This window comes from Ammospiza caudacuta, chromosome 6 (assembly GCF_027887145.1).
Source record: "Ammospiza caudacuta isolate bAmmCau1 chromosome 6, bAmmCau1.pri, whole genome shotgun sequence".
Classification (NCBI taxonomy): domain Eukaryota; kingdom Metazoa; phylum Chordata; class Aves; order Passeriformes; family Passerellidae; genus Ammospiza; species Ammospiza caudacuta.
In genome coordinates, this window is record NC_080598.1 from 16,767,844 (window position 1) to 16,839,932 (window position 72,089).

Consider the following 72,089-nt stretch of genomic DNA (forward strand, 5'->3'; position numbering starts at 1 on the left):
AAATTATGAGATTATATTCAACTAACCTAATTGTTTCATTTGCATTTCTCTGTATAAACACAATGGAATGTTTACCAAACATCTATTTTCTTCTAACCCCAGATCATAGATTTTTGAAACCCCACCAAAAAAAAAAAACCACAAAACCAAAAACTTTTAACAAACAGAAATGTGTTCACAATATCAAAACAAACATAAATAAATAATTCCTACAGTGTGAAAACTGAAATCTAATAACTCTGAATGAAAGAGCTCTGCAACACAAAAGTTGCTGTAAACCCCCACAATATGTCCAAGCATGACTAAAGACAGACTTACATAATATATTAGCTTGCAATTGCAAAGGACTCCTCAGGTTTTGTAATCAGTTCTCACCCTTAACCGCAAACCAGGAAAGAATTGTAATGATATTTCACAGCTACATACACTGCGTAGCTCAGAAATATGGCTTAGAAATGTATCTTCTTACCAAAGTTAAACACAAGTTTAATTTCTTTCATTCATTTTAGGAAACTGAGGATCAACATATGCTGTTTCACATGCTGATACTTTAAGTAAAATAACAAAGATTCTTTTAAAAACTAAACTCTCTTATAATGAAAAGCAGAAAGAAAAGATTTTGTTCCTTTGAGAAGATGATTAGCTTACCTGGTTTTGCCATTCCACACCGACAGCCCGAACAATATTATCAGCTCTTCAGGTACTAATTCTTGCTAACTGGAAGGATATTTTCTCTCTTGCTGGATTAATAATCAACTTTCCTGATAGTTCATTTGTAATTCTCTGCTGGTTAACCCTTTGCAGGGCTCCCATTCTGAATGAAGCAGCCTACAGTCCTCGGCTCATTGTAATACAAAAATAACAAAACACAGGCTAGATAATAAATGAGAACTAAATAGCAAGCTAAAGAGAAAAATTAAGAATATATTACCTTAAAAAACTAAAAGCTTACAAACACTGAAAACAAGACTTCCTTTCTCTGAAAGACTCTAATTACTTAACCTAGTTGCTGGTAAAACAATGCATCAACAACCTGGGATCTGTAAAGTCCAATGGCTCATACGACTGCAGGCTCCCAGGAAGCCACAGCTCAACCTCTCATCTTCAGCCAGCCAGCAAGTATGACACATGCCTGCCTAATTCTGAAAATAACATATTTTATTAGTGAATAGTGTGCTGAGAAATTGCCACAGTTATCAGTTTGCGCAAGGCCACCCATCTGTGTTGTCAGAAAGCAAGAGCAAGAGTGGCCAGGAGTAAAAATGAGATAAGAGAGGCCCAGAATAGCCAAAAAGGGGAGTTCAAATGAGGTCAGAACAGTTTAAGATGGGATACCTAAAAATTATATATTATTTTTATTTTCAAGTGTAATAGTAGTATATTACATACATATTATCCATTTCAAAAAATTCAATACAGCTCTGGCAGCTCTATTGTAAAATGAGTAAAAGTATTATAAAACAAACCCGGTAAAAGAGTTCAGAGATCTCATATAAGAAAGTGGAACATTCTGGAAATGCTTACCTAGAGAAATTAGTCTTTAGGAAATATGTGATGGACCTTGGGACATGCTTTAATTGTGAACAGAGGTAAGAGGAAAAGAAAAATAAACTTGTTGCATAGATGACTAAGGCATAATACTACAAAGATAGGGAGCTAATAAGAGAGGGGGAAAATGTCTTTCTGAAAAACAGTAAATTGGAGGTTTGGATGCTCTTGGAAAAATATAAGAGGTGACAGCTCTATTCACTAACAGAAATGCTTTCCTTATGAACTCTGCTATAGCTGTTGTATTAAATAATATGGCAGTAGTTCTGGTTTTCCCTTAAAACAAAGTTTCCTAAAGCTTCTGCATAGAGACTAAAGATGAGACTTTATCTATTTCCTTTTGCATAAGAGTAGTCCTAAAGCTAATCTATTTTTACACAACTATAGGTCTCTGCTCTCTGTTCAGCAGTGCTTAATACAGTTTGCAGTAAACTTTCAGCAATATGTGCTGTAGAATTTATGATAAAATGCTGTAAAGTTTTGAAGCAAATTTATTTCATATTTATAGCTAATTTTATTCTGTGTTTGAAGGAAAACCTTTTAGGGACGCCAATAATGTGAGAAAGCTACAACAACTGAATTTATTGTTAAGCATCACATCAGTGGTACTCCTGGGGACTCCTCTTCATGGGAAGAAAGCTTAAACAACATTTTCTAACACATTGGATTTCTTCCCAGAGATGTGATGGCCTACAGAGGCAGTGCTGAACAAAGCACGCTGAAATAGTAAGTCTGTAAACAACCCTCTTCAGAGGATGGCCACAAATAAGTGCAACTTTGTTTAATAAAGGCGAATTATAGTTATCTTTTGTTCTGTAGTAGGTGCATTATCTTTCTCTCCTGTTCCACCTGACTAAACTGGTAGTATCTTTTCTATCACCTGACTGAATATTGGCTGGAAATAATGGGACCAAACAATCCACTATTGTTACAAGAGACAATGACCTTTCATGTCCTTGGAGCTCGCCATGACCTTTCATCTTTCCTATCCTCCAATGGTCTCCTCTAACAACTAAAACTGCACCCTGTTAGGCTGAATTCCAGATTGTCATAAAAAGCCCCTTCCTTTCGAAACAAAACCAATTTTTACACCAAGGTGCTGGAGAAACACAGGTCCATTGTTCCCGCACAGATGGAAGTTAGAGTTACTAAGGCAACAGCTCTAATCCCTCTTTTTACCACCTTTTTCACATCATTGGCCTATCAAGTGTGCTACCTTTTAACTCATAAGCTCAAAAGCTGGTAGTCTAACTGACTGCCCTAATTAGCTACGATTTTCACAGTACAGACAACATGATGAGCTAATCGAAATTTGCAAAATAATGACGTACCTCCAGCAAATATTCCTCCTCCTGAGGCCCAGTCTTAGAATAACAATAATGAGACCATTATTAGAGGAGGGCATTAAAATGCTGCACTGCTGCTAAACAGAGAACTTAATTGTTCTGGTCTTGTCCATTGAATCAACAACCTATTGTTGTGGACTTGAAAAATAAAGGACTGGAGAATGGGTGCCATAATGATTGGTCTGTGCTGCCATACCAGCACTCTGTAGAATTGTTTTCCTTTTGAAACTCTTGATGGACTAGTAGTTTTGTTTAAAAGTAATATAAAAGCCAATTGTCTGGATAAAAAGTCCTATTTATTGAAATCTTTAGAAGCAGTTGCATGGATTTGTTCATGACCCCCAAGATAAAAACATAGGGACCATAATAATGCTATTTGTGGCGACCACTGCCTGGAGTGACGCTGCTTGTAGATAAGGCTGTGCTGTCTGGCTACTGCAAAAGGAAGGAAGGCATTTCCTTTGCAGACAGAAATCATGGCAGAAGGTCAAATAGTGGACATACCCAATTCATCTGTAAAAATGAGGATGTTTTATTTAAAAAAAAAAAAAAAGGCCTAATAAGTTTGGTCACTTACAATCCAGGGTATAGGACAAACAGATAAAGGTGTCTCTGATCAGTCACAATGCAGGACTTCTTTTTTGCTAATTAGTTTTTAGATATTAAAAATGACAGACCTTCTTTTTTTCTTCACCTCTATAGAATTATACCCTAAATTTTGTCCTTGGGAAACTGAATAATATACACCTTGAGATGCAGTGACTGAATTGATGCAAATTGTAGCTTACTATTAGCTTTGGATAGTCTTTATTTAAAACTGGGACTGGGAAGAAGAAACATCTAAAATCTCTGACATGCCTTTTAATCTTGGGGGATTTTTAATTTTTTAGAAACTAGAAACTGCAGTTTTCCACAAATATTTAAAACAAAATGGTCTAGAGAAAAAATACTCCCCAAATCAAAAAATCAGTTTTATTACATAAAAGCATTGTTAATTAACACTATCCCGGATTCCTCTCTTAGCTTTTACTGCAATAGGACAGTTGAAAACATAAGCAACAATAGATTTACACTTTGGAATGCAAACTAAAATCAAATCCAATTGGATTTTTATAGTTACGCCTCTTAATGCACCTTTCTACACACAAATTGCTCAAAATAAAGCTATGACTCTAGATGAATATAAACAATGAAAAACTGTAATATTTGGGCTTCCAAGAATTTCCATTGATAATTTGTTATTGATTTCAATGGGAAAAAGTTTAGGATTTAATTTTTCTCATTTCTATGAACATATTTTAAAATCAAATTGAGAAAAATGATTGTGAAAAGGGAAAAAAAATAGGAGAGGAAAACTTAGAGGCTAACCCAAAAGGTATTTTCAGCAGTTCTAGGAACTGTTCATAAAATAAAAAAAAATTCTTACATGCATTTGCAGAACACCTTTTCCTTAAACTCCTTTCTTTTGTAAATTGAAAAATGCCTAATATAAAGTAGTATTAAATTGTAAATAAAACCTCTTGCTTCATTCAATCCATGCTTTGCTTCATTTATCTTCATCTTGTTAGGCTAAATTAATTAACAATCTCTGTGTTGCACACTTTCTCTTTTCATTACATCAAATAATGGCCTGGATATGGGAGAAAACCCTCACCACAGGGATCTTGAAACACTACCTTGAGGAAGAGTCTCTTACATATGCATTGCTTTAGCAATATTAACTAGTTGGATGTTATGACATTTATTAAACAGATCCTCCAATCCTTCACTGTTGTAAAATAATTGTTCTGGTTTTGTGAGAAACAAATTTTTAAAAAAAAAAAAATCAGGGGCTTGCAGATTTTGTTTACTATTTGTGAGCCACGAGTACTAAAAAGAAAGAAAATAAAAACCTAAATAGCTTTAATCAATGTTTTATTTAATATAAAAAATCTGCAACTTGAATATAATTTCTGGCCAGCCATGTATACAGTCCCAAACATATTAATGTGTCAAATTACTCAAACCAAGTTGCCATATCATCTGTTTGTGAATGTTCTGTATGTAATTAATTGAGTGTCTGAGACAGTTTCATGGGTAAATCTGGTTATTTAGATATTGTAATCAGGAGCAATGTGCTAAACTATTAGGCAAGTTTTCTTCCTTTAACCTACATTATGGCATCTAGAGGAAAAGGACAAAACAGTAAAGCCTTTTTTAATCTCACCCTGATCAAACAACCCTCTTTCTCCAATCACAGCTTTGTGCGTGATATCTTTCTGCTAGTGTTTCTTATTTAATTAAAACAGACACTGACAGAAGGACATGGATTAGGACTGTAATGATGCATTTACTTAGATTAATCGGAGGCTCCTTTTGGAGTAATGGCTTAAACAAAGAACAAAAAGAAATTGTTATGAAACAGCCTTTTATCCCAGGCAAAGGTCAAATTATGAGGTTTTTAATTTTGTCAGCCTCTGTTATATTGGACCTTTCTACTGGAACATGAGAAGTGCTTCCCTCCCCTTCGCCCCCGAGCCAAGCCAGTTATTATAATATAGCCATTAAAGCTGCAAATTAAAATGTCTGATTTTAAACCAGGTTGCTTAGCTTTCAAAACCCTCTAATTAGCATGTAGTGCATTGTTGTGAGGGAAAGAAACCTAAAATGCTAATGACCTGCTGCCAGGTGACCACGCTGCTGTGCAAAATAACACAGGCTCATTCAAGGAGTAGTAATACCAATAACACCCAGCTCTTATGAATTACCCAGCTCCAGGTCTGCTCTGCACCACACGTGCTTAGAGAAACAAGAGTGCATCCAGCCAGAGATCAGAGTTCAGCAGTCAGCACAAGGGATTGTTGTATGTTAACTGGGAAGAAGACTGTGCCCATTCAGACACTGAGAGGCAGGAGAAAAACATTTGAAATCGCCATGGGCCAGGTGATAGCTGGGCCGGGCACAGAGAAAAGCACAGAATGGAATATTCTTCCCTTTTTGGGCAGAAGCTACAGATACACTTCTGTATACCTCAAAGCAGAGAGCCCCAACTTGCTGTGATAAATTCTGCTCTTGTTCTTTGTTCACAAAGGGGCAGCAATGCACAAAAACACTCCAAACACAGGTATATTTTTGCTCTTTCCCAGTTTACCGTTCATTGCAACAAGTTCATTGAACACACAAAATTAGGTTAGATGATATTTTCTTAAAATATGCTACAGGAGAAATTCTGGTAATGTGTCTTCAAAGACTCAAACCAAATAGAAAACATTTCCTTAAACCTCAAGGTACTTGAGGCTCTCGGTTTTTGAATATTGGATTTTTAGCAAACTTAATTCACACAAAATTTCAAACGAAAAGAAGCCTCACATTCCAGTGACAAAACAAAGCTTTAAGTAATTTCCTTTTTTCTAAACAACAGAAATATTCATTAGTCTTCTGTGCCACCGAAACTGTACACAGACCCAATCCTCCTCCTGCCATGCAGTCCACATCCCTGGCAAGCCGAAATGTCACCCAGCACCCAGAGGAGTACAACCTGACACCAACAAAGAAGCAAAGCTTCGCCTCCAGTGCCAGCCCTGGGCCCAAACAGCAGCAGCAGCAGAGGCAGCTGCTCAGCACCACAAATAATACCATCCTGAAAAGGCCAGAATCATTAGCAGCCGAGATTAACCCCACTTGACCTGCTTTTTACCAACAGTTGAGGGAAAAACTACTTTCTCTGTAACTTGACATCTTCGCCACAAAGATCGCGGCCCAGGCCCTTCCATACATACCAGCAGAGCGTTGACAGCGTTCCTCAGGGGTCACACTAGTAGGAAGTTGGATAAGATGTTGAACAGCTATGCTGGCCTTGATGTCTGCTCATTCCCAGAAATATCCTGCCTTTCTCAAGTGATCCCTTATTGACCGTTAAGGGACAAAAATTGACTGCAAAGTGTCTTTTCAGTAATTTTTAATCCTTTGTTGCGTTATATTTTACTTACAAGTTCGTCAGCCTGGAGGGAAGTTACTGTGTGAATTCAAATCCCAGTGTCCCCAAAACTGCTACACAATGAAAAACACAATCCAGTTCCTCTCCAGATAACTTACCAGGTGACCAGGTTAAACAAATCAAACCATCTCTGTGCTCCTTTATGTGTTATCATCTCAAACCTATGTGTCAACACTCTGTATTGCTTGTCTTCTTTTTACACAGATTCTGCCACATTTTTGCCACTATACTCCCTTTACTATGTAGTCCCAATCCTGAAAAACAAAAACAACTTGCCTTGGAAAATATTAACATGATCACATGAAGGCCACTTATATGGCCTACATAAAAAAGGAAACTACGCTTATTTGCAAAGATAGAAAATCGTATTTACTTAACACTCAAATACATGAGCTGCTTAAAAAGTGGCAAACAAGATGTTAATAAAATTATCTACATAGCTACCTTCAATCTTGTTAGAAATAGTCTGAACTCCACAGTAGTCGACTACAACTTTGAGATATCACTGTCATCAGCCAGTACTACCATTTATTTATTTGTTTAAACTTCTGTTCAGCCAAGATAATCACATCTTAAGATACATGAACCTGTTTTCACAGACACATGTATCATCCACTAGTGTTCTTTGGCTGCCTCTTAGCTGTTATTTTTTCCTGAATAAAACCATCTCTGTGAGACAGAAAACACACTGTTAAGTTTATTTATAAAGAAAAAAAAAGAGCTAACATGTAATGAAAAACAGACTTTGTGCATAGTTATAGGTGGCTCTATCCTCTACGACTCACAGTCAGGGAATTCTCATTATTTTCCTTTATAGAATTCAACCTAACAGTGTGTTTTAGAGGCATCTTGGAATGGCTACTGCATTGATATGCACAATGCAAGTACACTGTTTCCCAAAAGTTCCATTTGTTCCTTAAAATACATTAAGTATGCCAACACTCTTTTAGTGAGTAAGTAATAAAATCTGCATTAGTATCTTACACAGAATATGAATTCATGCTTTAAGATCAGAGCTGCTTAGATAGCAAATTATCTGCATCATTTCCCATTTAGCAGCTAGAGAGCTGTCCAGGTACAGTCTGTGCTTCCAATATGGTAGTGTCCTGTGTTTTTTGCTGAATGTCCATGTGTTATGGAGAAAAACATGTAAAAGAATAGCAGTAATCTAAGAATCCAGTGCAGGAGCCTGACAAGAGTCAGGTTGTCACCCAAGGCATAGCACAGTAGCAGCTAGAGGCATAGCACAGTAGAAATGATGCCTCAGGTTTTAGCTTTTCTATTTTTCAGATCCTGTACTGCTTTAGTGTGTAGTTCTGAGCTTCATATTAGGGGATAGGCAGACAAAACATTTCCTTCTCTAGCTGAGGACCAAGAACAAATGATCCAAATTCTAGGCCAAAGAGCATAAACAGTGTGAACCAAAGAGAGAAAACCAAGAAGGATGGGAATTCATGGGCTAAGCTGTAATTGGATAATTAACTCCAATATACTAAAGGATGAGAACTTATAAAAGTGAAAGACCCCGTGGCTGGTCATCCATTTTGTGACCATTTTTGGGTTCATCTTGGAGCCCTGGCTGGGCTCTTGTGCTGCCCAAGGCGTACCCATTGAGGCCTTACTTTATTCTTTAACTCCATCTAGCCTCTGTTCTAGGTGAGCCTTCACAAGCCATCAGATACATTGGCAAAGCAGTCAATACCACACAATCCTGCTGCTTTGGTGTAAAACAAGGCACTGATTAGCCTTGGACACATCACAAGTGGAAGTGGGCCCATTAAACTGTACCTCTGAGTAACTATAGTGCTGTGCCACATTGACCCTGGGAACTCTGGTGGCCAACACACAGGGCAACAACAACCTTCTTCCTCAGTTTTCCAGCATCACTTTCACACAGCCAAGCAAAAGTCACAATGTGCTCTGCACTGATGGACAGCAGAATAAAATGTACCTCCAGGAAAACAACATCATCAAGACATTGAAATTTCACGCATAATGCGTGAGAAGATTTGACCCAAAGACAGGAATAAAAGGGAAGTGAGTTCCTGCTATGTTTCTTTACTCAAGCAGCCACCTAGATTAGTGTGTGGTTACATATATGTATGTGTATCTATAGAATTTAATCTGTACAGTATGGAAATACATATATATCATGGAACCTATATAACAGTCATACAATGGAACCAAATTCTCTTGTCCAAATTAACAGCTTGCACAGAACAACAATTTTCTTTATCTTTACTTACCATGAAGGAAGGATGGCTCTTATCTCTGAGCACCAGCAGCTGCTCTCTGAGTTTGCCCCATTATGCACAACCACTCTCAGGTTTTTCCATGTGTCCTTCTCTACAGGTTGCCTGCATCCTGGTGAGTCCCTACTGCCATCAATGTATGCACAACTTTTTGTGTCTATCAGCTGAGACAAAGCAGAACTGTCCGCTCCTTGGGTTTCCAAAACATTTCATCTGGGCCATACAAACTAGGTCTGTTTCAGCCCTAAGTACAGGACCAAGCAACTTAGATATCTGAATTCAAGTCAGATTGCCACATTCACCACCAGAAATTCTTTTTAAGTCTTTTGCAGTCCTAGATATCACACCTCACTCCAGAACTCCATTCCCATTTGAGTTGAGATATAATGCACAAAACAGTGCTCAATTCCTTTACAAATTTCCCACTTCGTTTGGTACCCTATGAACTGGGGTTTTTTTACCCCTGAATTACTATTGAACTTCTCACCCAACTTGTTAAACACTCTTCACAATTGGAGCCTTCATATTTTTATATCTGATAATTTTTTAAGTCCTGAGGATAAATTAGGTAAATTACGGAAGAAAAAGAAAAATCATACAGTCAACTCCGTTCTTCTGATTTTTTTCCACTTGATTTCAATAAATGATAAAGCTATTATAATCCAAACTGTCTTCTGCAAAAGAATACTGTTCTATGCAATTCATCAGTGATTTCATAATGAGTGTCAGAAATCAATTTGATAAAATATTTCATATTGTGTGTATATGTATACATATATATATAAAAAGAATCTATTAAGGGATTTCAGTTTGCTTTGAAGCCAGCACAGCTTAGAGACAGAAACCACCATGCATATACAATTACTATGTCAGACTTACACCCACAAGATAACCATGTGGTGGACTTCCATATCTCCTCATAAAATGATTCACTAGGCAACTTTTACATTTGGCCTACAATTTTCCCACTAGTCAAAGTATCCCAATTAGTATTGCCTAGTGAAGGAAGCACACAAAAGTGCAAGGCCTAGTTTTGATCCAGTATCATTATTTCTTTATGCCTGGGTTTACCTTGGTTTAAAACAGGCAAAACAACATTTTTATAAATCACCTTTCTCTACTGCTTTGAGATCTCCTGTGAAAAAGGAGGAATGAGAGAATCTGAACCTCTAAGCAGTATGAAACAGGGATCACTTCAAAATGAAACCAAATAAATTAACATAAAACGTTGGGGGTTTGCTTGGTTTTAATTGCATGGGTTGGACTCTATGATCTTAAAGGCCTCTTCTAACCTAGAGATTCTGTGTGTAATTTACTTTCTTTAATGTTGGAGCTTCCAATACCTAATCAGCCAGTCATACCTCTACATTGTTTTATTACAAAGTGAATCAGAACAGACAAATTAATCAAGCCAGGACAGCAAGTGCACTATGTTTACATGATATATCCTGTCCATATCTGTCCTGGGTTCAGACTGAAATCCTGCTCCAGCTGCAGCAGCTTTCAGGCTGACAAATCTTTCTGAAGCTCTGCCACACAGTGTTTCAGGCCTGGAAGGTGCTGCAAACAGGCCCTTGCACTACACTTCTCAAAGTCCCAAATATCAGTTTCTCACATTAAACACCCCTCAAAAGGTACAGTTTAATGGCCTGTCACAGTTTAATGGCATGCACCATCCAGTCTTTGAGCACTCATTTTTTTTCTGCTCATATAATTATCAGTAGTTTTAATTTCATTTCTAAAGAGTGGAAGTTTAAATATAACATGCGCATATATATATAAAGAGAACACTGTAAAACACACCACAGAGACTCATTTATAACTCACTGTCAAAGAGCTTGGGGTAATAGATTTTGAAAAAATGTCCATTTTGGTATATCTAAATCTTTACAAAATGTCTATTGCAAGGCAGCTGGAAACTATCATACTCATGGAAACTAAAGCAGTTCAGTAAGCAAAGTGATGCAAATAAGTAAAACCACCTACATTTTCTAATTACTGTAATCAATTTCACATTCCACCAAGCTAACTTAACACTTATAAAAGTTTTGCTGGTAACCACAGAGAATGAACTGTACAACTACCTGGTTTCTTCAACATTTGTGACAAATATGATTATCCCAAATGGGTTTTGAAATTATTATTCCAAATGGGTTTCTGTAATTTTATACATACACACACACACATATATATATATATATGCACACCTATGCATGTGTGTGCATATATATATACCCACAGGTATAGCTATATTTAAGCAAAAATCATTAGGTTGTGTTTCAGCCTTTTTTCCCAAGCTCACCACTTGGAACAGATGGAATACAAAGGCATTTCTCTGCTCTCTCTGCTACCTAAAAGAGGACCACAAGGTGCAGAACAGAGCAAGAGCTGCATGTGAACAGCCTCAGGAAACAGATGCCTCAGCAAAGGAGGAGGGAGCAGAAATAAGGAGAGGAGAATGAGAATGGCAACAGCTTGGATGAGCCCAGGAACTCCCTACAAAACTGCAGAACTTCCGCCTAGCATCTGTATTGGATGGGAAATGTTGGCAAGCAGTTCCTTCCAACAGACTCCTTCAGATTAGGAAAGGGATGTGAGAATTTAAAGAGTTAAATGCATAAATGTATAGCAAGGTTTAAAATACTCCCATATACAGTTAATATCTTAAATCTTAGAAAGATGGCATTTTGCTTTACTTCTTTCCCTTTGGGCCTGCACCTTTTGTCATAATGAAATATGCAGTCAGCCTTCACTTGGTAAAATATTTGTGTTGCCATGCAGTTAAACAAATGTTTTTTCATTTTCTTTTAAAATAGCCTCCCACCCATGTTCCTCTGAACAGTGGCCCATCAGTCCAGCTGCATAACATGTACAAGCTGAGCAGTAAAGTTTCATCTTGCCCCCATTAAAAGGGTCCTTTCCTTATTTTGTTAGCCAGAGCACATGGGGAATTAATAGGACTTCAAAAATAATGGAGTACATCTGAAAGGAATCCTGATTTTATAATATCCCCACATTCCACTATAACCCACAGCATCTGATCAGCATTTGGCATCACAGTTTTAGCACAGGAGACCAAGGTAATCTTTCCTTGTTTCTTTTACACGTGGATATTTCATAACTCCATTCAGTGCTGGTTTTCTTCTGCTTTTTATTCTCCCTGAGTCTTTGTATGAAATATGAAGGACTCATGAGTATCAAATTTATGGTGGATGCCTGCTATATCACACATTATAGTCCCTCAGTTGTCTGCCCAGCAGTAGGGAAGATTTGCATGCTGTTTATATGGGCAAGATCTATACAAACTACAGTTAAAATATTATTATGTTTATGTGGTTTTCTATACCAGCTAGTAAAGAAAAATAATATTTTATTCCACTTTAGGGCAACACTTTAGTGCATTTAAATGAAATGGCTTAGCTCTGATACTTCTTTGAAAAGAATCATGACCAAAAAAGACAATTTTAGGACACATACCTGGAAGTAGATAAAGCAAATCTCACTACTTCCATATGAGGCAATATTGCAACCAAATATGTCCTGTTGATATTTAAAATCTGGGAATCATATTCCCTTCTGTAATTCTTTCATCTGTGTTCACAATTTATACAGGAGCTTTGAGAAGGGAAAGAATGAAGTGCTTGCCTTTAATCCCGAGGGGGTTTTATATGGGATTGTTTTTGCTGGGTTTTTTAATCATTGTACTCTCCCTTCCCATCACTGGTGACCATCACTGCAGCACCACACCTCCAGCTGTGAGCATGAACACACAGCTCCCTGAAGCCAAAACAAATGGTGCTTTTCTGATTTAGAACAAGGGACACTGGAAGTAGGGGGGAAAATCTTAAGCTTCCCTCCCTTTTGAATTTCAGTCCCACCACTCTTATGGAGCATATGACACAGCAACCTAGCCAATACAACAAATTACAAGAATACCTGCAGCAATTAAGACTACAGAAAATTATCAGATCTTTTAGTAGCAATTAAATATTCTGTCACCTTCAAGGGGAAATGCTTTAAATCCTATGTTACATGACATACTTGGTAAACCAGACAGCCTAACTTGTAAGGCTTTTCTGTTACAGAACCACAAGATTTTGCACCTGATGTTTCTCCTCTCAGGAAGAACTATCACCTAAGAGGAGAGGAATTCCCACTTGCAGGAAATCCAGCGCATGGTAGACAGACAGACAGAAGGATGGATGGCAAGAGGGTAAATATCAACAAGTAAAATGACAGAAGATTACTTTGACCATTGTGCAACAGTTACAGAAAAAGAATTTAAAAGAAAAGTGTTTTTTCTCCCCATGAAGTCCAGAGTACACATTTTATTATAGTGAGCACTGACTTCATTTTCCAAGACTCAGCCTGAGACAACAGCAGCTGACTACTAGCTCAGCAGCGAGAAGTCTAAAATTAGTATTTTTAAAAGTCTTTTTATTCTCATAAAATTTGTACATTAAAACTGACATTTTAAAAGGTTACTTCTGTGGAGAGGAACTAGCAGCTATCAAAATCTAAAAACACCAATCAAATGCAAACGTGTTTCAAACCAAACTCCAGATAGCGCAGACAAATCACCGTGCCAAGCAGCAGCGCAGAGCGGGCGAGAGCTTTGGGGAAAATTATAAATTAGGTAAATCTTCAAGTTATGGTATTATTGCATCAAAGCTGTGGTTTAGACATCCCAGTGCTAACTGCCAAACTGTCTGCATTATTCTATGTTGTTAGCCATACTAAGTGGATTTCCAACCACTTCAAACAAATTATCAATTCCAATTGAGCAGGTTTGTGATAGAGCCAGAGAAAAAGGCTTTCTTTTAAAGACTGCCTGCTCTATTTTTCTGCCCTACTATGAAATACAACTTATTTGTTTGGATTTTTTATATGCTTTCAGGTAAGAAAAACCAGCAACTCATTAATATGTCCACAAATGTATTAAAATTACATTCACCCCAGTCTTTTATGTATAAGGGTTTTTTTTATCTATCACATACAGCTGTAAGTAGAAGAGACAAGTTAGTCCAAGGACATAATGTCTTTCAGGCTCTATAGCACTTAGCAGGTTACTGGGCCTCCAAGGCCTCACAGATTTAACCAAGACTTTTCACACAATCAGGTAAAGAGAGCTAAGCCAGTCAGCAGATGTCCCATTCAGATAACAAAGAGAATATTTTAGTGACAATGTGAGAAAAGAACAGTAAAAATGGTAGAGAAACCCACTGAACCGTAGAGCTCTTTTTTTCCTTTACAAAGAACCATTGACTGGAGTTTGACTGTGACACTCACTGTAGTCCTCAGCAAAGTAAAAGTCAGCTGTACAAGCTTTGTCACAAGAGATACAAATAAAAATAAACCAAAGCAATGCTGGGCAATCCTCTGTATTTTTATTTCCTCTCTAGATTCAGCATGTATTCATAGAAGACCCATTAAAAAACCACGTTAATTAATATATGAAAGATTCCTGTCACGCATGTCAGCACAAAGCTGATCTACGACATCACCCTTAATGATTCCATGGGCCTATTGCTGCAGTTGTTCCTTCAGTTTCACCTCAACACTGCAAATTTTCAGCATCCTCAAGTCCAAGTTAGCAATTCTGCAACTTTCAAGCAAGAAATGGCTGTTGGTACCCAAAATGTCTACACCTACTTGCAAACCAGTGAAGAGGTAAAAGCACTGTGGTGTGAACGAAGCCAGTTTTAGCATTTGTTGAGGTCACTTCAGTTCCTCAAGTGGCTCTTCTCAGAGACCATTACCTCAGCGAAATACGCACACCAAACCATAATAATAATGGAGATAAACCCATCTGAAGAACCAAGTTTGGGGTGTGGTTTTGAATTTGAATCAGGGAAAAGATGACTACACGCTCCGTGTACTTGCTCCTGTCTAAGGCCAAGTTTAAATAAAGAAGAATACTTTTCAGCTATCTTGGACCACATTTCAATGGCAAGGGAACTGTGAATGAAAGAAGTTTACAAAGGGGACTGTTAAACATTAAAGTATAGTATAATCACTGTATGAATTAGTCATAGCCAGTTTAGGCACTGTCCAACCCACTTTCCAACCATCTGCAACAAATGTGCTCCATTAAAACAGAACCATATGGAAAACAAGCTAGCAATTAACACAGCTTCTATGCATACCTCTAATACAGCACAGATTTCAAACTTTGAGTGAAACTGACTGCTGAATTACTTCCATATTGCTGCTGTTTAGACCTTGGCAACACGAATTTATCCTCACTCACTACAGTATGTCATCCCAAGATACTGCTATATCATCAAAATAACATGAAAAAACCACCCACAAGTTAGCCACTCTTTGTGGTTTATAGTCTCTGTTAATAAAATATTTGCAGATCAAAGTATAACAGACTTTTTCAAATATGTGTAACACATTACTTACCAGTCAGTATCAAAACAAATAGCTAATGCAGGTCAAATCAATTGATTTAATTGCTAATTGGTGATATCTTATACTGTGGAACAAAACAGCTCCAGGTTTGAGTAGCTTTCTCCTCTCCCAGATTTTCTGAAGTGCTAGAGATGCTGCACTTAACACTGTGATATTTCCAATCCAAAGGGGACATGCAGAATTCCTAGTTCCAAAATGCAGAGCCCTCTAAGAATGCTCAAGAAGAGCAATGTTTTGGTTATTTTTCTTTAACAAAATAGCAAAACTAGAATACTTCATCATTTTATCTTAGTGTACAAGATGTTGAAAGGGAAATTTATGATAAAAAAGTTAAAAACTGATTATAAGCAAAACCAAGTCAAAGTGAAATGTCAGTGCTCAGAACATATTATATGCCCCTTTCTACCCAATCTATCAGAACTCTCCACTTGAAAAGTCAGGCTCTTTTATTCAGCCTGGAGACATTTGTACCCTTAAGTTCAATAGTTCAGCCCACAAGGTTTGGTCAGGGAGGTAAAGCCCCACAGAAACAGGTGGGTTGGCAGAGGCCTCTGGAGGCTCCAGCTCACAGCAGCTCACATTGCTCCAGCATAGAAAACTTTTAACACTGTACGAGGGAAAAAAAATATACCTAAATAATAAAAAAAAACACTCTGAATATTTAAAACATGACACTTACAATGCATATTAGGCTGCTTTGAAACATGGAATAATAAAATTGGGGGGGATTTTCTACTTGCTTGCATTTTCTTGGTAACTGGGACTTTAGTTCAAAGCACCAGTATTTCCTCAGTTATCCAAGATGAAGTTAAAAAAACTAATTACAGGCATCACTTTTCCATAGATTTCCCAATATTCCAAAGAATATATTCACTTCATGAAATATTACCCCAGTACCTACACAGTTTTAAAAGCATTAAAACTTTTGAAGCATCCTTTCCTGATTCTAGGTCATCATGGGCCACACTGTTTCCATAGACCCAAAAGAAAACATGATGAGCCTGCAAACAAAAGACTTGGAGGCAGAATTTCCCCCATTGATTTAATTCTGTTCACACAGAAGTTTCTCCCCCATTAAGCAGAAAACAAGAAGAAACTGTAAAAGAAGCTCCACATTTCTTCCTGTGTGCTTTTCATGCCTTGAAAGTTTGAATATTGAAGAGCAATAATACACTGTCCAAGCCTAACACATTGATGAAACAATATAACTTAGCTATTATCACATCGGTCTGCAGCTGCTTCTCAGTTTTGTCCTTAGAACTGTCAATTGTAATAGTTATATAGAAGAAGATATGATATCTGTTGATGGATTTTAATTACCAGCATTTCAAGTTGTGTAATTAGACTCCAATTTTCATTTTTTTCCAGAAAGGAAAGTTCTAGAAAGCTTTGTCCTGAAGATGTTCTTCCACCTATTACACACCCATAGGCTTAGGCACATTGACAGAAATAAAAAGATATAAGCACGAATCATTTTAAAATTCACAGTTTGGGGAGAGATTGTCAGCAATTCTTAAATACTTAATACAAAAATAATAACTCATTTAGCTTAAAAGTATACCCATAGCATCTGAAAGAGTTGAGCCATCACTGAATGGGATTCTGATTAACAACATTTTGGTTTAATAAAAAGAAGGTTTCAGTGACAGCCATATTAAACATCAGTTTGCAAATATGACTTTAAGTAAAGCATATGCATGTGTCAAAAACTGGCCTTCTGCCACTATATTTATTTTCTACGTTCATTAAGTAAATGATACCTAGCCAAAAAGTAAAAAAATATTCAAATGGTATTAGTATGGCAAAAAATGCAATGCTTTGGAATTAGCATCTAACCCTCCTGCATCCCCCATAAATTCTGACTAATTAAATTCCTACTATGCTATTCCTCCTGTTTTCCTCACAGCTGTTTTATATATTTTCACCTGTTTCACTTCTCTTTTTGTTCAAGTAACAAAAAAAGCTTAACCTTCCTTGATTGACAGAAAGGAATAACAATATTTAATTAACATCACTTCATATGTGACAAATCTTAAACTCCGCTCAGTCAATAAGGCTCTAGGAAAGTATTCCCCCAACATTTTTAAAAGCTTTTTAAGAAAGCTCAGAACACTGTGTTCTTAATTCAAAAGCACATGCCGAGTTAATTATGGTCTTATGCTTTGACCAAAAGTAGGATTTGTGGGATTTTCTTTTTCTTAAGTCAAAGGATTCAAAAGTAATTTATGAATGATACTGAAATAATGCACGAATTAGCTGCTAACATGCTGTTAGTTTCAAGTGTTAATATTTTTTTTTCATGTGCTGGGAGGGTCAGCATTAAAGTCATGCTGACTTGAAACTCTATTTATACTAAAAATTGCATTAACTAAACAATCATGTTATTCTACAGTCCTCCTACTTACTTTTAGGTTATTGCTCTTGACTAGGTTACTTGTTTGGGAGATTGCTGCACAATTTCTGCCAATTCAAATATAGACGTTTCCAGAGCTAAACAAATCTTGCAACAGTGTCACATATACTCTCCCTAGGGTTACTCCTTTATGTACATGATGTTTAATTCATGTTCCCACGTCTTTGCAAGCACTTTCACTTCAGGTGTATACTACTCACATCCTCACATCTCACTGCTGGGCTCTTTAAGCAACTTGCTTTACCATGACCTTGTTATTACTAACAAAGCAAATTGTTTTTCTGTGACCCTGTTATTACTAACACATTTCCAAAGGGGTCACAAATTGATTCATGGCACAGTCTCAGGTGTGTGTGTGTGTGTGCACACAAATGTAAAATGGCCACAATTCTGCAATGTTTATCAGAAGCATTGCTATCTATGTCTCAGTTGGATTTTAAAGAGCATCCAATTTCCTGTAGATTATTGATTCAAAATGTGATCTCGGGCTCTAACTCACACGGGACCAGCACCACTTCACTCCCACGCTGTAGCTGACAGGCAGAAAGGGCACTCAGGCTGAAGCAGCTTGTGGAAAAAAAGAGCCATGGACAGTTTTCTCTTTCCCTTTGTGACATTCCTCAAGAGCAGACTGAGCCAGGTCCATAAAGACATTCTGCAAGGCCTTACCTAGCTTTAGCCTTATTCAATCCTAGCTTAGGTCAGGACCAAGCTGAATTACCTGAATTTCTCATGTTATTTGACCAGTTTCTATATTAACTTCTTTTTTTATCAGTAACAATAAACACTAGTAGCCATAGGCATTCATCCAATGTATTCTGACAATCATTTCTGTTAGGATAATTTGCATAAACTATAAAATTATTTCAGCAAGAAGTTCTCTCAGAAATGGTGGAAGGAGTTACTCTCTAGCAAGAAGGTACATGGAAGATTAATATGCACAGGGTTTTGCCATAGTGTTATGAACCCTTACCTAACACTTCTACATCTATTCTGCCTACTTTATACCTCTTGCCACAGTAACTCAGTGAACCCCATGTGACTATTTAGCTCTCTGCAAGAGGACTGTGCTTTTAAATCAACAATGAGAAATTTGAACTCGCTTCTGCACTATCATTCAGCAAATAAATATGATCCAGAAGTAATGTAATCTGCAACTCATACTTCTACTGCATAATTTCAGAGAGGGTTTTTTTTTTCTGTTTGTCCTACTTCAGGGGTTTTGAAAACATCTTCAGCATATTCAATCATCAATAAGGTCTGGGTTGCAGAAAAATAACACAGGGTTATGATACAGAATTAAGGGAAAGGCCATGCCCACTCAGACTCAGGGAAGGGTATGGCTCAGTGACCAAAGTGAAATAATGCAAAAACAGTATAAATTTCGGGACAGATGAATTGGGAACATCAAGCCTACATGATGAGAAAGGGCACTTGGGAACCCAGAGAAGGGACTGGGCAATGCAAAGCTGCAGCAAGTGCAGCACAAGCCTGCTAAAAGTAATGCCAGACTGGGCATCATCACAGCAGCCACCAAAACAGGGGAACTGAAGCTCTCAGAACCAAGACAGAAGTTAGGAAGAGCAGTACATCAGAAATGCCAGTGCATCCACTTCTGTGTCTCGCTGCAAGAGAAAAAGCAGCTTGCCAAGTAGCAAGTAATGTTTCTACTTCCATCTGATTTTTTTAACTTTGTATATAAGACACTTTTGTACAGAAAATGTGCAAAACATGCATAGCTTTTCACAGAATAAAATGCCAGTATTACTTTAAATAATACTTTGGAAAAAAAGTTGCAATGACTGAAGTGATAGGAAAAATTATAGCTGTTTAAAAATCTCTCAATAGTCCCTCAAAAAAACAAAAAAAAAAATCCTGTTTTAGTTTCCTAGGTTTTAGTTTTGCTTTTTGCAATATCTGCCAATATAATGTAAGGACGGACTTAGGAATAAAAGCAGCTCTAGAATTTGTAACACTGCCACAGTTTGTAAATTTATTTTTTAAGGATTAAAAAACTCAAGAATTCAAACTGCTATTGGACTTCTTTTGTCCATTTTTTATATAAATCCCTTGTATCAATTTAAGAGATGAAACAAATCAAATACAAAGACAGGAGGAATCTAGGCCATGGTAGAATAAAGAAAGGATATAACTAAGGAACAGAGGAAAAAAGCAAGGGATTAGTGAATACTTAATGTCTTAGAATTATCAGTTTTAATTCTGATATTTCAGTACTAATGTTTTAGGTACCTTAATTCTATAAAGTATGCATTTTTACAAACCTACAGCAAAAGTAGTAATCATCAAGAGAATATCAGAAAACCCCCAAAAATTTTTTTTCCCTCAACTACCTAGTAGAGAAACACTGTAAATTGTTCTAAAATATTTGTGATGGTAACCCTCTCTTCTTTCACTCAATACTCCCAGTCTTATGCTTGAATAGATGAAGGAGAAAAAGGCTTATTGATTATTCAGTCAGTGATGTCTCTTGGATAAACAGAAAAAAGGTTTGCCACAGAAAATATCTACAATGAACTCAAGATAATTAGGGGGGAAAAAAGGCGACAAACAACTCTTCATTCATCTGCCAGAGAAGTTACTGCATTTCTAGCCCAGAAAAAGCAATTATTCAGACCTTGCCTCCTCTATTTCCTACATTGCTTCCTTCTTCTGATGAACAAGAGACCTTTCAACACAGATGTGGCAGTCTTGCTTTCTTTTCTGTTTTCTGCCCACAAGTAAATTTATTGCTCACGCCAGGTTGACAGCCTCCGAAACTGAAAGGGCTCCATTGATGCTGAGAACAGACACACCACTGGCCATGGCCTCCTCACTCTGCCCCACCAGTCTGCACTGACCCTGACCCAGGGGCAGCAGCGGGCAGAGAGATCAAGCTCCATTTCCATTCCGAGCCTCACACGGTCCCTGAAGCTGCCAAAAAGCCTTCAGGCAGTGCTGGTGTCTGTGGGTCCTGTGGACACCTCTGCGGATCTGAACCATCAGTTAACACAACACAGAAAATCTAATTGTCCAAATGTAACCAATACGCGCTGTGATTTACTTGGCTGGGTTCAAATCAGAGGCCTTTGGGATGACAGGTTCCATTCTAATTAAATCTTTCCTTTGCAATCCAATCCCAGGAAGGGGGGGGGGGGGGGGGGGGGGGGAAGAAAAATAAATAAACAAATCAGGGAAAAAAATACCCTAAAAAATTATAAATCAGTGTTTCCTAGTACAGGGAAAGAAGAAGGCTCAAAAACTGAAGGTCATAAGCCCAGGCCAAACACAATGATTTTTGTGTGTAATCCAGTTCTGAAAGCCTTACCATGAAGTGTAATAGGAAGAAAATCACCCTTCAGGGGTTTTCAACTGCACCACACTCACAAGCTAACTTTTGTTGCTAAATTTCTGGTGCTCACTGCTGGAACTTAGCTTGCCTTTTTACCTTTAACAGCATACACTTTAAGTGGAGCCAAAATGGTTACTGCAGAATTAGAGCTGAGGAGCTTCCCCAATAAACAGATTGCATCAACCTTATCTAGAGGTATCAAATGAAAAAAGGAAAGGCAGAAAGGACAGCAGAGAAGTTGTTGCATATTGTTGGTCACTAAGGCAACCCATTTTTCGAAGACCTATCATACATTACCACCTAGATACCCACTTTTGTGCCCCTTCAAGAAAACCTTAGGAGAGATGAGCAGTGGGACAGGCTGCCAGCAAGATTGTGCTGATTCTACCTTTAAATGGGCAAAGCCCATCTGGATAAAGCTCTGAATAACCTGTCAGAGCTCACATTTGACCCTGCTGTGAGCAGGAGGCCAGACAAGAGACAAGACAACCTCCTCCTTTCAATCTCAATTTTCCATGAACTTCATCTTTGGGGAAATATCAGAAAACCATGACTGAAAAACATTACGACAGTGATGGATACGAACACAGAACAGTCAAGGCACTAAATACTACCTGAATTATTACGGGTTTTTATTCTGAAGTTCTGTACAGAGATGGGTATTACTGCCATGACAGTGGACAAAGAAAAAATAAATCTGTTTATATTATTCCTCTTACCATCCTCTCTAGTCTCTAATAAACTATTGTACTATTGCAGAACCATTAGTGTTTGAAGCCTTGAAGCCTTGGTGAAGACATAGAGAATAGCACAGGAGAGCGCAGGGAATGATGAGTAATGTGGCTAATCCTGGTGTACAGACTGGAATCTGAACTAGGCTTTCAGGCAGCAACAGATGTTAGGAGATCTCAGACAGCTGGCCACAGCTTCCACCGCCGTGCTGGCAGGCAGGCTGAGGAAAGGGGAGATCTAGGTGGCATTGCAAGATCTCCCAGCATCCAGGAGATCTCTCCAGTTCTGGGAAAAAGAAGGCACCTTCACACTCAGCTCCTTTAGGCATATGGAAAGGATAGAGCAGAAACAATCCTGAGAACTCAGCCAATGTCCCTCCTGGTATCTGTGGCTGCTGTGCACTCACTGGCTCTGCTGAACACTCCTTTGATGCTTCTATATCTGTAGTTTATTTTACCTTATATTTTCTGTCCTTTACTTACTAATTTTTAAGTAACAACATAAATCTCAGTGGGTCACAGCTTGTCTGAGTGCTGAGTGACCAGAAACAGCACCTGTTTATCTTTTTTTTTTTTTTTTTTGATGGCCTGCTGGCATTTTGTTATTCAGGCACTCAGACCACCATCTTAGATATTTTACCACTGGAACGATTCATAAGACTGCCAGCCTTTTGGAAGTAATTCCTCCTTCCATTGCAGAGCTCCACAGGGAGAACTCAGCCTTTATAGTGAAAACCCTAATGCCAAAATTTACTGTTTCAAATTAAAACAAAATCCAGTCATCAAACTATTTAGATTTCATTCTGAATCTACTTGAATTAAGTGTGTTGAGCAAGATTGCACAGAGTATTTATGACAGTGTATCACTTATAAGATCTCCTCAAGAAATTCAAACTTCTTATGAATTAGTCTGAAAGAAATTTCAACTATTCTTTAAAACCTCTCTTTATGAAGTTAGTATATAAAATTTCTTTCTTCTCATTCTGTATTCAATTATTTCAATGTAAATAACTACTCAGAGTGAGAAGAACACATTTTCAGTTAATTATTGATTACAAAAAGGATGTTGTATAAAGAATTTCATACTGAGGTGTTGTCCAGTAATTCTAATCATTACTCTAACACTGACTCCTTGTCTTGTCAACAAAAATTATTCCCATGTGTAAAGAGAAGAATATGTTTTTACTTTATCACTTGCTGGCATTGCCATAAAATAAACCCTCCTTGTTCCTATATGATTCCACTGACTCAACAACCAATTACCTTGATCTTCTTTATACCTGTAAGCTTTCTCTACAACTCTAACTTTGGTTTCTGTTCTATATTCTAAAATCCCCTCAAATTTAATTTCTGTCCTTTTAGTCTACTGCAACTGCTCCACTCAAACACATAATGACTTTCAACCTGATCTGATCTTCTCTGGCCTTAGCTAATATCCTTTGTTCACAGCTCTCCACCCCATTTCAGGCAACCACTGCTCCCTTTCACCTCTCATACCTCTCTATCCATTCCCCTCTTTTGTCAGAAACTCAGATTTCAGGTTGGCCAAGCCTGATGGACCTCATGCCCTTCCTGCCTTTACTGAAGTCCCCACAAACTCCACCACATTTCTCCCTAAAGCTAAGCAGTCAGCAAAGTTTTTAAGACAATTCCTCATTCCCATTCTTCAACAACATGTCTGAAAACTATCCTTTCTTCTTTACATCTATGGCTGAAAAGCTGTAAATGAAATCTTAACTATTCCAGACTCTTCCACTTGGTGCCTTCTGTCAGATTCTGTTTCTTGGAATAGTTGAAATTTCTTTTATACTTCCACGCATCTGAATTCTGAAAGAACACTTAACAAAGACAACATCTGTGTATTACAAATCTGGGACTCTTGAAGGACTTCACTTGGCAGTCCTGCACAAAATGAACACACTAAAATAGAAATTCCCAAAGGCAATATATCAAAAGTCATAAATGCCCAGAATCACTTGTGTGAGTTTCAGCGCCTATACTGATAATTTGTTGCCTTCTCCTTGGCAAAAATCTACCTATGCCAAGTATATTATGGAATCCTAAATTTACAGCATATGCATTCTGGTTTGAGTTAGAACTCAACAATGTAGTAGAAATTGAAGCAGGCACTGGATTGTCACAACAGAGGCCAGCGTTCAAGGGGAAGAACTCTACCACGGGAAGTTGGTTAAAATAATTTCTTCCCTGTAATTTCAGGAGAATCTGTTAACCACTGAAGGCCTTATAGTACCTCCTCCCAAACTGTAAATGCACCACAACATGGAATTGTCACTTCTCTGGTACCCGTGTCCCCACGTTAAAAATACGTAGATTAAAACAAACCACTGCTCCTTTCTCAGCCTGTATTTTGCTTCACAGGCACAGAGCACCGGAGGAAGCAGGAAACATTGTGCTAACATGACTATAGTATTGATGAATAAAAACTATAACCCCCAGGCTAAGCTGCCAAATAAGTAGTGAATTAATTTCTGTAAAGTACTCCAATATTACAAAGGTGTGTTGAAAGGTGTCTGCTCATGTTTCAAATTAAACGCACTGCTGGTCAGCATTAGCACCTCAGCTTTGAACAGCAGCCATTTGCCTATAACACTTCAGGGGCTGGGAAAAACGGATTTGCCGTTCACACTGGAATAATTAGAACATGTCAGGAAGAATTAATTTCCTCATTTTTCAAAAGGATACACAGAAATTACCATGTTATTATATGACAGGGTCCCTTGGAGAATTGTATTAAATTTAATTTCTAGCGCAGCCCACACAACAAATTAAAGTCATAAATAAGATGGAAAGAAGCGGGACGCAGAGCATATGTTTATGGCAATGAGTGAAGCCAAGGGACCAGAAACAACTATCTTCATTTCATTTTATTTAAATCAGCCAGACACTGTGTATCTGAATGACAGCACTTGTTAATGGTGCTGAGATTATAGGCTCCTTAATTTTAGGAAACAGAAGCAGTCACTCAGTATTTGAAATGGTATTTTTTTTCTACAATACAGACATTAGTTTTAAGTTGCTCCCTTTCAAAGCAGCTTCTCAGGGCCCTACAGCCATGTGCAACTTCATAACACAAGATGCACATTCATTTCTAATTGTTTTATTTGGTCTTAGTAACGGAGAGATTATCCAAGAAAAAGAAAGGGAAAAGTGACTGATAATCGAGAGAATTAAACCTTTGGGCCAGCAGAATGTTCCAAGAGTGAGAAAGATGATGGGAATAGCCAGTTACCACCACGATTTTTTTTTTTTTTTGCTATTTAACTGCCAGTATCTAAAATAATTTTCTATTTTCACATGATCCCAAATAGTTTTGATAGTACAAAAGAAAAAAATAATCAGAGAAAACTTATGTTTGTTACTATTCCTATCGCATGAATTCCAGAGCAAGAAATAGCTCTCCTAACACACCTCAAACTCCTGGGCTGTCCTCAGACCAAGAGAGCCCCACAAAGTCCTTTTGTCCCTTCAGCAAAGACCTGGCACTCACAGAAGGGTTTGTGAAAGTGGTCATTTTATACAACACTCAAGTCAACCCAACTGTGCTTTAATAACATTTATAAAAATTTAATCAAGGTTTATAAAATATTAACAGTACTTTAACTTATTTTAATACCTCCTTCTATATTATTCTTTGTACATTTCAATTTTTAATTGTTGTGAAACTCATGAACTAAGATGTTAAAATCAGACAGAATTACACTGAACATCCCCTCCTGTCTCTGTGCATCAATAGCAAGAGAGAAAATTCCTCTTCAAGCTTCTGTACATACAAAGACATGACAAAGTCTGTGAAATACAGGATGTAATACCATTAAATTCTGGAATACAGCTTGGTGTAATTCCCACTTATCTGTACTATGAAACTGAAGCCCTCCACAGTATTGTATGAAATAATCTATATTTAAACCTCAGAAGATTTTTCAGGAACCCTCATAGTATTTCCCTTAACAGGAAACTAGTTACTCTGCAATTATCAGAAATTACAGGTGTGATAACAGGTGATAAAGAAAGCTAACAGAAACATTACAGTTGACAAAAGGAATTGGTATAAAAAGATAGACTAAAGTTAATTTCTGGACAAGACATTAACCTTTTCTTGTTGATATCTGAAAGTTTTTTTTTCATATAGGTATTTGCTGTGATACAGGAAAAAAAACCCTGGAGAAATCCTCTGAATACATTAACTGCTGCACTACAAACTGCCAATATCCAGCTTGCAACCATTTTATCATGCTTGTTAGCTCAACACAATCTTAAAAGAAAAGAGAGTTTGCACACTTTAAGAAATAGCTGTCATGGATCTGAGCACTCCCCTGGGTGTAACAAACTTTAAATAATTTGTGAATCAATTAACTGGCGACTCTCTACATAACACAGATTTCACACTCCCAGGTCACTGCATTATCAGCTTATACGAATCATAACATTTTGGAGAAAAGTTCATAATTGAAATCATTAATTAATTTAACAGGAGCTTTTAGTAATGCATAGCATTACACAGCTGCAAAAGAGCAGAGATCATTTAGTTGTTTTTCTGACAATTTTCTCTACTTGGTTGAAAACTTTTCAGTTTGTGAAGCATATTACTTTCACAACCTTTTATAATTATTTCAAACTCAAAATGCTCAATATTATTATATACCATTTTAATGCAAGAAGGAAATCTCAGATACTGTGAGGAAGAATAAACTCTGCAACACCAGGTATAATGTAGTAACCTGAATTCCTTTGGACTTAACAGAAAATAAAAATAATTCTATTTAAAAGAGGATCAAATATGTTTTACAGGAAAACAAACATAACTGGGACCTCAAATGATTGACTTATTTTATTGAATTTTCTTCCTTCTAACTTAGCAAATAAGCAATATATAAGAAAGCTGCAGCACTCACATGAGAAATGCATCATATTTATGGGAAGAGAAGCATTTGCAAAGAGGGGAAGTTTTCAGTAGAATCGACTTGGTGACAGCACAAGTACTACTACCTCTCCACAGAATTCCCTTACAATTATGAAAGACTAATACAGAATCATGAGGAAGATTAAAATAATGGAAAACACATTCTGCAGTGAGGCAGCCAAGTGGCTTACTCCATCAAATTTATTGAAGGAAAAAAAAAAAATCTTTAGATCAGAAACTAGCAGTATGCACAGGGGAAAGAAAACATGATAACAGGGGATTTTTCAACCATACAGACAAGCATGGCTGTAAACTTAGATTAAACCAATTCAAACTAGAATTATGGCACACAGCTTAATAAGTGAGATAAATTAAACACTGAAACAAATTAACAAAAGATTCTGGTACATCTGCTGTCACTGTAAATTTTTCCAGTCAGGCTACATCCCACAAAGACGTAGCCCTCCAGCCATAGCTAGGGGACTTTAGGGACAGTTCTATGCCTCCATTATGCAAGCGACGCTAAATAATTACTGTGGACCCTATAGCCTTAAAAGTTATCAGCCTCTTAAAGTTGGAGTTTTTGAAACATGCATGTGGGCTTTCACCACTGGACTTTCATGCAGGCACTCAGGGAAACACCACAATTAATCTCTGGCCCATACTGAGATACTCAAATCTCCTTTGATTGGTTTGTCCTGAAGGACAGGCATCTAAACTTTTAAAAGCTCACAGTTTGTAATAACTGATTTAATATAGCAATCAGTCTGGATGATTTTGACCTGAATTTACTATCAGTGCACAGGGATGAAATATTTTCAGTCCTCTAACTTTTATGTGCATTGTCTATTTAGAAAGTAAACTTAGGAGCAGTGAAACCTCAGTTCAAGGGAGCTCCGCTTTTAGCTGAGGGATACAAATACAATAGGAAGAATAGGAATCCAATAATGTCCATTTCAGTAATGTCTGGCACCTCTGGGGAAACCACTTTGCAGATCTTCACTCCTATATTATAATAGTAAAATGTACATTTCATGGACCTTTACTGATATGGAAGCTAAGACAAGATGTGCTAAGTGGCTTGCCCAATGACACATAAATGGCAACATGGGGCTAATTTCTAAGTCCTACTTCCAAGTCTGCTAAACCACTTTAGCCCATGTTTCATTTCAGTACCATTGCACACAAATTTTCATACGCTAGACACTGGATATATGATTTTAAACAGTATAGTGAGTACGATTTTTTTCAGAAAATATAAGAAATATTATTTGTAGCAGGTGAAATCAATTTTCCAACATACTGCTTTGCCTCCAATAAGTTTGACAAATGCCACAAATTAGGTTTCAGAATTTAGATCAATTAGTTTTTAATTCATGATACTATACATAAAATAAAACCCTTCTCTTCTATCATCATAGGAACTTAATTTATCCTAAACACAGTAAACAAAAATGAAGTATTTTCAGAAGAAGGGTATGGAATAATTATATATTAATAAACAATTTTTTTAAATGTTGAGAATTATAATAACAAATTTTAAATAAAGGGTTTGTACTTGCCTACAACTTAAGCTACCATAATTAAGAACTCATTTTTAAGTTTTCATGTTTAGGATGTGAAACCAGAGGACCTAACACATTAAAATCATGTGTATACATTTATACCTTTTGTTTTCATTGGACACGTGTTCAAAATATTCAGCAGACCATAGGATTTCAATAACTTTAGAGAAATTATTAAGTAGTCCTAGTTATTTAACCTACGTCACCTTCTTGGTTTTCTTTTCACCAAGAACTTACTTTCTAAACATACCACCTAACAGGCTGGAAGGAGAATAGGGAGTAGAAAATATTATTATGTGAATCTGATACCCTTTTGGTGATTCATATGGAATGGCAATGTTGTGAATCCATTGCTAAGTACTCGTCAGATCATCTCTCAGGGCCCTATTAAAAGCATTAAGTATATATTTGAACATGAGCAATATGAGCAACTGTATTTTGGTCTGACTCAAATCCATATCTATGCAGCCTTATGATAGTTTCAAATCCAAGCAGAAATGAGCAGACCTTATACTTTCTGCTTTCCAAAAACCTAGATTGCTCTTTCCTGAAACAACAGTGAGCACTGCTGCTTGCCTAATCATCCCTGGAGAGAATTAAGGAACTGGAAGCCTAAAGATAAGCAGGCATTGATAGGGGATCTCAACCATCTTGGAAAGTAACGTGCTACACAACAAGAATTCCTGCCAACACAGATGAATCGCTTAAAATCTAAAGTACAAGTACAATTTCAGCCAAACAGAGCTTTCAGAGACAAAAGGGCAGGTATGTCAGTATTTGAACTCAAATACTGGATCCCTCCTCAGCTGGAGGTCCACAGCAGCCAAGAAAAAACAACATGAAGAAATGGTTCACTATGCTTTACAATTAACTCTTTGACTGGCTATGTAAGTGTCCAGATGTTCCAGCTCCTGGAAGTGTGAGCACAGCTCCAAATTAAATAGCTGAACTGCCAGAGATATTGGGAAGGCCTGGTACTGTCAAAGCTGAGGAGGAATCTCTCACTCACCACCCTCCCTCTCTCCTTGCTGGTTGGAGCCCCTAGCACAGATCTTCATTTATGCATCTTCTCTCTCTTGACAGATGAGAAATTCAGCTGAGTTGCAGCAGCCTTAAGGGACTGGGAGATGGCACCTCCCATTCCAGTATGGATCACAAATGTTTGCCAATTTTTTCTTGAAAAGCCAGTTGCAGTTTTCCAGAGGCATTTAATGTGAATCTCATTCAGTTAGCACACTATCCTCAAACATTGCCCTATCAGAACAACCAATCTGCCCTTCACATACAGTCTCCTACAGCTTTGTGTGTTGTCATCAGGCTTCAAGGACTACTGTTTGCCATTCCCTACCCTCAGCTCCAAATCGGTGCCTAAACAGCAAGGCTAGTTCAGACATTTGTCTTCCTTACTCCCACCAAGGTCTTTTGAATTTCTCATGAGGATCAAAGCTGTACTCCTACTCCATGAAAGTTTGTAGAGATGGAGGGGGAGGAGCTTTTTGTTGTGGCTTTGCTTTGATTCTAAATAGACCACACCAATTTTGTGGGGTTTATTATTTTAGAGCAGTGTTTACTATCTTTCTTACACCGGGTAGCTAGTTTAGAATATATTTTATATCTAAAATATAGCAGCACTTTATAAAAACAAAATGTCAGGAATTACTGCTGGGTCTTAATCTTACTCGTTAAAACAAAGTTCCTCCCACAAGTTCCCAGGTCTTCTATATGTTGTCCATTTTCCTTTTATCTCATCCGATTTTACATTTCTTTCAATAACCACAACACCAATGAACTTTCACAATCTTATTTTTAAATAGACTCTGCTTTCTTTCAGCATTATATAGATTAACATACAGGTACTTCTATCAACCACTTTCAGCCTTTCTGGTCTGAAATTTTCCCTTTGAGAAAGATTTAGGCCAAGCAGGCTCCCTTCCTTACGAAATGAGGATGATATGAGGGACAGGCTATAACTCAGAATGCAATTTCCACTTCTAACAAGACACATTATCATTTGGCACGTTTCATTAAGGCACCACAACAACAAAAAAATCTGTGTCATAGAGAACAGGCTCCCGGTTACCTCAGAACTCAGAAATAAAGGAATAAAAGTCACAATGGTTACACTTGGTTAATTAAAAGTCAAGATTATTTTAAAGGTGCTGTGTTCCCTTATTTGTTACAAAGTGCCCTTTTGATACCATGGAGATGAAAGGACAATTTTAACAAAGACTGCTCAGGAATAAAAAAAAAACACACCTATTTCTCCATGGCTCTTTTATCACAGAGTGTAATGGTCAGTAGCCAGTTGTCCAAGCAGTAAGAATATCAGCAACACAGAGCATATCAGCAAAGCAGCGATCAAAATTTGCATTCATTTTCAACTCCTAAGAAAAATAACCAGGGAAAACTGTCAAGGCATTCATCTAGCTGGTCAAGAAACACCAGTGTGGGAGGGCTCTCCAGCCCTGCTGACCTCTCCTTGAGCAGCAAATTCCTTGCTGTGCCAGGGCTCCTCTACAGACACCTGTGGGCCATGAAAAACAAACCCTGTACCCTTTCCTGTGGGTTTCCCAAAGCCTGCCTTGCATTGGACAGGTATTACTGATTATCAACATTTGTTAATACTACAGAGTAATTAAATTAGTACTAGATCCTTCACTGGTATGAGATATTAGGGTCCCGCCTTCTCTATGAGAAGCTTTTAAACATGTTCTACCATGGGCTTGCTGAAAAGTTCGCCAAACTGAGTTTTAAGTGGAAAAATAGGTCCTGAAGTACAAAGATTTCTTTAACTTCAGGGAAGACTCTGTTTTCAAAAAAGAAATGATATTTAAAAGTTTGCTATTTTTACAAAACTGACGTGCAATTCATAATACAAGTGCAGGCTATTTTTTCCAAAAATGGATTTCCCTCCTCTCCCTTTTTATTATTCCCCATTGTATTTTGGGGCTTATGGTGTTTGTGGGCTTTTATAAATTATTTCGTTCCAATATTTTATAAGCACGTGTAAAATTAATTACATCTATAATACAAAAAATTCCATTAATCTTTTAATTTTCATGGGACAAAAATGTTCTTTGGTTCAACGGAGGCTTTTATTTATTGTGTCAAGTTTCTTCCAAACACAGGCCTAACTGAATCGAGCAATGGGTCTTGTATAGAGTTTATTTATGGGGGAGCATGTAAATCAACTTTAGAGTGCGGTACTACCTGAAAAAGGCTGGTCTAAAATTCACAAAAATATTTTCCTGGGCTTTTCAAGATTTCTTTCTTCCCAAAGTAGCCACATCACTGGTGACTAATGATGTCCTCAAGGGTAAATAGTAAGTATTTGAAAATTTTACTACTCTCAATGATTTCTTTTTGTCAGACATAGTCTCTGAAGCAAACTCGAGGGCTGTCACATGTTTGTTAGAAAGATACTGCCTGTTTCAGAACTCCCACAGCTTTAAGTAGATGTCTCTGGAGGTTCCTTTATGCATATAAAAATAATTAAATAAAATATCTTTTTTTTTTTTTTTTAACTTTCTCTGCGCAAATTTTAAGCTTTTCAATCACCTAAATGTAACAGAGCCTGGTGTGATAGTACTAAGAATTCTCCCATTTAATGTCTAGGAAATTGCAGGAAGTTTATCATTTCCTTTGATAATCTGCTGTATTTTCGGGACATCCTGCAGAATGCAATGTTCACAAGCTGCATTCTGTGATGCAAAAATTCTTCTTACACTAAACTAATTTTACACCAAAAAGAACAACTACCAGCCAAATTCAATGCCTCAAGAAACTCGGGACTCTCCTTGTACCCTACACAATTTATGTGGCTCCTTTGCAACATGAGAATCTTCAACAATTTTGAATTAATGGATAATTGTGCACTAAATAAGAGATCAGGACAAGATGTAGTACACCACCATTACTGCGCTTGCATTTTGGCCCAAGTGACCAATTACAAGCATCAAAATCTCATAAATTCACACACAAAGGAATCAGCACAAGATCTGTATTTCATACAAGAGACAGAAGTTTCACATCCCACAAAGAACAAAGTGGAAGCACAGAGTGGGACACTTTCTTTAGAAACAGGAAAACATCATTAATTCAAATTCATTTTTTGGCACAAGCAGAAGAATCAGATTCACCTTTTGGTAAAAGGGGGAATAGTCTCTCAAACACCCATAACTAGTTAAAAAACCGATAAGATTCACAGCCCTCAGCTAAGAGATTTACCTTTTGAAATTTTATTTCAAAACTGAGGTTGTGCTTGGTGACCAGCTCCTTTGCTTTCTAACAATAATGAGGCCTAACCACTCAAAGGTAGCTAAAAAACTGCAAGTACACTTCTGGAAACCATAGCACTTCCCTCCAGTTGGACATTTTCAAAATGAAATATTTCACAGCCAAATTTATCAGGGCAAATAAAGTTTTGAGAGAATTGTTACTGTGTTTCCTCCCTTTTAGGAGACTGTTCAGTTAATAAACATATTTGTTTTTTCAAGCCATTGCTTTTCAATTCTTTGTCCACTGTAGGTGTGGCCTTGTAGCATACCATTCCACAGATTCAGTCTAATTTCTATGGCATCTAATGACTATTCCTCCATTTCGGGGGAAAATTAAACAATATTTCACTTGCTTGTGGCACGTATGGCTTTCAGACATGATTCTTCCACGTAGCTACTTGAATTTGTACTATGAGCCAAAATGATATGAAGCAACCAGGGCTGAGCAAGCGTATCTTTTTCTTGGAGAACTTTGTTCTCTGCCTTGGAATATTTAAGTACAATTAATCAGATGCTCCAATACAAGCACCTCTGCTGTTATGGTGTCTCTCTATTTCTAGAAGTTTAGGCAGAGCACCATGATGCCACCTCTTAGAGCCTCTTACAAACAGGATTTTTGGTGTTTGGGATAGGATTTTTTGTTCAAGCCATGACAGCGTAATGTAAGCAGAACAATCTCATTCTCTTCTGTACATTTTCAAGGAGTATTACATCTTACATTTAAGAGTCACAGAAACATTTGGAAATACGAACTTGAAAGTCACAAATTTGATGAGGCAAAAATTATTCTTTTGATTTGTTTTCCTTCTTTGAGGGAGGACTGTTCATTCAATTTTTAAACCCTGGATTTTAATGCAAGTTTTCCCTGTCAAAGACAGGATTCTCACTTGCAAAAGGAAAACATGGGCTTTTGCAAATGTAAAAGCTGTATCTTTATGAAGAATTTCCATTTAAAACATCCCATATGAGCCCATAAACTCAATAAATATTTTTGGCTTGAAGCAGATAACAGATACATCCAAACAATTAGAAAAGGCCAAAATATATTATGCAAATTGGATGTATTTAGCATGAACTCTCTGCAATTTCTACATAAACAAGTGATTAGAAGGTTCCCTTCAAAGGCCAATGTGATTAGCAGAAAAACTTCACAAATTCATTTACTGCCTAATGAAGTACATGTGTTTTTTTCCTTGGAGTTATCACAAGTTGTATATTAGCTATCTATCAAAGTGGTGATTAGAATGATGCCTTTTGTTCTAAGATCTCTTAGAACACTCTCACATTTCAGCTCTGGCTGTCCATGATCTGGAAAAAAAAATAAATTTAAAAAAAAAAAAAGGAGTCCTCATCTTGGGCTACCCACAGAAAAAAATTTAGCTACTTGAGCACAGTTAACAATGGTTCAAATTATGGACACAGCAACAGGCTGAAAGATGGCTGAAAATCCTCCATCCACATATACTGAATTATTTACAGTCAGGCATTGATAACTCTCTAGCTTAGGAGCAATTACAGAAAAATTGAACTGGTTATTTTTCAGTTTACTGAACTAAGACTTTTTCTTTTTCATCTTGGAACTCAACCACAGGTGTTTCAAGAGACATTTTGCAGACGAAAACAGGCCAAGTAACACATGTGAAGGATTCATTATGGTCCATGGAGTAAATAAGCTGGAATAAACGTTTACATGGAGCAAGGCCTAGAAGGAGCTCATATTTCCTTGTTTGTATGTGTTTTAGTCAGACCCTAAATGTAATCTGTACATAGTTTTTTGTGGTTTCATAAAACGTTGTTAAACTGTCCAGCCTGGTGATAGGTACTATATGATGCTGCAAAAGGTTTACTGTTCTCAAACTCTCAGCACTCTAGAAACAAACAATCAGTTCCATCTGCAAAAGGCAGCTGAATGAAAATAAAACCTAAATTGTAGTAGAAAGGCACACGTAGACAGCAGGGGAAAAGGATCAACTGCCACAATTTATTGCTATAGTATCAACGGTGTGGCAACTTTAACATGGCAGGGCACTTACAGCAATATTATTCTTGTTAGAGCACTGCTCTGTCAGAGAAAACAAGAGTTCATTCACAGACATTAAATACAGCAGAAAAAAATCCGGAGAAGTGATTTGTACTTCATGGCAAAATGGTATATCCTCCCCTTTCCTGTTTTGATCCGCACTGGAACATACCAGTCAACTATTGAATGTAGTCCACTGTTCAAATGCAAGATTAACTGAGATGCTCCATGGCAAGCAAATAAATTTGCTTCCAGTGGAATAATTACTCTTACAGAATGTCATCTTCTCTTACAGCAGAGAGAGACAGGTGATGGCATTCAATAAAATGTGATTTTTATTCCCATTTTCTTGACATGAAGAGATGTATGACTTACTCAGCTCCTTTGAAATACATGCTCTAAGGTCATGTCTTTTTTTTTTTTCAGAATGCCATCACCAACTACATAATAGTTAGGTGACTAGGAAAAGTGGTAATATTATTTTCCATTCAATGTAATCCTGCATAAGCACATGAAAGAGCAGCTATTCATGTAATGGGCCCAGCAATACTGCAGCCTTTGTTTCCATATTTTTGAAAGCTAATCCTACCTACATTTGAGCTACTCAGATATATCTACAGCAAGTTACTATGTGACAAGTGTTGCAAATATGGCAAGAGCCATTATCTGTAAAGAAAAAACTGAATCTATAACTCTTTGTACCATCTGATATTCTTTAGCATTTCAAGTAATTGCAGCTTATTCCAAAAACATTTGAACAGTTAACAGATTTGATACCTATGGTTAATCCTCATTCAAATTACAATTACATGATATAATTACATGTAAATAAGAAAAATGAATTCAATATAACTCTTACTCTTTTCAATGTTGGGCTCTATGTTGGGAATCATACAGTATGTACAATTAGATTTATACTGCTAAGCTAAAAATATTGGTGAAGATCTAAAAATGACGAACAGTGCCTTTTAAATTAATGTCTTATTAGTTGAGTGAAGTACACTGACAAAGAATAATTTATGCTTATTCAAACTGCTCTCGACATCTTCAGGTGTTTCCAAATGAGCTCACAGAAGAGTGATTAAATGCATCTGATAACAAGCCACACATTGCTGAAATTACTTACCGCCTCATTTTATGATTAATTAAACATGTAGATTAAAGTTGCAAAAGAATTTAGATTAATGAGCAAGTTAAGTCTTGCTGATATAAGTGAATTGGGAATTGGATGCTCTGTGGAACTTTATAAACATGCATTTTATAATGAGTAAGACAAGGCTACATGTTGAATCCTGGCCACAAGGGCCTTTGACGATGCAGTCTTTTTTAACATGGTTTGACAGCTTTCAAATAACATTCTACTATAGACTTTAAACTTTGTGCATTGCTGTAAAACATGAGACTACATAACTCGTGTATTAGGAGTACGATTATTTCAAAGCTCTCCAAGGTAATGACCCCCTGTAGCAGCAGCTGTTCAGAAAAATTACAAGCTCGATTGTTATTTTAATCAGAGAGAATTTAGTAGTTAAAAGCAGTTATGCAACTACTAAAATTATACGACACTCCATCAGTAGCCTTATAGCATCTTTCATAGTCCTGTTCCTCCCAATTCCCTCACCAAAAAACCTTGGTCGTATTAGTGAAACAGGGTGTTCAGTGATTCATGAAAAATTCAGTCATTTATTAAATCTGGTTTCTGTGCAAGGCAAGGTAACATTTAAATATGTGATTACTCTTATCAGCTCCAAGAGTACGTAAAAATATCTGCTAGGTTTGCCAATTGTCCATTTTTGCTCTTTTAAGAACATCTACACCTATTCCACCCAGCTTTGTCTGTATCAGAAAGCCAAATTGGACTTCATGGATTTGCAGGGCAAAAGCAAATCAGATGACTCATCCAGATGTGCTTTGCTTTGTACAGGATGCTGAAACAAACTATTGACTTATATGTATATTTATACTACTGACTTATCTGTATATTTATGTCATTTGTAAAATTTTCCTCATCTACTGCATCAAATGCCTCCTGCAGAGGAGACTCAGACTCAGACCTCAGACTCACCTGAGGTGGCTGGCTACTTTTAAACCATGCGGTTCTTTTTTTGAAATTTGCATAAGAATCCATTTCCTTGTCCTAGATGCGTCCTACCAATTTACATCCTAACTTCAAAATATCAAAGCTCTATCCAACAAAAATCAAGGACAACAAGAACCAAAAACATGCGTTCAGCACAAATTGCTCATGAAAAATATTAACCTCAGGTCACTAAGGTATGCCCATTTTTTCTAAGTATGTGTACCAACAGAAGTACAATGCCTTTATTTAGAGTTCTACAGCAGAGCACATGCCTTGAATACTTCGACTTCTTACTGATTCACTACAACACTTTAGCATAAGTTAATTATCAACCTTCAGCTGGACTGGTGCACATCAGTGTATCATTCAGAACACCACAACTGCCAGCTCCTACCTATTCTGTGCAGAGTGATGCTCCAAGATCATATTTACTGCCCTAGGACTACAAGCCTCATCTGATTTATTAAAAGTGGATAGTGATTGTGTCATTTAGGGTCAGCATGTCCTGCATCCATAGAATCAGTCTTCCTGTTCTGTTTTCTAATTGAGTTTAAGCTTTTCATATACAACTACTTTATAATAATTAATCTATAATATATTTGAAAGTATATTTATGAATAAAAAAATAAATAAATTATAATCCTTATTGTGTATATAATGAGATAATTAATTCTTAGAAAAGGTACCTCCCATTTGCTAAACAACTCTATCTATGCATTTTAGTGCTATCGCCAGGTTCTCTGACCTTCCTTCAGAAGACACTGCTTGTTTCATTAACTGTGCTCTGGCTTTGTAATGTAGCAGGCTGCAGTCATGTAAAGGCATAAATTTACTAAAATGTAGTAAATTTTACTTGTAAGTTAAGGGATTGGTCTGTTCTACATTCAACTTCCAAAGTTCTGGGACGTCTGTCCTCTCCAGTCTAGCTCTATTACATCATGCTCTGAACACACTCCTAAAATAAAAATCTCACTAAACTGCAGAACAAACAAGAAGCAACAAAGTATGAGCTGAAAGAAGTTTTCTTCATAGCATGCTGAACATACTCATGATTAATAAGTTTCATTTTCCTTAAGTGAAAAAATAACTCTGCAGTCAAATAAAACTGCTTTGCTGGAGTCAATAAATGCAAGTCAATGGCAAATCCATGTTGGTGGCACAAGGTAGGTTGTGGGTGTTTTTCTATCTTTGATATTCAGTGAAAAAAAAATCTCACCATAGGTCAATATTTGATAAGACATAGCAAACACGTGTTCTTACTTATTAGAAAATTGTCTAATCACAATAAATGCTATTATCCAGTTCACTTTTTCCGTGTATTTTTGTGCTTCCCTGTCATGTGCATTTAACGTATTCTACTGAAAGAAACTTAGTGTGTAGATGCAATACAGAGTAGCACATAAAATCTTCAGAAACTAAAATCCCAAAGGTTTTAAGAACACACCAAAGTACAGGACAAACAAGCAAGTGGCAACTTGTCACCCAGCTCAGAGTTCAAAGGAACAAGTATTGAAAAGGTAGCTCTCAAAAACCTCAAAAATGAAAGAATATATTAGCTTTCCCTAGCTTTTTTACCCAACAGAACACTTTTGATCCCTGTCCATAAGCTTACCACCAAGGACTACATTTCCTGGATTCAGCTATTTGCTCAGAGGGTGAGGCAGCTCCACTCCTCTCCCTGTCACCATAGCACATTGAAGCTGCACTCACAACAGTTAAAAGGAGGAAATAGAATCATTGCACAAAGGCATTTTTAAAGAGCAATCTGATCTCCACTGAAGCTCTAGGCTTCAGAAATACTAAAAAGTACAATTAGCTGATTAAACTTTTAATTAGTCTGTTAGCAAAACTCTGTTCATCCTGTTTTCAACAGCAAACTTGTTTTAATGTACTTTGAAGGATCCTAAAGAAGAAAATTTAAATTTAACAACAAATGTGAATTCTCACTTGAGTTTTAAAACAAGTGGCTCAGGCACTTATAAGCATTGCTACTTTAAACTTGCAGAAAGATTTAGACTTCTGAATTGAACTGATAGGAATTTTTCACATATTCCACCATTCTATAAAACTTATTACAACTACCAGGCTGGCTTCAAATTTTCTCAAACCTAAAGCAAAACACTGACAGAAATCTGCTGGGATTTCTGGCAGAAATTACTGGTCACAGAGGTCCTGGTAGGTCTGTTGTCAAGGTTGTCTGAGGCAGGTATCTGGAGCATTCCCTAGATACCCACAGTGAAACTGGCATTTTGAAACTGATACTGTGCTTATTAAGTCTTCAGATACTTTAGAAGTGGTCTGGAATTAAATAGTCTGTGGTCAAAAGCTGAGACCACTTGACTCTGCAGCTACTTCTACCCTGTAAGCAGATTACTGAGACACAAAAATTAAAGCATGCAGATGAAGTTTAAAGATATACAAGAACTATAAGAAATATTTTTCCCTGGAGATTTGCCAGTGGAAAATGTTGCTAACTTGTCTGTTTCTTCAAGAGCATGTCCAGCAGATCCCATCTACTATAGAATGATATGTTCTCACAGACAGAAAAGGAGATTGCTTCAAAGCTATCAGTCAGGGCTGACTACAGAGAAGAATCCTCCTACTCAGCTGTTCTCCAGAATCATCTTTCCAACACGTAAATATGAACAAAACATTAACCAGAGAATTAATGAAAATAACTCTGATTTATAGTCCATATCTGATTTACACACATACCTTCTATTGTAAGAAAACAAGCACTGAGAATTATTACCCTTTCACTTTTTTTTTTCTACCTCAGTAATTGCACAGAAACATTGCTGAAGGCTGTACCAGGGAAAATTCTGGGGTTTTTGTGTCCAATGCCACTTGATAGAACAAATCAAAGATATGAAACAGTTTGAAACTAATTGCCTCTAAAGGAGACACCTTCACACTGTAATATAGAATAAGAAGAAACTTTACCTGGAAGGAATTAAGGAGTGGCCTTTTAAGCCATGATTGTACTAATTCATGGAACAGACAGAAATTTCTCCTGCTGGCAGAGTTGGTTTGCATTCAGGAATGGATGTTAACAGGAAAAGTCCAGTGTGGATGATTAAAAAATGGACAGAAATATGTGCATGTGCCAGTAGCATGCAGAGACAAATAGTCCAAAGAATGCTCAGATGACATTTGACGTTACCAGCACATGACAACACACTGCATTATATTTAAAGACAAGAACCAGGATGACATGTCTAAGCTTCCAGAGCTCTTCATGTTACTTGCTCACTTAGCTTCTAGTATCCATCCAAAATTAACCTTAAGTGTCTCCCTGTACAAGGGTAAAAATAGGAAAAAGAAGGAGCATCTGCATTTTCGATCCCATGACACCAGTGACATTTTACTAATTTTATGAGGTGAATAAATGAAAGGGGTGACTTCACAAAAGTCATTTTGATATAGTTTAGAGGTATAAAGCTAAACTTAGATTGGGCAAATCAAAATAATTCTATTGAACTTGTCTTGGTAATACCAAACTCCCCCAGCAGTGGTTAAGTCACCCTGTTTGTTAAATACAGATGTTTTCTGCTGAAAAAAAAAGAAAAATTAAAAAAAAAAAAAAGCAACCCAACTTATAATTTCTGTATCAATGACGAGTGTCACTACAAGATGCCACAGATGATTCTCAAAACTCTGTATATGAGTTTCCAATCCTGACTGGAAACTCTGGAAACTGTGAGGAAAGCTCTCACTTCTCTCCTTTTAAATGATCTAAAGTCAGCATTATTTAAAAAAAAATAAAAATCATTAGAAGATACTCAGATATCGTGGTTATGGTGGCCACAGTAGGTACTCAAACACAGTTAGGCTTATTGACTATTACATAAGTGCTTTTCAGAGTTTGTCATCTCACACAGAAGAAATTACAGGGTGGAGACGTGGAAAAAAAGAAGCAAAAAGCCAGAATCTAAGGGGAAAAGAGAGCTCATTGTTCCATTGTCCCAACAAATCAACATTTTGAAATAAAAGGGAGCTCTGTAACAAAGTGTTTTCTCCTGCAAAGTGAGTATTATTCATATTTATCTGAAATCTATCAGGTCAGTGTGAGACACAATCAACAGAGAAAGACAATTTGGAAGGACACCACTTGCTGCATGTTCCTCAGTTTTAGCTTAAGCCAGTTTGGTCTTCATTCTGCTCTCTACTGGGTATTCAGAGAGCCAGAAATGGGCTTTATTATTCCAGAAAGCCACACATCTCCATGTATGGCAGACATTTAATCTTAATGGATCCCACAGCAACTCCATCAAGATACTAAATAAGAGCAAGGGTAGGGCTGTCAAGCACTACAGATGAGTGCTCTGGGAGCAAAGAACAGCTCATCCACCATGTGTCATGGGCTTTTCAACATATTTCCATCTTTCCCTGGGATTAGTTGAAGAATGGAAAGGAGAGTTTGGCAACCAAATATATGCCTCTGCTTAGGGAGAACTAAGAAGAATGAGGAAGGATTACTTCCCTTATTTCGTGGGCAGGAAAAATCATCCATCAGAATGACAAATGCAGTACCTTTATAGGCTCACAGCCATTCTCTGAGCAATTCTGTGGTGCTATTGTGAACTCACAGCTACTTTCCTGTTAATCTGCTTTTAAAAACCTCAACAGCTGCTGAGAACACCAATCATAATGCTTTTAATAATAACCAAACCTTATGCAGAAACCTTATAGCAGCCTTCCAGTATCTAAATGGGGGCTACCAGAAAGCAGCTAGAGAGTTTTTAGAGGGCCATGTAGTGATAGGACACAGAGGAATGACTGTAAACTGAAAAAGGAGAGGTGTAGATTAGATGTTAGGAAGAAATTTCACTATGAGGCTGGTGAGGCACTGGAACAGGTTGCCCCAGAAGCTCTGGGTGCTCCCTCCCTGGAAGTGTTCAAGGCCAGGTTGAATGGGCCTCTGAGCAACCTGGTCTAGTGGGAGGTGTCCCTACCCATGGCAGGGAGTTGGAATGAAATGATCTTTAAGGTTCCTTCCAACCCAGGCCATTCTGTGATTTTAATACCTCAAAGTATAAATAGGTTGACTCAAACACTAAAAGGGGAATGGCACAGAAGGCCCTGAATGCCAGTTTGTGTTTGTAGGACTACCAACATGAATGGATCAGACAGTTTAAAAGAATGGATTGTGTCACAGGGCTCCTGAAACAATGAATGACCAGAACCAAACAGAAAGTGGGAGTAAAAAGGAATTCTTATGTTTTCATCAAGAGCCATGAACAATTCAAGGACACTGTCAGGTACAAGACATGTAAAAATACTCATGTGGAAATATCAGGAAAGAATTTCAACTGTTGGGTCAGGGATTTTTTTCCAGACGAGACAGAAGGGCAGGAGGGGAGCGTTGGCATTTAAATTTATAAAAACATTGAACCTTGTGATCTTTGTTGCTATATTAAACAGAAACTATAGTTACTTCTCTGAGAAATCTTTTGTGTTAGAACTCAGTAGATTAATAGGATGCCCAAACTAATCTGGGAGTCTAGAAACAGGACTAAGTGGATATTCTCAAAAGACTGTGTTTCAATAGACCTCTCATGCACTGGAGCTTGGATAGGAATATAATGACTACTCCACTTCATCATCTAATATCTGTTAAAGACATTTAAATACTTCCTTAGTAATATTACTTCCTCCGGTTACAACAACTGCAGACTGAGACGTCCTGGGAAAATATTCTCTTATCTATAGAGCCTCTGTTTTGCTGTTACTATGAAACTTCTGTCCTTCATTAACATTCAAATCACCTTCTTTCTCTGCAGCTGGTGGAGAGGCACTTCACTTTTTTGTCCTAGCAGTGATATAGCAGAACCTTTAACCAAGAACAGGATGTGTCTGAGATCACCTTTAGAGTTTAAAGTTTGTAAACTCTTAGGTTTTTTAAAATCTTGAAAGGCAAAACAAAGAAACAGTCCACGAAATAGCTGTAATTAGGAATCATCCTTTTCTTTCTTTTCTCCTTGTTTTTAAAACTGTTGTTTCAAGTAAACTGGTCTTAAACACTGCATAAGGGGCTATTCCAGGAGGTTGTTCTGGTGAGATATGTATTTGCTTTCTTTAAAAAAAAAGTCTCAAAAAATTGCCGCTTCCCCTAACACCAGATAACCTCTCCCTTCCACTCATAAAATACCAAAAATTGTAATCCTACATCTTTGAGGAGAGAAAGAACACTTTAGGACAGCAGAATTGAATACTTCTTTCAGCTTTGCTAGGCTTAGAAAGCAGTTTTGCAAATAGACTTTTGCAACACTACCAAAGAAATCTTCGATCAAATTTGACAGAGAAACTAGAAAACGAGTTTGACTCAGCTAACTAATCTAGTTTTCAGTGCTAAGAGATAAAGGCTAAAACAGTTCCCTTTAGTAATATCACATATACCTTCCCTGAACAGAAATACATACCTGTAACATATTTCAGTGATTGTCATGTGCATTACTGGAAGGGTAAAAAATACCTGGTGTATGGCGCTAGCTAATTATTTGGGAACTCCTAACCTTAAGAAGGTTAAACACCAGTTCTCAAAATTTTTGAGCATTATCAACAATGAATATTAAATTATAAAGACAAAGTTTAATATATTTAATATAAATACCATTTTCCACAAAACAAAGTTTTAGTTTGCAGCTGGATAAAACAAAATACTTCTAGATCTTGGAACTTATATTATACTACTTATATCTATGTTCTGTCACTTATATCATGTTCAGTCCATTTTAATTTAATAAGTTAACTCTTAATTGCCAATTCTATTTCTTAACTGCAAAAAAAATTCTATTTTTTCTGTTTAGTTTGTAATACTGCATTTTTTTCACTGTAGTCATTGATGTATTATGATTATATTGTGATTATATTAACAATGAATGGTCAATTACTTTTTGCATCCCTGCTCTTAGCAGTTTGTAGAATTAGTGCAATTGGTTAATAGCAGAAGGAACTTATTTTGGTGTTCACTCAGTTTTATAGTTCCTACGTGGGACTAAAACAAAAACTTTAATTGAATCAGAGAAAATAATTAAAAACAAAAAAAAAAAATCTTAATTTTCTTTTTGATATGTTTCTGTTTGATTATGACATTCATTTGTCATAGTCTCAAAATTTATTAAGGCTCCAATGTAATTAACTTACAAAAACTGACCTAAAAAAATTTTTAAAACCTGTCACATTTTGAAAGAAATATCAAATTACTGTATTCAAGGTAATGAAATTATTTCTTTGATGAACACTAAATGCTCTATTGTGCTAGATGGGAACTGCATGAACATATCTTACACAAAAAAACCCCAGATTTTATCCCATAGCTATATAGACGCAATATTCTTTAAAATTATGATTGGCTGAAAGGGATTTTCTTACAACTGAAGCCTAATCTGAAAACAAGCCTTTGGCACATACTTATTGAAAAACTCTAAAAAGGGAAGAAACATGTATAATTCCTATAGTAAGTAGAACCTGAAGAACCACGTACCATTTAAAAGCAGTAAGATGTTTCCTAGTGAGTGTGGGTAGCTTGAGAGTTATTAACATGTCAGTAGTATAAAATTGCCCCTACTGAATGGTAACACAAGTAGCAGCAGTTGTTACTACAACTACTGTATTTACAATTGTAATAATTGAAAGCAGTGCTACAGCCATTTGTGGTTAATCCCTCTTTTGGGCACTAGAATTTGCCATGCCTTCTATGATTATAGCTCAAAAAAAAATTGTTAATTTATCAAAGATTAAGAAAGGAAACAGAGATGAAACGAGCTGCTCATAGCCATAAAACCAGGAGCAACCACCACAGGTCAACCTGCCTGGACACAAACACTGAATGACCTTGAAGAGCTTGCATTTTCTTAGCTCATGAAAACTTAAGAAAAATATCCTCTCTCTGCACCCAAACTGGAATGAATCTTAACAGCCACCAAGAAGAATGTTTAGGACAAATACATCAGAGCATGGTACTTACCCCAGAGACTGGAGACTGGCACTAACTCTCAAGGAGAAGCAAGTGCATGGAAGCTGATCCCACCCATCTTCACCAAGTTACACCACCAAATTAGCCTCCCTCCCATTTGCAGGTGCTGCTCCCTTGAATGCTAATGCCTATCACATGTGCTTACAAGGCAAAGAAAAATCCCCTAAATTTCATTGGGCTGGACAGAGCAATATTTAAAGAAGCAGCTGTTGTTGGTAGCGTTCAAGTTTATTGGCAATCCTTATGAAACTACCCCCAAAACACATACTGTGTCTGATCTCATGTTAAGAAGGCTTTTCTCTAAAGAGTATTGAATCACTTTAATGTAGATTCTAATGCTGCCTTACTCCACTTTCAAGGTAGCCAGTAAATTCAGCTTTACTACACTACTATAAAGATGTGAAAGAACTGTAACAGCATCTAAAAATGAGCTGTTGCCACTATACTGTTCAGTTTAGAAAACTCTAAACTGAATACTGATGAAAAATGTTAATGATAGTTTGCTGAGTTGCCAAGAGAAATGAGACAAGACAATTCACTACATTTTTGTTATAAAATGTAAATTAAAACATCCTAAAGAATCTGCCACAACTCCAAGAAGGACTGAAAGGAAGATCTAAACAAATTTTTAAAAAGAGCTATCCAGCAGCCATACTTACCTAATCACAATCACAGCAAAGACCTCAATATTCACAGGATTTTAACTCCTGCAAAGTCCTGTCTATTGCAAGGAAGGACCTCAAAGTATTTAAAGCACCTTGCTGAATTAAGGCCTTAATCACATATGTATTATACACCTCTGAGCAGTTTGCATTAGATCACCAATACAGACTCAATAGATTGGATAGGATGGTGAATTCAAAATGCTGTTATAGTGTCAAGGGAAGTTGAGGTTGTATACCAGGAAACGGTTGTTTTCCTGACTTCCAGAGGGTGCCTGGGCACTGGAACAGCTCCCCTGGGCTGGGAGCGCAGCACCAAGCCTGCCAGAGCTCAAGAAGCATTTGGACAATGCTCTCAGGCACATGGTGTGATATTTGTGGGTGTGATTTGTCCTGTGCAGGGCCAGGAGTGGGACTCAATGATCCTTGTGGGTCCTTTCCAATTCAGGATATTCTATGATTCTGTGTGAAATGTCAGAAATGCCCCCTGAGCCTGTGATCCTTTAGCTGTGAGGCAGTGGCTTGTCTCCTTTATCACACCCATGTCTCTGACCCTGAGACTGAAAATGAATACTGTCTTTCTTCAGTAGTGATAATGAAATTATTTTACAGCCCCAGCCCTTCCCCAGACTCTGTAAACTAATTCCATGGCATGACCTCAGTCCTACGACTCACAAATGGCACAGAAGGTACAGAGAAAAGGCAGAAAGGAGAGGCACTGTATCCCCTGGCATCTCTGCGTGGCAGCTGGTGAGACAAAACAAAAAAATCAGATCACTGCCTAGAGAGTCTATTGGCAACTCTCAGTTGCATCTGGGAACAATGACCCATCAAAGCTAACTACGCATTGTTAATATCCCTACCTAATCCAGGCAATGGGAAAGAAAAGTGCAGAGTGCCCTAGCGAATCCTACAACCTTCCAACTCACTCACATCTTCATTTTCCTGGCTCTGGTAAGCAAATAAGCAGCCATTCTTGCAGCAGTGTCCCCAGTGCTGCCATAAACATCATCTGGGGCCAGGCTGGGGGTGAGGGTGCATTCACTGCTGCCAGGAGGTATTTATTCCATATTCTCACAAAATACAGAGAAGCCAAGGAGGCTCCATTTCAAGCTTCCACCTCACTGGTCTAAGAAGAAATTAATGTGGTGCAGAACTTCCCTACAGTGATATACTTGGGTCTGGGAAACATGTTTCTGAGGGCTGGATTACGATTTTTGGGATGTGGAATTTTCGAGCTATTGGGTTCTAAGTCTGCACAGTCTTAAGCTTGCAGCTATTGGCATGTTTGACATTTTAAACTATGAAATACCAACCTATTTTGAAATTGTCCAAATCATTAGTTGTGGAATTTTCCTAGCACTTCATGAATACCACTGTTAATTGGGCAATTAACTCGAAACTACAGAATATGCTGTGATGGCATGATATGATATAAGCCATGTAAAAGAAGGAACAGCCAAGCAACTCAGTATGTTGAAAGATATTAATGAAGTGGCAAAATCTGCCAGAAAAATAATAATGGGTGATTTTAACTACCCCAATATTAACTGGTTGAATAACACATCTGTACATGGTTTGGAGAAGCAGCTTATTGATACTATAAATGGCTTCTTTTTGGAGCAGCTCCTTCTGGAGCACAGAGGAGGAGGAGTTCCACTCAGTTATTAATTTGTGTGTGTGTTTGTGTAGAAAGCAAGCATGGGTGTTCTGCTAAGCAACAATGGCCATGGGACAATGAGTTTGAATCTGGATGATGAAGTATTTCAAGTGGTAACCAAATAGTTAATGGCAGGTGGGTGGGTGAGGAAAAACCCATGAACAACAGACATCTCGAAGGGATGGCTGTTTTGGAGGAATGAAGGAGTTTATTCACACACAGAAACAAAACACCAGAATTAAAAAGAGAAGGGAGGAAAATATATTTTAAAAAAAAGGGCTAGGTTAGCATGTTTCTGGGGTGAAGTACAAGAATCTATGAGGTCTTAAAAAATAATTCTCTTTGAATGTGTGAACTCTGCCTAAATGTTTAAAACAGTGCATAACACTGATTATTGTTATAACTTACTGCTCAATATTGTACAATATCAAACAAAACCATAATGCAAATGGTGGCAATCAAAATGTATAAATTCTGTTTTAAAAGTTACCGGAAGATAAATTATTATTTTTCCATAATTATTCAAGCTGACCTGCAAGGAGGACACATACATGTTATCTAATGTACAAATCTGGAATCTGGAGTAAGAGCATAAAGGTCTTACAACTTTTTTGAGGAATTTAGCAAAAAAGATAATGGAATGTGTGTGGTTATGCTTCCCTCATCATCCTCCAAATGGGGGGGAACTTTTACTTCATTTTACTTTGCTTGCCTTCAGATTCTTGACCTTTACTCTGATCATTTCAGCAGATCTAACTGTAGTTGTGTCCTATCAGTGATCAATTCTTTTTAAGAAATTGTTATATTCCAAGCTAGTAAAAATTTGAATAGAAAATATATACTAAAGTAGGAATTTCCTATACAGAGCCAGTTTGCCAGCTGCTCTTTCCTCTTCACTCTGCTGCCTTACAAGACTTTAGGTCTTCTGCAAGACCATGTGTCAGCTCCTGAAAACAACAACTTTGAGTGAAGTTTTACACTGTGTGAACTGTTTCATTGGGAAAGGCTGAAGTGAGTGATAAAATTCATGTAACCTGCTTTGTTTTAGCTTTGGAGAATTGGATTAATTACTCCCTGGGGCTTTTTGGATCCTGCAGGGAGCATCTCTGAGACCAAGTTTCAGAGCCAGGATTATATTTACACAATTAAGTGTAGCCTTTGAATATTTTATGATGCACACTACTGAATCCATCACATGCATGTATTAAGAACTGAAGCTGCTCCCACTTACTTCAAATTGATTTTACTCAATGTCTTGTTAATGTGGACACAAAAAAATATCAATTCCTCATCACTGTACATGAACTTAAAAGTAAAAAATTATTTCAAATTTTCAAATTATTTGTATTTTAATTATTAATTACAGGATTACCAAGAAGAAAAGAAAATTATGGAAAAATTTTTTTGAATGCACTTAGTTTTAAAACTGACCTTTGTACTTGATCTTATCTTTAATATCTTAAAGTAACATTTTTAATACAGGCTTCACTTTAATCAGCACTTTTTAATTAACTTAAGAAATGTGAGTATTTTACAGCACAGTCTTTATCAATTTTTTTATTTAGCTATTAACAGTTATGTTTTACCTTCAGCAGACCATTATCAGATTCCTATCGAGTCAGGCTTTGGTATATACCAAAATCTTGATACATCTAGCAAGCAGTTAACCTCTTACCCCGCTCTCTCTTGTAACTGTGATTATGATGAATGAGTGGTTAGTTCTAAGCAATTCTGTTTTATGTCAATAAATGAATCAAACAGCCATTGGTATATGGGCATTAGGAAGACAGAGAGAAAATGAAGCTGTCTGGGGACACTTTATAACCCTCTCCCTTGTAAGTAATATGATTTGAAAAGTTAATGCTGACATCAACTGTTGGTATTGTTCATCTCTACTGTAGAATAAGACATTCTTTGCCCTATTTACGTAAAATGAGAAATACAGTATATAATTTATTACTCACAGCATGGCTTAGAGAAAATTCTCTTTACAGTTTTCCTGAGATGCTGCACTGTAGTTATTAAATTACTGGAAACTTTGGGTTTGTGATGAACAACCATTTCTTCCAGAAATATTTGGTCTCTGTAAATGCCAATCACTTACTGAAAACCTGTCCAGGTATGGCTTTATGCAAGTACTTTGCTTCTACATTCCTAATTGGGCTTCTTAACAGAAATCCTTTCTATTCCACTCTCCCAAGCATTGCCCACAACTTCAGCAGCATATAGAATTGTTTGGATGAGGATTTGCATTTTCTTGCTTAGCACTTTTGCAAAGGGGTTTTTAGACAGCAGATGGATCTAGTGCATTGCACGGATCTCATCCAGCACACATATGGAGCAGCAGCAGCAGAGCGAGGAAGCCCCGCTCACAAACAGAGCATGACAGGCCTTGGAAAAAGAAAAAGCATTTCTAGCAGCAGCTCCACTAAGTGGTTCAACTTTCACCAGAAAGTAAGCAAAGACAACACGTGTGGCCCCTGTCTTTGTGCAGTGTGTCAGGAGCTGGTCGGAGGGTGCTCTTGCCCACACTGGTGTCCTCATCCCAGTAACTGCTGAAGAGTCTTACAGCCAGAAACCCCTTGGGTTTATGTGAATTAAAACTGTTATTCTGTTTATTTTCTCTTGTGCCATACATTTCTTTCTTCATAAAGAACTGAAGGAGATTTCTGTGCTATGCTAAATATCAAAATCCCAAAAGTAGCTTAAGTGCATTATTTGTTTATTATAGGAAAAACTGCCTAAAATGAATACAATGCTTTCACAATACAAGTATTCTGTGTACCCATTTATTTGTTTACTTATTACCAAGAAACAGCCTGCATGGTCAGCAGAGAAGCAGCCAAAATAATGTCTCGGAAGGTAAAGGGGAGCTCAGATAGGAGCAGGTTTCTGTGCCAGCATCAGGCAACAGACTTTCCTTCTATTAGAGCTACAAGTCCCCAGGTGACCTCCCACAACCAAACAGCTTGGGATAAAATCACACAGGGGAGTCCATCAGACATCCCAGTTGGAAGCAAGGCTGGGGAAAGAACCTCAGATGCTGAAAAACAAATGGGACTTTTGGTATTTGAGCTCCGTCCTGTTCTCAGCCAAGGAGTGGCTCAGCCACCTTTCCACCCCCCTTGAGTCCTTCCCCACACCTTCCTCTCCTCAGGTACAGCCACAAAACTCCAGATGGATGCAACAATGCTGCTATCAGATCCTCACTGGCAAATGTGTTTGGGCACCAGGTTTTAGCTGAGCATAAAGAAATGCTTTTCCCACCTCCACTTTCTTTCTACTCAACTTACTGTCTCTTAAGAACATCTAAAATATGTACATTTAGGAAATTATTCTCACACAAAAAAATTCTTCAAGGCGGGTGTCTTCTTTTCTATTTATTTACACCACATGTTATATCCTGGAAATTTGTTTCTTACTAGAAATTTTGTGTGTTGCAACCCTTACATAAAAACAACAAGATAGGGTTCCACAAGAAATCGATTTTATACTCACCATTTATAAAATAAACCCAGGAAAAAGAGCTTCAAATTTCTGAGGGTCGAGTTAAATTATGGTTTAAAAAGATTATTTTACACTAGCGTGTCACAGTGTCAGCTGGAAAGGATGCAGAAAATAAAGGCCTCTGGTACCTGCAGCACACACGTGCCAAAAAAGGGGTGGATGCTGCAGCAATAGAGATTCTAGTTAGGCACCACAGTCTTAAAAGGAACTTTGTTGTCTTAATAGGAACTTTGAAGCAGCTCTTTGTAGAAAGAGGTATGTGATAAGCTGGCAAACATCTCCTTGACCAAAATGATGATTAACACCCTGTCTTGTGAAAAGAAAAACGGAGATCAGCTTTTTCACACTTGGGTTCAGTATATTGTTTCTGTGGAAAGTAGAGAGCAAATATTTTCCCAAATACATTAACAGTAATCGAGTAGAACATCACATGTTATCAATTAAACCCATAAGGTAATAGTACCAAAGACATATGTCTTCATGTGCTCCAAAGAGGCTGTGCTTTCTTTGAATTGCTATACAAACAGTCACAATTAAATAATTTTCTCCTTTTAAATAAGCTGGTAGAAATACAAAGCACAAATCTGTTTGGTCAGATGCTCCATGGTGTAAATAGAAACTGTCCAAATTAAACAAAAAAAAGTAAAAATGTTGCCTTAAAAATAAGACTGGGGGAAAATATCAAATATTGAGTTTGAAGAAAAGCATGCTTCTATTAATATGCTGATTAGAGTAAGTGTTTGAAAAGATAAAATTTAGCTACCCACAATGTCATTTTTGTTGTGTCATAACGTGTGTGTTCCCTAAGTGCTTCTAGTTCTGTTCTCAAACCTTCTTAAAATAAAAATCCTGTTGTTCGTTTTCAAAGAAATTTGGTTTCATTCCCAAATAAAATTATATTTTTTGCCATGCCTTCAACAAAGGTTTTTCTCTATAGAGCTCAAGACACCGAAGTTTCATGGGCTTTAACACCCCTCATTTCAGGTTTTATTTTTCTCACTCTGTGTTTTCACATTGTAGCCAAGCCACAATAAAATGTTTACACAGAAACTGAACTGCTAGTAACAAGATGTATCTAATTGCTGATGTACAAGCAAAATTGGGTTTAAATGCTGTGTTATTAAATGATATTTATTTTGCAATTTATATCTTTAAATAACTATTGCAGTTTACTACTGGACAAACCTCCTTGAGAAGAACAATTAAATAAATTAAACCACGTTAAAACCACATTCTTGAAAAAAAGGTAACCTTTAGTTAGGACAATTACTCTGTGGGCATAAAACAAAAGCACAAATGTCACATTTTCCATGAAATTTACTTTTGTATGAATCATCAATCCTGTTTTCCCCTGAACAAAACTAGCCAAATATGACCAAAAAATCCCAAAGTTGCCTGAACTGGATGATCCAAGTAATTACATGTTACAGCAGAATGCATCTATGACAAAACTTTCAAAAATTTGAGGAAAAAGTTATTATAGCCCCTGGTAGAAATAGCTTTGGTGTAGACCTATAGCAGCATTTAGCTGATCTTGCTCTATTCCCATGAAAAATCTGCAGAGTTTCAAAGATCAATCTTCCCAGCACTGATCTGCACTCCTTCCCTTTGGAGTACAGATCAAACAGACAGGCCATGAAAACATGCCCAAATATTACAGCATAACATGAAAAAGGTATACACTTCTCATCTGCATTTTTTAAATACTGCTTAGAATTTATTCTCAAAACCCCTTATACAAGCAAACTTCTTGCCTTCCATGCCAGCCCCCAAAGCTCTCATCTCCTCCTTTGCTTAGGGCCTGGATGGACTCTGGATCAGGCCCTGATCCCGAGTCCATCAGCTTCCATGGTCACCTCACATACATAAGTATTTATTATTATAGTATTTGCAGAAATCAAGTCTTTAAATGGAAAGGTACCTCAGGTCACAGCCTGTCCTATTAGTCTATTTTATCAGTCTCATTTATGACATTGTGCATAGTCCAGTTACTGCATAATAAGAATCTGTATCTGCCTAAATCATGTACAGAGTATTTGTAAGTTTGGAGAGGTATAATAAGAGATGATTCAAGATCTCAGCCTGTATTACTGCAGAAGCTGTACTTCAATGTTTTTCTCAGTATGTGAGGAACACAGGGCTGAATCCATCAGTTGTACCTCCTACATTTCATTTTATTTTCAGTTTATGTGAACTTAAGGTTAGCATATGCTTCTAGATATATGGTGCTAAACACTGGAATGAGTCATTTCAGCAGAGAAGAACAGTCAGCACGGTGCTGGCTTCTCCCAGCACTCATGTCACTGTGACTGAGGTCTGGGCTGCAGAGGACACCAGAGACAGGCCAGGCTGTGGCTCATCCTTTCATGCAGCCATCAGCTCAGCTTTGCTGCTCAGGCTGCTGAGCCAGGTCCCAGCTCTCGTGGCCACAATATGCCAGGTGTCTCAGCTGGGCTAACAGGCAGCCTGCAGGGGTGGGATCAATGCAGCCCATACCTCTCCTGGAAGTTTAGATACTTACTGGATTGACCTAAACACAATAGCGGTTTTCAAAGTACTTTTTTACATCACTTTATTGCAGCTCTTTGTTGATGTCAGTCGAGAAGAGCAGGACTCAGACCAGCAGCCCAAAATATAATTACTAAAGCCCTTTCTGTGTTTGTAATACTACCTGAACATGAACTGAATAGTACTTACAACTTCCCACCCAATTGGCTTGGTACACAAAAATTTCACCATGAAACTACCACTGAATTTATTCTTTGGAAATATTCCTTTTCCTTGCAGAGTGTGCTCTATATTGAGGTATAAAGAGCTACTCTTTGTATGGATTAATATATTACTATTCCCATTTATAAAAGAGGCAAATGAAGAAAAGAAACTGATTGCTTAAAAAAAAACAAGCAGTAGCAAAGCCAGAAAGAATATAACAAATTCCTCACTCTCAATTCAGTAATCACTTTATATTGCCTTCTCAGAACTATTTTTCAATGGTAATACTTGGTTTTAAACTGTTTATCTTATTTGATAATATTTTCTTTATCTCTGACTGAGAATGTTCATTAAAAAATGCTGACCTGTAAATGAAGGAAAGTGCAAATAGAATAGCAAAACCATATTGAAAATGAACATTTGTAAAGAGGAAGGGTTAGTACAAATTGAACACATTTCCATATTGAGAGGAGAACCAGCCATATTTTTTCCCTGATGAATGCAGTTTTGTGAACATCTTTTTCCACAAATGATTGAATAAATATTTATTCATAAACTATATTTGTGACTTAAGAGAACAAGCTGCATAGATTGGTTTTATTTATACTACATCATATATGAGGTATTGCAATAATTTATATCATGTCAAGTCTAGGGCCCATTAGATTTTCCTTATTATACTTGACTAAAGCTGAGGACCATCCAAAACAGCAATTCTGAAAGCTTTCTATTTGTTTTATGAATAACTATTTTCCTCCTGATCCTCTCTCTGGCTTTCCCTTTCTCAAAGCATTTCTGTTTAGGTGCAGCCCCATTTGATGTATCTGAACTTGGGCACACTCTGAACGTGTTCCTGAGCTGAGGCTCAATGACCACAGTTTTGCTGAAATCACAAAGGCCAGATTTCTCCAAGGGATATTAAAATGCATTCCTAGTTCAGCAGATGCTGGTCATCCTAGTGCTTCTTCAACAACACACAGCATTTCCCCCAAAATCCTGTCTGTCTTGAGTTACAGCCCCAGTTCTTTTCTAGAAATTATTTTCATTGCAAAAACTTGATGCAGTGGTGTTGTTGGCAAGTGCCACCATTGATGTGTTACTGTAAGCTGTTGTCCTATCATTGTTATTATTACAAAAATCAAAATAAAGCTTGAAATCATAATGTTTACTGTTAATTCAGTATTTGTAGCTCCTCTGAATAGCAGAAGCATAAGCTGGTAGCAAAAAGAAATCTACCAAAAGTTTAAAAGTAGTGAGGTCAAACTCTTGCTAAATGAACATGCTAAAACTGCAATACAACAGTGAAATTTCAAAATTTCTTCCATTCCCCACATCAAAAGAGTACTAGAAAGATGCACGTAACAAGGAAAAGAATAAATACTTACAAATACACAAGAAAATCAGCCCCAGCTCCCAGAAATCACTGGTAAGTTGCTTTTGAATTCATGAAACTGACCTGAAAATATAAAAGGAAAAAAAAAAAAAAGTTGAAACAAAAGAAAGTCCAGAACTGATAAATGTTGCTTTTTTATTGTTATGAAATAGTTACCATTTTTAACCATGAACCGCATGAAACAGAACACAAGACTGTTGTCACACTTTCGGCCAAGTAATTTACACAGAATCTGTTTCCAGGAAGCCAATACCAAGAGAAACAATTATTTCATTGTTCTGCATCTCACACCATAGCAACCCAGTCCATTATGGCTTCTAAGAACTGTCATAAATGCAAGCATGGTTATCTTTTAATAAGGAAAATAACTGTGAGGGGGTTTCTGGCTTGGAGATTTTTCTTTTTTTATGTTCTCAAGTGCTACAGAACACTTATTACTTCTTTTTTTTTTATTTAAGTACTTTGTTAACAGCATTTTGCAGCTTACCTGGTGCAAAATTATTGTTTAGGTCATTTAATTGGAGCCCATCTAAGGCAAAACTTACACAAAGAAGAAAGACTAACGATTTTGTTCTCTTATGGTCTAGATTCCAGTTAGAAGCTTAGCCTAAGTACAATGCAGTCACTATAAGGCATGATTAAATCCAACATTCTTTTTCCTGCATACCCCTCAGTTCTAGTTGGAAAGGTAACAGATGCAACTCAAACCCACAGAGCTCGCCTTATAAAATTCTTTAACTAGCACAATGACTCACTTTATGCCTCTAAATATCCATGGTTTCCTCTCTCCAGAACCCCCATGCATTAGAAGGTAGTTCAGTAGTTTATTTTTATTGTTTGGTCTACATACAGCACATTTTTAGTTCTTAGCAAAAACAAAGAAACTTTGTTGCACAGCCCTTGTTTTCTTTCCAAAATGTGAGGATGGATATGGGTAACATTAAACTGAAAATAGTAATGGAGCCTGGGCAACTAGTTTAGGTCAAAACCTTTTTGTTCTCTGGGAGCTATCTGATTAATTTGCAGTTCATAAAACAGTGGGTGTAAGCTCAGTTTAAAAACATGTAACTATATTTAAAGATGAAATTGTCATTTTTCTTAGCCCCCAGTAATCTTTAAGAAACACCTTCCCACAACATTTCTGTATCCTAAAGTGCACCAGCCAGTACTGCACAGTGCCTAGAGACAAGGAGAGAATACCAAACTTATCTTGATGCAGAATATCCTCCTTATTTCATACACCCACCCTGAAGTGCATATTATTCATTCCAACCAAGCCCTCCCCCATCCTGAAAGTACACATTTAATTGTGTCTTCTCTCCTGTAATACCAACAGAGAGTCAACAAATCTCATTTGCTCTATCAATGCAGTGTTGTTATTATATATTTTAAAAGCAAGTCTGAATGTCATTATCAGCTGATTTATGCCATTAGTGTGCTTTGGAGCCACCAATTAAACAAGGACAGTGGTTCATAAGGTCAGAGTTAATTAATCTGAAAGTATAAATACACTTTAATGCACACCACCTCATGTTGAGAATTTAGGAACAAAGCACCAAACCTTTATTCTGGGCAAGCAATTAGGGGGAAAGGTTAAACATACAACATTTTAAACTTAGCTTTAGCACTCTGGTAATCTGCCAGGGAGAAAGTTCAGGTTGGTAAAAAAATCCTGCAGAACAATAGGTATGCGAAGCCTCAATTCTTACAGTGCAAGTGAGGGAGAAGGATGAAGAGGGCTGGCTGAACCCGGTGATCCTGAGCCAATGTGGGCTTGTGGCTCAGATAACACCCCAGAACTGAGAATCAGCTGCAGGCTTATCCATTATGGAGCTGGGCAGGCTGGGGGAAAAAAGCCCAGCCCTGAAGAGCCTGGTCTGTTCAAAATGGACTCATCAGAGTCATGAGACAGACATCATGAGGCGTCTGTTGCATTCAGCAGCCTGTACAAAACCGACTTTTCCTTCAACCATTTTCGCTTAAAAATTTAATAAAATAGTGCAGTCGAGGAAGGGTTCAGTAATACCCATGGTCTACCAACACAAGCAGAGTGCAAGGAAAATGCTGAAAACAGGCTAATCTACCAGAAAGTTATTCACAGTGACATTTCAGGTATGAGGTATCTAGAGTTTACATGGAAGAAAATACCTTTTCCTTACTCATTTTACCTTGCACGGTTCTCTGCCCGAAAGAAAGAAAATATAGCCAACACACAGAACATGAACCATATGACCTAATTAGACTGAGTGGTTGCTAAATACTTTTTCTTCTCTTACACCTGTATTCCTCTATTCTACAGTTGTCATCACTTTTATTATTTTTAGATGTCCATACTTTCTCTTAAACTGAAAATAAACCCTAGTTTCTTATCCACATAAAAAAGAAGAAAAGAAAAAGGAAACCTTCTGTCCATAAAATACTAACATCACAACATTAATAAAAAATTATTCTATTAGCTCAAACCATTTACATTTTCACTTAAAAACTCTTAAGTTGAACTCCAAGTGACCACACGGGTGAAGATCTGTTGTATAAACATATACAAAGACAAAATTGTCTTTAAAGTATTCTGTAGTTTTAATTGATACAAATTCCACCAGAAATTTCACTCAGATATTTTGCAGTTGAAATGTTTTCAAAACATTGTGAATACCTGCAATTTCTGCATGTTTAGAAGATTGCTACCATCCTTATTAAAGACTTTTCCTCCCAATGCCAATATGAAAGGGGGGAAATAAAACTGTAAGAGCAACTTACACTCTGATTTCAGGCACCTTTGCTGAAGAAATAGTAAAGGTAACCACTTCTTATTGACCTAAGAATAATACACAGCCGTCCAGCAATTTAACAGAATCCTTCAAAATAACTCAATTTTCAAACAGCTAAGCCTTGGCTTGTCTTGCAAGCACATATTGACACCAACAATGGGCATAAAATCGATTATGAACATCATTAAATGACAGGAGGACCCTGTTTACCCTATGAGTTAGGAACCAAAAAAAAAATTCCATAAAAAGCCAAATATAAGTTATAAAATAGTCATCTTTTCACCCTTAATAATTCTCATAGGTCTCAGTCTTCAGGAAAAAAATCATCAGTTTTGAAAAGAAGAAAAAAAATATACTTATTTTAAAAAATCCTTAATTAAAATATTCTAATTTTTCTAAGATAGAGCCTCTACAGGTAGCCTGTATTTTCTGTGCACAGTCACCAGTGAGTGTGAAGGAAGCCTGGAAGCAAAAAATGGAAGCAGTCATTTAGTAAAAAGCATGGCATCATGTTATATCATTTGAGAATGTGGCCTATCATTGTGGGCTGCTGGGACTAAAATATGTATCATTTTAAAACTGTTAAAAAACTATTTTCAGAATTATAGCATAATGTGAAATTAGAAAAAGGAATAATATAGAAATGAAACTACACATTTAGGGCCTGAATCACACAGCAATTTCACACCCTTAAATGTGCAATATTTCACAATTAATGCATCATTAATGACGTGTGTCTAGACACAATCACAAAAATGAAGGGGGCAGTAGGCTGATTGTAATGAAAACCTTTGAACTGGATTTCTAAAAATCTTCCTTTATTCAGGTAAAGGATATTTATTCAAGATGGTTCAATGAAAAATATTTTACTTACACACAGAACATTCTTCATATGTGATCATTTTGAAACAGGAAAGCAAATGCAGTAATTAACCACTACCATAATATTCCTGCTAGCTTCCCTTTGTTTCACCCCTGTGCAAACATTCAGGGATTGTATTTTATTGCCTTTGCTGGCTTCTTTCTCAAAATCTTTGCTCTTCTTCATTCTTTGCATAGCAAAAAAAAAAAAAAAAAAAAAAAAAAAAAAAGAGAAACCCAAACCAATAAGCAGACAAAAAACCAAAAAACCCAACCAAACCGAAGTAACTACAACATTGTTTCCCTATCACTTTGCATTTTAAAGTAGTCCCTCTGTGGTGATTTTCATTTGGATTTTTGTACTCCCTAACAGAGATTGCAGTGATCCATGAAAGAAGGAATCAGAGCATACCACCTGTTCCACAAGTGGTCATTTTAAAACACACATTGCATCACAGGGAGGTAAGAGCCACACCACAGCACATACAGTGTGAAAATCGCTCTCCAAAACTCTGTACTCAGCTGCTGCTTTTGTTACAGGTTTCCTGCTCAACCTTCATCAGAAGTTGCCTTGTGCTCCCCAGTTCCTAATATACAAAAGGGAGCCAGTATTTCTTCCCTCTGTAGCAGTGGTGCTTTACAATTCCACACCCCAGAAGCTGTGATGTCATTATTACAGAAATGAGGCTCTAAAGAAGTACCTAAAATAGGCTGCATCTCCACAGCTTTGCAGGGAGATATGAGCTCACTCTGCCCACACTTGGAGATGACTGGCCACAAACCCACTCTAATCCAGTTTAGCTCTGGTTAGCACTTACGTAAACTACATGACTTCCAGTTTAGAGCAACCTCACATCTGCCTACAAAAAACATGTCAACAAACACATACAGTGATGGCGTTTCTGTAAACTACCTCTTTAAAAAAGGAACCCCATAAACATCACCACTTTTGCCAAACTGCACAGACAGTGGTTCCGTGTCTTTCCCAAAAGGGTGTCACTCGGTAGTGGCACATTACCTGACAGTGTTACATTATATAATTGGCTATAAAATCTCCTTATCATCTCTTCTTTAACAAATAATTGCGTTATGTGTAAATGTCTTCAACAGGCAGTTCAGGAAGGTTTATCTGCTGTCTGCTTGCAGATCTGTAAAGCACCCAATCACTACAGGACATAAGTATAGAATACAAAATATATGTAGTATCACTTCATAAAGTAGCATCAGCTACATTGTGAAGCCTAAAAGGGATTTTCACGAAAAAAGGTATTTCATATCTCCAACAACTAATTTAAATGTATTATTACATCTACCACTAAAATTACACTTGAAAACACCAAAAACATCTAATTCACCGTGCAGATGAAAGCAATACCTAAATATGCATTTATTGCTTCATATAAAAGGCAGGGTGCTAGCATTCCAGATCTGATAAGCCCTGTGTGCATACTTTCGAGCAGATAAGAACCACAAGACATACACCACGCTGCTTGGAAGGCCGAGGGGAGAGGAGGAACTCCAGTTATAACTCATCGGCTGCAGACAGCACAAGCCTCCTCTGTTGCCCGGGGAAAGGTGGTAAACGCTGCTGGCTGCCTGCTCCCACATCAAGGGACTCAGATTTCCCTGGAGTTCCTGCAGCAGCCCACTGCCACTCACACGGTGTGCTGGGACACAAAAAGCACCTGTGAACGGCCGGCGAGCTGCACGGCGCTTTCGCAGCCACAGGCCCGGGCGTTCCTGATCCATGGCACTGAGTGCAAGGAAACAGAGGGAGCTTTCACAACAGGCCTGTTTCTGCGGCATCTCCATGTGCCCATCCATGTGCTGAAGGCACTGCCAGGTCAGTTAAGCCCTGACTGAAAAGTTACAGCATTACAAGAAGTCTGAGCGGGATTCCAATCACAAGAAACCCTTGCTGTTAGAAGGACGGTGCTGTTGGAAGGATGAACAAGTACAGAGAGAGCTTTACAGCCGATCCTAACTGCACTTCCAGAGTTACCCTCTACACCTGCAGAAGCCACGGGCTGCAGAGGACCTGGCCTGGAAGTGACACAAGGGTCACTGTGCAGGGAGTCACTTTTGTCACACCCCTGTGGAAATCGCACAAAGACCAAAAGGATGGTGTTGGCATTGACCTGCATTATAATATTTGGCCTTTTTTTTTTTCTCGTCTCTCTCTCTTTCTCTCTCTCCTCCTGGGCCTCAACTATCCTCTCATCAGGTGGAATGATATCTTTTTAATCTCTTCCTATGGGTGTACAGGGACTTGCAACAACAGCAGGGTCTCCTGGCACAACTGTAATCCAGTCTCATAAGGGTTCTCTGGATGCAGCTTTAACACAAAATAATAACATTTTGGTTCTTTATATAATACTACCTTTATGCAACAATACACATACCAGGAACTGTTAGCTTACTACTTGGATGTAATTTTTCTTGCCAAATTGTACTAAAATTAACAATACTTTCAGGAGTTTTTGGCTCCAGTTATCTTTTGAATACATAATGCATCAGGTTCCCTTCCCTTTCATATGCAGACCAATGTTTAAAATTATTTTGCTGAAAAATTGACTTACTATGTTTAAAAGAGGGTATACTCTTTCAGCTCAGTCATATGACTGAAAACAACAGTCATATTCTTCATTTTATAAAGAGTATAAAATATTATTCAAACTGTAATTCACCATGCAGTCAATTCTCTTTAATTAGCTTCATGAGCTCTGGATTGGACCAAACTGAAATTCAGTTACACAACAGAATGGAATTGCATTGATTTGTGATGCAAATCAACTGTCTATATTTACAGCTATCTATTTATCCTCCATTTTTTGCATCTATTACCTATACATATTTTTATATTTTATATATAACTGGTGACCTCTTCTGAGCAAAAAGAAAAGGTCTTTTTGGAAAGGAAAATAAAAACAAATTCCGTGACTGCATTTTCCTTGCTCGACGAAGCATCAAGAATTATGTAGAGTTGAGAACATGTAGAGTTGAAACTTAGATAACTTGGGAGGCTTTGAGTTACTTAGCATCCCTCAGTGCCTGATGCTGTCTCACTCAGGCCACACAAAGAGTTTAGGATAAATCTTCATCAGATTCTTTCACTGCACTTTGACTTAACCACCTACTCAACTGTGCTTGAGCTACATTTACCAGATGCAAACTCCTTGGTACAATTTTTTTTTTATAGTGTAACACCTACACATGCATAGACAAGGCTTGGAATAGTAACAGGAAATTAAAGCCCTTGAGCAAAGATATATTATATATATCTACATATATGAGGGGGGCAGGGGGAGCGGTAATTCTGAAAGCCCAGTTTTATCATTTTACAAGAGTTAAAAATGGTAAGATAGCTGAAATGTTGAGCTGATATTTTAGAGATATCAACAATAATACTAGTGCATGGGAACACATCCCCATATTTAAAATTCCAGCATAATTATCCCATATAGCATATGGATTTGATGTCTCACTGACAATCGGAGGTTCAACCTGCCCTGACTGTGGTGTACTTAAACAAAAACAATAACAAAACAAACAAAAAACAAACACCAAAACAAGAGATTGAAGAGATTGCTGGTTTCAATTAAATTTAAAAAAAAAGGAGGAAAACAGAATAGAAAAAGGGAAAAGAGAAAAGAAGATGTCAGCTGCACACAAACTAACAATTTTTCTGACACATCTATTTTGTAATATTACAATATAGTTGTGCCATTTGTTCCCATTGAAATTAATATTAATCCAGACAAAATATTGGGGTTCTCTGTTGGAGAGTCCCATGTAACTGAAGCTAAGAGTTTTCAAAGCTAGTTAAGTAGGACATAAAAATCAATTAGAAGGCCTTAAGAATGTCTGCCTTCAGGTCTACTTCCCTGGATTCCCTGAGGGACAAAACCTCCTTACTACATATCTCTGAGTTTTCTTCCCTGAAACCCTGAAACATAATAATTATAGCTAAAGTCTGTTTTTTTTAGTTAGTCGTACTCTAACTTCCCCTCTCAGCTCCCATTTTTGAAATTAATTTATCCTGACACTATAATCAGAGAAAAGGAAAACCAGGTGCTCTAATTTTCATTGTACTTTAGAAAAACAAGTTAGTAACATTTCTTTCTTCCAGGATCCATTCAGTTAGGATCCCACCTTACAGGTGCATCCTCTGTGGGAAAACTGTTCCCAAGTATGTGCCCCAGCAAGGATATTGCTTTGTATTCTGCCCAAAGGACTCTTCTATTTGTGATTATCTACAATTATCAGCCCTGAAGATAATTAACTCTTGCCTGCTGGACAAATAGATCACACCAAAAAAAAAAAAAAAATGAATCACATTATCTCATCAAGCCCTCAAAATAAAAACCTTTTGGCCTCCTTTCAGTGTCTCCTAAAGGATGACTACTTGATTAGTTAAAAAAGCAAGAAAAAATTGTGCTAATTACGGAAAGAGTACACTTTGAAACAGAAATTTGCCTTCAATGGTAAAACTATCAGTTTGGCAACATTTCATCTTTTGTAGACTTTACCAGGTGTAGCCCTAGTTTCCTTGGATTTTTCCCTTATGACATCTCTGTCAAAATCTGAATTGAAATTTTTGACAAATACTTGTTGCCTATCATCTAAAGATTTGGACTTCCTATTTTTTTCTGCAAAATTCACCTCTGCAAGATATTTTGAAACCAGAACTTTATTCACCACAGATAGAAATTCTTGCAGGCAACACTGCCCATCAAAAAAATTAAATGATGACCCCTTACTCCAATTTAAGCCCAGTTCTGGGTATTGAAGTCAAAGAGGTTAAAATGCTAAAACTCTATTTTCTATCAGTCCAAAAAGATGAGTTTTTTGTTCATTGCCTGGTTTTTGTACTGTTTATAGGAGTCACATATTAGTAAACTCAGAGTTATCCTGCGCTTTAGGACAGAACGTCCCAAGTCACAAATTTAAAGGCAGGTTTGGGGGCAAGGTTGAGTTTCTCATGTGCTGAAAATTATTTAGATAGTCATAGCCTCTTTAGGTAGTCATATAAAACCATATCTCCAGGCATTTACCAGCATTGCTTGACACCTCTGAGCCCCAGGCTATCTGCACCTGCCCTCAGCAAGATACTGACAGGCAGCAATGAAAAGCTGATGGCTAGAGGGGTGGTTAGTAGGTGTTTTGCATGTGATATTTCAAAAATGTAAGTGGAATACTGATCTTACTTTAAAAAAAAAAAAGGAAACAAAAAAAAGAATTCGCAATCAAGAAGTTGGCAAACCTAAAAGTTTCACCAAATTAACTCATCAGCCTGACATGTCTCATTACAAGATCTTATCACCGCCTTAACTAAACAAAAGAAAGGAAGGAAGAAAAGAAAAATACACAGAGAATAACTTATATTTCTCTAAAAAGAAAGTTCTGTAGGAAGTACTTGTGCTATATGAAGCTGCTGTAGAATTTTAGGGTGGTGTTTTATCCATTTTCTTTTTAATGAACACCAGAGTGAACATCGGAGCAACATCCACCAGAAATCATTAGAGCACAAGTTATAACTAATCCCTGGCAGCCATAAAGTATGCAGGTTGTCTTCTTTTTTATTCTTTATTATTATTGTAAAATTTTCTAGTTCTCTATTTTATTTTAACTCAACACATTTTGCTTCTTTGGGCTAGAAATTTGTTTTTCCGGGTGATCCTGCCTTCTTTTTCTGGCAGTTGAACCCACTGGAATGCACTGCAAAGTTAACTACTTATACATAGGTAAACTTAAAAGAAAAATTTCTGGGACATCAAGAAAACAGAAAATGTAGAAATTCCACTTTCAAGAACCAAGATCATGTTCTTAGAAGATCTTTGACTTTTTAAATCCTTATTCTTCTCTTCCTTATTCTCCTTTTTCTTCATTAAAGAAACTGTAAAGTACCAGTTGGTGTTCCAATGGTCACATTTACACTTTCAGTTATTTTATTGCTGACTATTCCTTGATTCCAAATAACTTAATCCACTTTTTTTTTTCCAACTAAGGGCATGAGGGTGATGCTGCAAGTCACGGTTATATCCAAGATCCCATTGTTCTCATTGCTGTGTAAATTGCCACAGAGAAACTGAAAAGCCTGCAGTTGTCAAAGGACAGGGACTTTCAAAATATCAGCAGACACACTATGCAGTGTGAATAAATATGGCCCCTCAAAGAAATATAGCAAACCTTAGGAATTCCTCCAAATTCACAGGGAAGTGTGCCTATTTTGGGGACACAGGGTTAAAACCCTCCTGTCCTTGTTTTATCACAGAATAATAAATATTTTAATGGATCTGGGATTTTGCCCTTTATTCTTTCATCCCAAAGAGGTAATTAACCTCTTAGAAATTTCTAAAACCTGACTGAATTATAATTACCTGGCAATTCACTGCAAAGTCAGAAATTACTATGGTAAATCACCACAAGAATATATTTTGCACCTTTATAACACTTCCTAAAGAAATTTTAAAGTACCTTACAAGATAAATATTTGAAAATACTAGAGTTGGATGACATTTTCCTCTGCACAGAGTGCCAACATAAAGTTTGTGGAACTTTCAAGCCATAATTTGAAGACCTAGGAACACATTTCTAATTCTGGTTCCCGATAGTTGGTGAAATAACAAGTCAGCTCCTTGAAAATCAGAGAATAAGATTCTACTTAATGAGATGAGAAACAACAGAATCCCAGTCTAAGCCATGTAGAGCTGCAAAGCTCAGTAAAAATACTATTAAAATATTTTAAAAGTTTTAAGTTTAAAAAAATTACCTTACTCTCCAAAGTCAGATCAATCCTCTGTGTAACCATGCTGACTCTGATTCCGAGATTAACTCATCACAAGTTGCTGAAGTGCACGTACAAAAATTAACAGACAATTATATAAAAAATTTGCAAGGTGGCTCAATGCCAACAAGACAGTCTCCCATCAATCATATATGATAGTCTTGATATCTCTCCCTACATGGAGAAGCAGCTGTGCTCTGTAGCAAGTCCCAACAATTTTTAAAACCTGATTCCTGCAGACAAAATAAGATGGTCTGAAAACATAACCAGTTAGGCCCTTCTGGTTTTACTTGCTGTTATGTGGCAGAATAAGTTGCAGGATTCTCAAATCCCAGAAAAATGAAATTTTACAGCATTTTGAAGATCCAGTCCTGTCCTACAGAAGTACTTGCATGGTGTGAGTGGTGGCTGTACTTGGTGTCATTAGCTCAAATATTCCTTATCTGAGATGTATTTCAACAAACTAACCCTGTAATCAATGGTGAAATTTTCCATTATTTAAGTGACAATAACAACCAGAGTTTCAGGCAAAGGTAACAGTATTCCTGAGTAAAAACTGGAGGCAAATGCTACCATCACTAGGATTTAGCAAACATATACAAATGGAAAAAGAAAAAAAAATTCACATGCAGAACATTTTATTCAAATACATACAAAGCCCTCTGTGATTATAGCACACAAGTTACTGCTATGCTGCTACAGCCTTGAATGGAAGGTATTAAAATTAAAAGCCAAATTGTACCACTACAGAAACAAATCAATCAACACTTCCAGCTTGAATGGACTCACTTTATGAAATCAAGCAGCATTGCAGGAGTTTAAAAGTGTTCTGTGAGATCTGCTATTTAATCTTTTCGTTTCCTTGCTCTAAATGTGGCCTGTCCAAATTCCTCCAATAGGAAAATTTTCTCGAAGAACAGACCACTCTTGAGCCATTTCAGACTAAATGTGGAAAATAAACAACACTGCTATACACCTGAACCCAAAATGTAGGGTATTGATATTGCAGGGGAGTTACACATTAGCAGCACACCATGAAAACTGGGCATGCTGGGAAAATATCAAACCATTCAAACAAAAACAGTATTATTCATAACATAGTTTTTCCACTTTGGAACATAACTTGGCACCCTCTCTATTAGGCCCAAGTATTCTGAGCTTCAGATACTCCTACAAAGAAGCTAAGTGGGTTTTATTCAGCTACATGCAAAGAAATATAGAGTTATTTCTTTTCTGTCTCTGAAAATAACTTGTCCACTCCAATAAAAAGGATGCTGCTAGAGAGGTTGATAATTAAGCTTTTGGAGTTTGCCATCCATTAAAACTTGATGATCCCACCCAAAGCGCTTCATCATCAGAACCATCTGGTGCTCTTTCTGCACAATTACCAAAATACAGAACATATTTTGACTTGGCACTTGCATTTGGTAGACACTTTAGTCATTTTATAAGCAACAAGGCAGCATCTTGCCAAAGCACGGCCTCAAAAGGAAATTTCAACACACCAGAATCTGACTTCTATCCGAGGAAGTTCTACCAGGGTAGAAAGAAGGAATGTCTTCACCTCAGACTCATGTCCTCACTTTCATGTACAACAAGATACCTCCTACCAAACTCATTTCTCTGTGTTACCTCTCTATGTTGATTATTCAAAGCATTCTCTAGGCTGTGAGGGGGAAAGTGAAGTGCCTCTAGTTTGGAAGTCACTTTTTTTGAAGATTCTTGGCTCTGAAATCAAGCTAATGATTGACCAGAAATCAAATTATTGGAAGTAAAAAGAACCAAAGGCACTTGACAATGATACTCTGAAGAACACTAGCAAGAATATTTCACATTAGACTCTCCCATCAATTTTTTTTTTCAATCTGCACAAACTGCAATAGTATGAGCACAGCTCTAAATGTAGGAAAGTCTGAAAGACAATGGGAGAACCAGGGAACATGGACTAATCTTGAATGATACTAGACTTCTTTTTTGACTCTTAGTTTCCAAGATTTTCTACAAAAAAGAAAACATGATGAGGACATGGAACATACTTCCAAAACATTAATAAGAGTCTTTTGCAGATTGTCTTTAATTCACTTCTTTTAGTCATCTCCGCCAGAAAAATCAGAAGTTGAAAATGTCTGTGCAATAATGATGCTTTTCTCAGCTTTCTCTGGACAGGACCCATAGCATGAAAAAAACAAAAACCAGAGAACTCAATACTGAAGTGATGCTCAAATCTAATAATTTCAGTTACTTTTAGAAATTCTGAGGATAGGTCTACGTTTAATGTCCCTCACCTACAAGCATCCCATAAGCAAGAACACAAAATTATGCAAGCCTATTGCAACATATATTCTAAGGAATTTACTTTATCTATTATCCCTGGTGGAAATTATACTTGTCTCAAAGACTTCTGTTTATTGAATATACAAATTATTAACCTGGTTGGTATCAAAATGATCAACTGCTCCCCAATTAGTGAAAACATATTAAAAAAACCAACTAAATATATATTTTTAAATAGTACAGCATAGAAATACATCCCAAATGCCAACTACAAGTTCCAAATCAAACAAATAAGTGTTGCACTACATATGGCATGGAAATCACAAAAATACATGTACTATAAAATACAGGATTTCAAATCCAATGCTCATACCAGAACATGGATTTGCACCCATCAAAGTATTCACACATATAAATTGGGAAGCTAAAGAAATAGAAATGACAGCTAAAAGGTGAATAATTTACAGGTAAAAGGATAAAAGATTGAATTATTTTACACACAGAGAACTGAGCAAAAATTTATGAAAAATAGTAGTAAGAAAATTACATAAGAAATTTGGATTGAAGTTAAAGATGCTATTATTGCAAGTAACATTAAGAGGATAGTCCCTCAACAAAACAACATCCTGAAGAAACAATTTCCATTAAATTAAAATAGCCAAATGCAAAAAAAAAAAAAAAGAGATGCATAAAATATGTAGTAACACAAAAATATATCTGCACAAGAGTGTAAGCGAGAAATTAGAAACAGTCAATTTGGTGAAGAGATCTATGGGTGCACAAGGCAATCTGAGGCATCACAACCACATTCATCCTTATTAGACAAGCCATCAGACAGACAAAATGTAATGTATGAGCAAGAAAATAAACATTTGACTACACAGAGTGTCACCCTCATTGGTGACACTCCAAAGAGTCTATATCTCCCTCTTGGCAAAAACAAACTGCACATTACATCCTTATTTTTATACAGGATCTCAGAGCAGATTTCCTAACATCAGAGATTTAAAAAAACAAATACAGCTTATTTATTTCCCACAGATTTTTTTCCCCTTTAATTTTATCACAGCCAACAATATTGTAACAAGTAGTAAATTGCCATCAAGTCATAGGCCTGTATTTTTTGAGTGCCAGCATGACTTTCTGAAGCCTCTACCAAAAAGTGAAAAGATCAAAAGTATTTACTTTCAGGAAGACTAATCAGATTACTGCCACCTTACAAAAGCATTATGGGGTGCCCCTGTTATTCCAACTATTTCACCACAGCGACGTGTAGCAGCCACAATGTGGTGATAATAATACACCCACCCCAAAAGGATCAATCCAACCAAAATGCACAACAATTAAGAGAGAAATCATTCAACTTACAGCTCAGAATCTTGAGCAACTGCTACAACAGCAGAAAAAACTGCGGGGGAAAGAAGGCCAGTGGAACTAATATTTTGGTTTAAATTTCACAGCATCTAGAAAAGGCCAAACCCATTAAAGCAGATTCACCAATGTGCTACTTCAGTTGTATTATTTCTCAGAAACAGTGGGGCCTCATTTTCATCAATACACAATAATTAGAGTCTGCATTAAAAAAAGAGATAACCTAATAATCCATCTCACTTTGAAAGTAATATTTATATATATACACAATAGGCCCTTACTTTACCTATTCTAATAAAACTAGCAGTTTACCATTCATAAAAATTACATATTCCGGCATATTTTTGATGCAAATTCTGTAAAAGCAATGATATGAAATAGTAGTAGACCTAATTTCCTTGAACATATCAAGGCTGAGTTTCCAGCTGTAAAAAATGGACATTTTTTGCTAAGCAGATGAGCTCATCATGAGCCCAGTGCATGGTTGTTCCTACAATTATGTTCTAATGCAACTGAGAAGCTGGTGGATATAAACAGAGCAAGATATTTCATCTGGCCGTATTCTTGCCTACCCAAATAGGAACAAGACCAGCAGAGATTTCCCAAGTCCTTCCCATGCACAAATATATTCATTTCTATATGTTTTGGCCTTCAAAACTGTGAATCAGAAACCAGGATCAGACCAGAAATAACTGCAGTCTGCTTTTCACAGAAACACAGTTTTCTTGTTATGCCTTGCTATAGTTATCTACCTTGTAATGTTATTCTTGTCACATCCTAAAAATCTGCATCACTTTTTTTTTTTTTCCACTTTGGGATGAATTCTGCCTTCAGCTGCAGACCAGGAGTCCCCACAGAAGCCACAGTGGTTGCACACTGATGTACCAGGAAAAACAGAACTTGCACTTCCAGCTAATCATCTCCTACGTATTAACAGACTTTCACAGCAATATAATACACACAGTTTATGTCATGATTTAAGAATTAAAAACTAATCACATGTAAAATTGGGCCATTCAAGAAATAAGTGCCAAGTAAGTTTGAATTAGAGCTGGATATGAACCATTTGATGCTTGCACTTGCACCAGTGAACTGGAAAAGCTCAGTAAGCCAGCAAGGCTTAGGTGGAGAAGCTGACACTCCAGCAGAGTACACAATCCCCTCTCCTTTAAACAATTAAAACAATCCTGCCATTTAATGGCAAGGAACAGGGAAAGAGGAAAAAAGAAATGAAGGACAAGGAAATAAATCCTTTACAGTATAACCTGCAAGAATAATTTTTTTTCCAGGGACTGGTCAAAAATTATTCCATACTGTTTAATTCTGAAAGCAAGTTCCTCTCTGTCCTTGTTCCTCCTGATAATTAATTAGAATACAAAATTATGTGGGACAAAATTATACCTTCACTAAACCTTAAAAAAAAAAAAGCAGAAGTTTGCAAGTAAAAAAATATATTTATTCTATTCTGTGTTTCTCAATTTCCTGCATACTTATTAGCAAGCACTTTCATCACTGTCTGGCTGAAAAATGTCTGTACTGAACAAACAATGCTATTTTTCACTGAACTCAGTGGTGATATTTTCCTGGAATTTAGAACTGCAAGTCAGTCACATGAAAAATTAATTTAAAATATCATCAATTGATCCATATATGATCAGGTTACAGCCAGACATATTAGTCTTAGCAAATTATTGTCTTGCTCATATTCTGGCATCAGCAGCCTTTACTTTATTTTTCTAGCTACTTGGCTGCCAGTTAGAATGAAATTTTCATTGGATCTTTTGATGAACAGCAGATATAAAAGCTGAACTATATCATCTATGACAGGCCAACTGCTTTTGGGGCTATTATTTTAGTTAACAGACAGTATAACTTCAAATTATAAAACATGTTTATACACATATATTTACATTCACAGCCAGCCAGATGCACACAAAATACTCCTGAATTGAGAGCTATTCAAGAAAAATGAGAACATAACTGTTTACCTTTTTTCAACTTTTAAAATCCTACAAGAATATATAAATTTGGGGGTGAGGGTGGAGGTGTCAAAAGGGGGATTGTCCCTTTCTTTTTGTTTTTCCCCTCTTTTTTATTAACAGAAATTCTGCCATACTGATACGTTTTTGGCCAGACTGCTGCATGCAAAATTCCCCTTCGGCTTTCAGATACTGTTTCTAATACAGAACAAATATGACAGGATGAAAAGAAGTCTGCTCCTGTGAAACACTGGAAGACAATGTAGATAAAACAGGGACATGGGGAATCCTGAATATGCAAAAGGAAAAGATATCCAAGTCTTTCAAGGAATAGAAAGCTGAAATCGAATTATACATAACTTAACCAAACTGCAGCAGCTATTTAAGGGTACTTAAAATGAATCTGCTCTTAAAGTAGTTACTAATTTTGTAAGATTCCATCTTAAGATGACCCTGATTTTTCTAAAGATGGTGCCAAAAACTGGTTCAACAGAGTCTCAAGTTGAACTCTGAAAACAAAAGCACACGCAGCTGCTTTTGCATTGAAAATGTTGACATTTCATAGCTTGTGAGCTGCTGGAAATATCCTTAACAAATTCCCTGAACTTTAAAGCTAGGTAAGAGGTATAAGCAACAATCAACCACTATCAAATGAATTAAAGCAACTTTCACAGAGCTTTAAAGAGAGAAAAATGTAAAATTCTCTTATAAAAGGAGGGGGAAAAAACCCATATAACAGACACTAAAAATAAACTGGGTTATGTAATAAGCTTAAGAAATAGTAGCACATTTGGCCTGCTTTAGGCCCACAGCAAAAGTTTTCATCCTCTAAAAAATGAATGGAAATTCACACATTCAGGCAGAGATAACATCTATTCTATATATCTTTTCACAGATGCAGATATAGGGAATACAGTATCTAAATATCTGTTTAATTATGGAGGAGGGAGCAAAGGGTACTTAACAAATCGGAGAGATCGAAATCTTCTTGAAAGACCCTGTTCTTGCTGGAAATCTGGAGTAGCCAGATGCTGCTGCATAAATGGATTAGCTGTTTGTGTATGCTGCACGTTGGGGATGGTCTGGCAGAGTAACAGGGCTGGTGGGGCCACAGCCCTGATGAGAGCCCATCGCTGAGGACCTGCAGCTTTGGTGGCTGCAAAGCCATAGAGCTCCTGCACAGGCTGCAAGAGACATTGAGACACACCACAGGCCATCCTTTGGTCCTGTTCTTGCCAGGAA

At 37.1% G+C, this 72,089-nt stretch overlaps 1 protein-coding gene across 6 annotated transcripts in view; it reads right to left on the reverse strand.

Annotated features, from left to right (window-relative positions):
* The window catches only part of SOX6 (SRY-box transcription factor 6), a 257,801-nt gene extending 256,698 nt beyond the window's left edge, over nucleotides 1-1,103 (reverse strand). For all 6 annotated transcript variants that reach the window (XM_058806757.1, XM_058806755.1, XM_058806756.1 and 3 more), the window contains exon 1: nucleotides 649-1,103. The gene's annotated coding sequence lies outside the window, so the exon portion shown is untranslated. The remainder of the gene's footprint in view (nucleotides 1-648) is intronic.
* Between the last annotated feature and the right edge of the window lie 70,986 nt (nucleotides 1,104-72,089).